General features: G+C 43.7%; 1 protein-coding gene and 1 pseudogene across 1 annotated transcript; both read left to right on the top strand.

Moving 5' to 3' along the window:
- Positions 1-722: 722 nt before the first annotated feature.
- Positions 723-6,142, top strand: LOC149281306 (cytochrome P450 27C1-like; annotated as a pseudogene).
- A 10,549-nt stretch (positions 6,143-16,691) lies between these two features.
- On the top strand, positions 16,692-52,710 carry LOC149281307 (myc box-dependent-interacting protein 1-like). The gene is made up of 19 exons (XM_089499491.1): positions 16,692-16,775; positions 32,705-32,785; positions 36,131-36,185; positions 36,610-36,704; positions 37,103-37,198; positions 37,342-37,449; positions 38,634-38,726; positions 40,315-40,400; positions 40,584-40,659; positions 41,539-41,633; positions 42,349-42,393; positions 44,093-44,264; positions 44,985-45,113; positions 47,583-47,686; positions 48,041-48,044; positions 50,078-50,176; positions 51,527-51,640; positions 51,841-51,942; positions 52,603-52,710. Exons 1-19 carry the CDS (start codon positions 16,692-16,694, stop codon positions 52,708-52,710), a joined length of 1,746 nt encoding a protein of 581 aa, XP_089355617.1.
- The last annotated feature ends 19,379 nt before the right edge of the window (positions 52,711-72,089 follow it).

The raw sequence follows: 72,089 nt of genomic DNA on the forward strand, positions 1-72,089 counted from the left end.
TGTTTTGGGGCAAGCGCTAAAAATTCTGGTCTGTAGCGGTTTTAAATCGCTCCTTATGTATAAAAGTGTGCAAAGTGATGCAATCGCCATGGCAACCAATAGTGACCAGTCACTTTTTTTTTTCTTCTAAGACCACAAATGTTTCCCTTCAATGCTGCGCTTTGGAATCTTAAGGGAAACAAAGTAACTAAAGAGTTAACGCATCCCTCTTCCCCCTTGTGCGGCTAAAAGCCTTTCTATGATGGAGGTGTAACCGCCCCAGCGTGGGGTATTTACAGATCTAATGCCCCGTTGGGGGGGGGTTTGCCCCCCGCGTGTGATTAAGGAAAGGCACAAGAGGCTATTGATTCCGGCCCCATTTCCATGTCTGCCCCCCCGCCCCCCCTCCTTGCCCCAGCCAGGGGGGAGGGGGCTTTAATAATGGAGTGTAAGCTGATGCCAGGCAGCTGCGGAGGGAAGCTCATTGTGCAGCGAGGAGAGAACGCACCGCGGCTGGACATGGCTCTCCTGGGGGCAGTGCGTGAGGCAGGGCTCTGGAGCTGGGCGGCTCGGGGGGCTGGCGGGAGGGGGGCTTCACCGGCTCCCCGGGATGTGGGCTGCTGGCCAGGCCCTCAGGGGAGGAGGGTGGAGGGTGGCAGGAGGAGGCTGGCCAAGGGGGCCACCGGAACGGGAGTGCGGGGAGACCCCCCTGCTGAAGGGGCTGAAGGACATGCCGGGGTCCCGGTACCCTCACCAACCTGCTGGAGTTCTTCTGGAGGGACGGGTTCAGCCGCATCCATGAGATCCAGGTACTGGGGGCCCCACGGGGGTGGGTCTGGGGGTCTTAAGGATGGGGAAAACCGCAGGTGGGGTGGGTCTTGGGGGGGGGGGCCCTGCGAGCTGACCGTGGGGGGCCCTTTATGACCTGGAGGTGTGGTCTGGTAGAGGGTCCCCAGTAGGCTGACGGGCAGTCTGTCCCGGGGGCTCTGTTGAGCTCCGTGTCTGTCCCTAAGTAAAGGGGGTAACTGGGGGCAGTTTGTCATATTTTGTAGACAACGGGTAACAGGGTATGAATTGAATCGCAGGGGGTTAATGTTTGCAGAGCTTGCCGCAGGGGGTTCAGCCACACCCATCCTGCAGGGGTTAATGTTTATTCGCTACACACAGCATGCAAATCGGGCTTCAGTGCATTGCGGAGGTTAATTTATACAGCGCTTTGCCGTCAGTGGGTGCAGCAGTGCAGGGGTTATTGGGTTGCTCTGTAACCCTTTGAGGGGCATCCTATCAGCTGCACGTGCCCCAGGAGGCAGTTATACAACCAGGGCGGGGGCTTTAGTCACTGGCCACTCCCACTAGGGCCGGCTTTACTTGCTGGCCGCTCCTCAACACGTTTAGCTCCGCTCTGGCCCCACCCACCAGGTGAGGGGTGTGGCTGGGAATCCAGCTGCTGGCCACCACATCTGCCACTAAGCACAGGCATGATGGGAGTTGTCCCCCAAAGTCACAGAGCAGTATTTGCGAATCAGCTGGGGCATTTTATTGGTTGCTATGGTGACTGCACTACTTTTTAACACTTCTACGTCCTGACTGTGTGAGCTTTCCGCCTTTGCATGATGTGAGTGGTGTCGGCTTAAAGCTGCTGGACTTTAATATACGTTCGCTGGAGAGGTGAACAATAAAAAGCACTCGCCTTGGGGGAGAAGCTGCAGCTCCCAGCCTCCTCTGCTCTATTCACCACTAATTGAAGCAGCCAATCAGTGGCAGGAACACACTTCCATAGAAACGAATGGGAGCACTTTCTGCATGTGTACGTGGGACTTCCGAGGTTTGCCGAGCTGGCTGGCGGTAAGTTTTAATTTACACCCCGGCGGGGGTGGCGGATGCCGGCTATCGCATCCCTCGTACGCAACTTTCAAAAACTCTGAAAACCCACCTTTTCCGAGAAGCATAAATATCCTAACGCTCTCAGCCATCATCCTAATCCATCTGCACGACCAACAAGATCATCCGGACCGACTCAAATCTTCTGCTCGTTTAAAATTCTTGAATTATGAGAACGGGGGCCGCTGGGGCATCCATCAGGACCAACTACTCATTGTACAGCGCTGCGGAATATGATGGCGCTATATATAACTACTGAGCTTTTCAAAGTCAAAAGGGCAACTTTGTGCCCAAAACCTCAGGTGCGCCGGGCCCTGCTCTAGAACCTGCTGACCCCTCGATGTCTTGATGACCCCAAAAAGGAATAAAATCCACCAAAAAACAAGACTATGCGGAGACTTTCATATCTACGTGGAATGGCCCGGCTTTTATTAATTGCCTCCTTGGTGTGTGTGGGGGTGGGGTGGTGGTGGTGGGGGGGGGTTAGACCATGAGATCCACTTAATGAGTCTATCGTTGCGTTACATGAGAAAAAGGGTGGGTTTTAGCTCCGTAGCAGCAGAAAAAGCCGATTAAAAGAAAACTTTATATATAATTGTTTTTAATTGGCTACTTTTTTTTGGACAAAAGCGTAAAACCCCAGATCTGAGTGGATTATTTGTCTGTTTGAACCACGCTGAAGCGTGCAGCTGATGCTGTTACCTGGAGTGTGAGCGCCCTCTGCTGGCTGTGCGTTGCTCTACAAGTAACTCACAATCAATGTGCCGGACTGATGGGGTATTTGGAGTGTAATAAAAAAAACTCTAAAATACCCCCTTAAAGGGTTTTATTTCCAAATTCTGACATTGTTTTGCCCCCCCCCCATTTAAAGGCTTTGCCGTGTAGTGTTTTTTATTTTTTTTATTTTAATTTATTTATTTAATAATATAGTATAATTTATTTTAAAGTCTCCGAGGGGTAAATGTTCTTTATACTCTTGGTTCTCATTGGCTGAATATTTTTTTGGGGGGGTTTTTCTTAACCAGAGGAAGCACGTCAGTGAGTACGGCCAGATCTTCAAGTCCCACTTCGGGCCCCAGTTTGTGGTCTCCATCGCTGACAGAGACATGATCGCGCAGGTGCTTCCGTGCGGAGGAGAGAGAAGCCCCCCCAGAGAGCCAACATGGAGTCCTGGCACGAGTACCGAGACCTGCGGGGGCAGATCTACCGGCCTTATATCCGCGTGAGTATCCAATGGGCTGCTGTTAGTTCTTCCGTCTGTGCGCACGCTGCCGGCTCCCGCCGCTTCCTGCTCAGCCACCCTAGGGGTTTCCTGGTTTCTTATGTAAGAATATACAGAATTTTATGCAGGGGGGGTTTTTTCCCCTCCTGGGGCTTTTACGCGTTCAAGTGATTCACTGAATGTATGATGGCAGGGGTAGAATGCAGTTAATTTGCCCCCTCTGGCGCCTCTCTCTGGCTGCCCACGGTAATGTCTGCTCTCTCCCCGTTACACCCAGGGAGGGGGGAGAAGTGGCTCTCGATGAGGAGTGTCCTGCGACAAAAAAATCCTCAAGCCGAGGGACGTGGCCATCTACTCCGGAGGGAATGAACGACGTGATCCGCGACCTCATTAAAAAGAATTCTCATCCTGAGAACCCAAGAGGGCGACGAGACCGTGGACCAACGTCAACGACCTTTTACTTCAAATACTCCATGGAAGGTCAGTGACTCGGAGATGATGTCATACAGAGCGACGCCGTGACAATCGCATCGGGATTTCCACTGTCAGCAGCAGTTTACATTACTTGTACTTTCCTGCAAATCGACCATTTTAGTGAATAAATCCCAGTGTGACCTTTTTTTTTTTTTAATTTATAATCTCATAGGTTTAAAAAAATGTACCCATGGTGGGTAATGGGATGGTGTGAATGGTCATTTTTATCTATTTATTAAAATATGAATATCCCCCCCCCCCCCCCCCTCCAATTCTGTTTTAACTCCTTCCTGTCCCTGATTTTTTTTTTTTATTTTTTTTTTTAAGCTGTCGCCACGATCCTGTACGAGTGCCGCTTGGGATGTCTGGACAATGAGGTCCCGAAGCGGACCCTGGAGTACATCGAAGCCCTGGAGCTAATGTTCAGCATGTTTAAAACCCACGATGTACGCCGGGAGCCATTCCCAAGTGGCTGAGACCCCTTCATCCCCAAACCGTGGAGAGAGTTCTGCCGATCGTGGGACGGACTCTTCAAGTTCAGTAAGGAGCCCCCCCGTTACCGATCTGCCGGCGTCTTCGAGGAACACGCGACTGCCGCGGAGTTTAAAACCCCACGGAGGGAAATCTCTTTACTAAGAGACTGTGTGTTTTTGGTCACTCAGGTCAGATACACGTCGACAACCGGCTGAAGGAGATCGAGTCCTCGCTCCGCTCGGGAGAAGACGTTCACGGCGGGCTTCTAACGTGTCTGCTGAGGAGTAAAGCGCTCTCCATGGAGGAGATCTACGCCAATATGACTGAGATGCTGCTGGCCGGGGTCGACACGGTAACTTTTAATTAAAAAAACACTTAAAAATATATTTAAATTGAATAAAGAGAAAAATCTGCTGTGGAGAAAACCCGTCAAATGCTATTCTGCGTTTTTGGGATTTATTGGAGATTTTTTTGTGTTCATCGTAACACAATGCAGACACCTAAATCTTACCTAATTCAGTAAATTTTCTCAACAATTTTCCTATTTTCAGGTTTTTGGTTTTTTTTTGTTGTGCCAAAAAACTCAGTATTTACTAACTTTACCTCTTAGAATTATTTAACTTTTTGTATTGAAATTAATGTATTAATAAATTTCATCACCCGTTGCCTTTTAAGCACCGACCTTTCTACCCCCTACCTCTGTATAGCGAACATCCTTCTGTCTCTCCAGACCTCCTTCACGTTATCTTGGGCGACCTACCTGCTGGCCAAAAGTCCCAAAGTCCAACGAGACGTCTACGCGGAGATCGTCGAGAACTTGGGGGAAAGACGTGGTTCCTGTTGCAGAAGACGTCCCAAAGATGCCGTTAGTGAGGGCTGTCTTAAAGGAAACCTTGAGGTGAGGGGGTAGCTTCGGGTTCTTGTGCCCCGGTAACGGGGGTAACGGGGTGTCATCAACGACGCTACAGCTGTGTGCAGGCAGCGGGACAGCAGTTGGAAAGAAGATTATTCCAGAAGCGGCAATTTAGATCTTGATTGCTAAACATCTGTTAATATTTCTGAGTTCCACCGAGCCGTCTTATCGAATGCCGTAATAAAGCGAAACGCGTCCAGGCTGCGGAAATAACGTGTTTTATTTTTTTTATTTGCAGGTTATTCCCGGTGCTGCCAGGAAATGGAAGAGTTACACAAGACGACCTGATCCTGGGAGGATACTTAATTCCCAAAGGGGTGAGACTTGGTTTTATGTTTTTATTTATTTTGTTTGTTACACAGATGATCAAAACTTTGTTGTATTGTGGGTTTTTTTTTGTTTTTTTTCTTTTTCCAATTGTTAGCATTACCGTTTGGCTTTTCGGCCTTATTTGCAGCCCATGGCCACTAAAAAAATTATATATATATATATATATATATATATATATATATATATATATATATATATATAATTACACCCCCACCCTAATTTTAATTATCAGTTTTTTATCATTTCTATCAAATGTTCCCACCAAAAAAAAAAAATTATATTAAAAAAAAAATATATAATTTTTTTAATTGAGGTTAGACTTTGTACATTTTTCTGATTCCTGGGTTCTGAACCCCTGGTTCTGGGCGTTTAATTAATAGACTATCTAGACATGGTCCCCTGTTGTATGTTCCAGACCCAGCTGGCTCTCTGCCATTATTCCACGTCCTACGAAGATGATTATTTTTCGGCTCCGGAGGACTTCAGGCCGGAGCGCTGGTTGAGGCACGGAAAGTTAGACCGGGTCGATAACTTCGGCTCCATCCCGTTTGGATACGGGATCCGCAGCTGCATTGGACGGAGGGTAGCGGAGCTGGAGATCCATCTGGCGCTTATCCAGGTGAAGTCTACGCCGTGTGAAACCCCACCGAGCCCCCCCCGTGTTCCATGCCGGGCGACGGTTACTTTGTTTCATTAACCAACGTTTAGTAAAAAGCTTTATGTATCGTTTTTCACTATTCTGATTTCCGCAGGTTCTTCAGAAGTTCGAGTTGAGGGTCTCGCCCAAGACCCAGACGGTCCACCCAAAAACTCACGGCTTGCTCTGCCCGGCCGATGCCATCAACGTGCGTTTTGTGGACCGTAAATAATCCTCGCCGCCGCGAACCGATTAACTTCATGGGATTAAAACAACAAAAAAATGGCGAACTGGAATTTTTGGACTAAACGACAAAATCCCTCTCCAACCTCTTTTTAGACTTCTGTAGACACGAAATGCAACGAGCTACCTGGCACTTTCCTAGTACTGTATCGCCCATCCTCCGCGCGGCAGGGGTTTGGACGACCGCCGTATCTGATGGTTTTTGGATCCATTTTTGTCTTCTAGAACCCTTTTTTACCGTAGGCGCGCAGGTCTAGAGGTTAAAATGTCCGCAAAAATCTATTTTAATTCCAGTTAGATTTTTCTTTTCTTTTTTCCTTTTCCCCATTTGACCGGCCCAAATCATACTTTATACCCAGGTGTAGATCTATTCGGCCCTTCTTTACTGCAGGTGGGGGAGCGTCTGTAGCACTGGGATTTTATCGACAAAGACCCATTGTGTTTTAAGAGTTAATTATATCTGCTTTTTGTATTCGGTGGAAAATATTTGAGTCTTTAACCTCCCGGCAAAGTCTGGGGCGATCCGGATGCCATTCATGCCGCGAACGTCAGCTGGACTAAAATGTGAGTGTTCTTCATCAGAGCGCGAGACGCTATTACGGCGGCGCGATGGAAAGCATCCCGTCCGTCTCCAGATGTATACAGTGGGTGCGTATATGGTAAGGCAAGCGGAGCAGCTGATGGGGGGGGGGGGGGGGGGGGGGGGGGGGGGCGCGTTGGCCCTGCAGTTTAAGGCTTACATTTTTTCATATATATACAATTACACTATTTTTTTTTTTCTATTTTTTTTATTAAAAAACAAAAAACCTTCTGATACTTTTTTATTTTATTTAGACCTCCTGCTTAAAACTTAAATTTGTTACTTTTTTGAACCAAAATCAGACGTTTAACCCTCCGAATTCTCTCCCCCCCGGTATATAAAGCTCTATACGATGACCATTAGTGGGTTGTAGGAATCTGTACAAACTTCATGCGTTTTGCTGGTTTTTAAAACATGACAAGTACGGCTCAGCCTTTTTTAGTAAATGATTGTATTTTAAGATAAAATAAAGACTTGTTTATTACTTTTTTTTTTTACTTAGATTTAATGTAATTTGTACTTATTACTTAATAAAATATTTATTGGAATACATTTTTGGGGTTTCTTTCTACTGGATGGGGGAGATATATAGATATATATATATATATATATATATATATATATATCTAATTATATGTCTGGGAACACTTAATTGTCATGCGAGACCAAAGTAGACACTGATTGGTTGCCACTCAACAACCTAAAAAGTTCTTCTTTTAAAATGGTTTGTTTCTTTGTGATTAAACATAAGGAAGGAAATGAGGACGGATCTGATGAGGTTTATTTGCTGAACGTTCGAGAGGACAAATTGTCTAAATGCTCCTGGACCTTGCGCCCAGGAGCTTACAATCTAATTAATGCAAAAAGCCGTGACGGCTCCACTTCTATAGTACATAGGGAAGTCTCTGAGAAGAAGCTGCAGCTTTTCTGCTGACGGAGGCTTCTATGAGCAAATCCCTCAGATTTAACTTTCCAAAATTAAGAATTATTCAGTTTTGCTGCAGCCAAGCAGATAGGCGGGTAAGATTATTATTTATTGTTACATATAGCGCCATCATATTCCGTAGCGCTGTACAATGGATCCCGGTGCGGTGTGTGTAATATATATATATATATATATATATATATAAATATATATATCTGTGTGAATGACCTCTGTGCAGCGGTTTCTTATGAAAAGTCTAAAACGCCAAGAGTTTCCACAATCTTTATTCTCCGACCTTTTAATTTGTGAGGAATTGTCTATTACCTTCTCTACCAGTAGGTGGCGACAGATCCCACCAACGTCTTTGCCCCCTCGCTGCAGGGCCTGTGAATGACGACTTTCTTTTTCTACATCGTAGTAGGACGGCGATGTTCGAATATCTGTGAAGAAGGTGGATAATAATAAAAATAGTAAGAAAAAAACCTAAAATCCCTTTAATATTAATTGGTGCAAATATCTCGCCCCCGGCCCCTCATTTAATCTCCATATTAATAAAAAAAAAAACCATCCAAAAAACAGAATTCGCCTTCGTGCCGCGCATCCCCCTCGCCCCAAACAATGTGCTCCTCGGCGGTGGAACGACCTCCCAGAAGACTTCAGACATCATCGGTTCAGAGAAATCTCAAAATATTCGTCACTTAAAAAACAAATAAAAATATGGAATTTTAAAGGCTAACGTTTGAAGAAATAACTGCATTTTCCATGAAAAAAAAATTTTTTCCCCGGGCTGGATTCTCCTCGTATTCACAAAACCTCCGCGTTTCCATCGTGACTCTGGGCGGCGGATTCCGTATCTTTACGGCTCTTGCTGTGCATTCCCTACGGAGACATCCATCTACCCTCCGTATAACCGCACGTGACGGACGAGATGGGACCCCAACCCAACCCAACATCCGGAAATGTACCCAGTAATTACCCCTCATTCCTGCCAACCAATCACGTGTACGGGGGAAGATCTACTAAACTATCGACCTTCAGTTCCACTAAATGCCCCGTATAGCCCCGGAGGGAGGAGCTGCTGGGCGGATGATGTTTGTAGAGTAGTCGTTACTCGGCCGGACTCCAAGTCCCGTTTCTTTGGAGTCTCCAGGAATGTTTGCAGAAGGCGGTCGGCTTAAATTCTTGCAGGGATTAAATTCAAAATCTGGAGGCCAGAATTAAAGAAACAAAAACGCAAATTCCATGAATTTTATATTAACACAAAATAAACTCAGAAACACAGAACCTGTCAGCAGATCGGCCCCATCCGAGTCGTTGGTCTCGTCTTAGATTCAGGAGCCGTATGTCTATCCCATGCATGTTTAATACCCTCGCTGTATTACCCTCTACCACCTCTGCTCGGAGGCCATTCCATTTATCTACCACCCTCTCAGTAAAGGAAAACTTCCTTACATTTACATAGAGGTTATGTTACCTTAATAGATTTTTTCCTCCAATGTCCCTTTGGGTCACATCATCTTTTGCCGTTATCTCTTATAACTTTTAATTTAAAAAAAACCAAACCTTTTTTTTTGGCTGATCGAGACGCCTGTTCCTATTATTTCAAATTTGGGCTCCGTCCAAAAAGAGGTAAAAACGTATCGGCCCCCGGGAGCTCCTGTAACTTTTTATACATTCCAGCCAAGTGTCTCTGTTTAGTTTGGCCAGATCCAAATTCCGGATGCCTCTCATTCCACCGCCGATGCCCCCCCCCTGATGCCCCTCTCTCCCCCCTGATACCCCTCTCTCCTCCCCCCCTGATGCCCCCCTCTCTCCTCCCTCTCTGATGCCTCTCTTTTCTAGGAGGTCAGAATGTTTGCTGGGTATGAGGGGATCGCAGGGTTCTACAGCCCTAAAAGCCCCGATAATGTGTATAGAAACAGCATTCCTAGCATAGAAACGATCAATAACTCTCCGAATGCGATTCCCCCCCCCCCCCCGTGGCCCCCCGATCAGGGCTGGGGTAAAATAAGCGCTCAGATAGTTTGGCAGAGGTTATAATTAGACGAGGGGCCGGGGGTCATTCTGAGCGGCTGGCAACCTGTGCTGAGAGATTCCAAGGACGCTTTACTTCCCTCAATCCTTTAGGAGCTTAAAGAAAAACTCGACTTAATCGTCCCTTTAACCCAAAAGGGGTAATATTACTGTATACAGCGCGGGGGGTTATATTACTGTATACAGCGCTGGGGGTTATATTACTGTATACAGCGCTGGGGGTTATATTACTGTATACAGCGCGGGGGGTTATATTACTGTATACAGCGCTGGGGGTTATATTACTGTATACAGTGCTGGGGGTTATATTACTGTATACAGCGCGGGGGGTTATATTACTGTATACAGCGCTGGGGGTTATATTACTGTATACAGCGCTGGGGGTTATATTACTGTATACAGTGCTGGGGGTTATATTACTGTATACAGCGCGGGGGGTTATATTACTGTATACAGCGCTGGGGGTTATATTACTGTATACAGTGCTGGGGGTTATATTACTGTATACAGCGCGGGGGGTTATATTACTGTATACAGCGCTGGGGGTTATATTACTGTATACAGTGCTGGGGGTTATATTACTGTATACAGCGCGGGGGGTTATATTACTGTATACAGCGCTGGGGGTTATATTACTGTATACAGCGCTGGGGGTTATATTACTGTATACAGTGCTGGGGGTTATATTACTGTATACAGCGCGGGGGGTTATATTACTGTATACAGCGCTGGGGGTTATATTACTGTATACAGTGCTGGGGGTTATATTACTGTATACAGCGCGGGGGGTTATATTACTGTATACAGCGCTGGGGGTTATATTACTGTATACAGCGCGGGGGGTTATATTACTGTATACAGCGCGGGGGGTTATATTACTGTATACAGCGCTGGGGGTTATATTACTGTATACAGCGCTGGGGGGGTATATTACTGTATACAGCGCTGGGGGTTATATTACTGTATACAGCGCGGGGGGTTATATTACTGTATACAGCGCGGGGGGTTATATTACTGTATACAGCGCTGGGGGTTATATTACTGTATACAGCGCTGGGGGGGTATATTACTGTATACAGCGCTGGGGGTTATATTACTGTATACAGCGCGGGGGGGTTATATTACTGTATACAGCGTTGGGGGTTATATTACTGTATACAGCGCTGGGGGGTTATATTACTGTATACAGCGCTGGGGGGTTATATTACTGTATACAGCGTTGGGGAGTTATATTACTGTATACAGCGCTGGGGGGTTATATTACTGTATACAGCGCTGGGGGGGTTATATTACTGTATACAGCGCTGGGGGGTTATATTACTGTATACAGCGCTGGGGGGTATATTACTGTATACAGTGCTGGGGGTTATATTACTGTATACAGCGCTGGGGGGTTATATTACTGTATACAGCGCTGGGGGGTTATATTACTGTATACAGCGCTGGGGGGGTTATATTACTGTATACAGCGCTGGGGGGTTATATTACTGTATACAGTGCTGGGGGGTTATATTACTGTATACAGCGCTGGGGGGTTATATTACTGTATACAGCGCTGGCTTTCTCTTTATTCTCACCCCGGCTTTATTTCTTGTTGTTTTTGGAGTCACAGAATGTTACGGAGAGAATCAGTCCTGCTGAGTCAGGACACTCGGTATCAGGGCTGTCAAATTCCAAGAATCCAAAATAAATGAGGTGCAGACGCGACGCAAATCATCGTGAAATTTCTGCCCCCTACAGTGCGGGGAAATTATAATTCATTCTCAACTTCCACGGCGCCCGCGGCATTAAGAATAATAATAATGGGGTTTATTTCCCCCGTTTAATTTATAAAGCCGTTTCCTGCTGTTTCTATACACATTATCGGGGCTTTTAGGGCTGTAGAACCCTGCGGTCCCCTCATACCCAGCAAACATTCTGACCTCCTAGAAAAGAGGGGCATCAGGGGAGGAGAGAGGGGCATCAGAGGAGGAAAGAGAGGGGCATCAGGGGAGGAGAGAGGGGTATCGGGGGTTATGGGGCAAAGAGAGACGTTTGGGGGTATCCTACTTACAGGTGTCAAAATATTGAAAAAAAAGAAAAAATAGGTATAAAAAGTGAAAAATCACTCAGTATTTGAACTTCTACGTTACACAGAGTTACATTTGCCCCCCGCCCAGTATTGGTGGTAATCGGAGAGTAACAATCAGCGGTGTAACCCAAGTCTCAGCTTTAGTTAATATTTGAGCTGCTTATCTCTGCCGTTTTTCCTCTTTTTAGCTTTTCGTTCTGATCTAACGGTAACGAAGTCCCCGCCATCGCGCAGGAGCTCGGCTTAAACGGACGACAGTGAGGACCATAAAGCTCCGGAATGCACCCCCCCTGCATGGGGGCCGATTCTGCGCAGGATCGTCTCAGTAGATTGGCTCATATTGTTGGTTGAATTCGCCCATTTTCAGGCGCGTCTCTCACATTATTTATTTCTGTTTTACGGGGATCATTTAATTTGTATTTATTTTGGGCTTTTTTGGGAAAAGTGGTGGATCCGCGTAATCTGATGTCACCGTGTGACCCCCGTGAGGTCCGTCTCCGAGCTTCCGCCCACCTGCCTCCGAACGTGACGGATGACGAGCCCAAGTCAGGTGGGGCTGTCAGTCCCCCGCGGGGGAGCCGGAAGCGTCGCAGGTCCCGTCCGGCTGGAGGCCTCAGGATTCCAAATTTGGAGGCGCCGTTTCTCTCCAAAAAGCCCTAAAATTAGCCCTAAATTTTTTTTAGCCCTAAAATTAGCCGTCGCTGGGCTGGAAATCCTCACTAAACGCACTGAAAAGCCTCAGCTGTCGCAGGGAAATCGAGCGTCTCCCGGATTAACGTCATGGGAGTCTGCTCGGGACGGCCTCACCATCTGTGCATCAGTATGAGGGGCTTCAACTGCCCCAGCTCACCCACAGCAAATACCCCCAACCCTATAAACAGCCCCAAACTGGGGCACCAGATCGCCCCTAAACAATAAAATCCATTTATTCAATGAATCCCATGAAGCCGAGCCGCCCCCCCCCCCCCCCCCCCGCGCTACATACGGGGTCTGGCTGCAGCATGGAGCATAATTATTAGATTTTTACAGACATTAAGCATTGCTGCTCATATACCATTGTACAGCGCTGCGGAATATGACGGTGCTATATCAAACAATTCATAATAATAATATATATATATACAGTATATATTCTATCGTTCAGAAGTTTGGGGTCACTGAAAACAAGGAAATTTCAGGCTGTAACATAATTACAAAAAGGGTTTCTGACGATCAATCAGCCTTTTAAACTTAAACTTGGATCAGCGAACACAACGTGCCATTGGAACTCAGGAGTGATGGGAGTGATAAAGGGCCATTGGAACACAGGAGTGATGGGAGTGATGGGAGTGATAAAGGGCCATTGGAACCCAGGAGTGATGGGAGTGATAAAGGGCCATTGGGACACAGGAGTGATGGGAGTGATAAAGGGCCATTGGAACACAGGAGTGATGGGAGTGATAAAGGGTCATTGGAACACAGGAGTGATGGGAGTGATAAAGGGCCATTGGAACACAGGAGTGATGGGAGTGATAAAGGGCCTCTGTACGCCTATGAAGAGAATAGTCATTGACAATATTAACCCCACCTGCGCTGGATTTCTGATCCATTTCATGTTCTTTTAACAGGAAAAATGTGCTTTTCGTTCAAAAAACAAGGGCATTTCTAGGTGACCCCAAACTTTTGAATGGTAGGGTATATATATATATGGTGGTATATACTGTATATATATATATTGTATATCCGGTGGTGTCTTTCTGTGGAAACGTCTTCTATTCCCGTTTTTTAAGCTCCTTTAAGAATGTGGTTTTTATAAATTACTGAATTTCGGTCCGGCTGCCCTCGGCTTCACCGGCTACGTTTCGTGGAATGTCAGGAATGCCATTATTTTCTCTGAAGGTCGGCTCCGCTCTGATAAAAAAAACCAAATCTTCCAATTCTCATCAACTCCATCTTTGCAGGGACAAAGAACAAGGTGACCGAGTTACATTGCAACCAATTCTCCTCTGGACAGAGCTTGTGACGGGGAGATTGGCGCGAGGGCCCGACATGACTTAGCATGCACTCGCCCTTAAAGCATGAAATGGACACCGGTCAGTTTGCAAGTGACTTAACTATAACGGTGCTGCTTGGGGGCATCGTTTAGAAGTCTGGGTCCTTTTATGGGGGGGGGGTTCGGTTTAGAGAAATAAATACTTTCTAAATGAGTGGCCTCTGACTAACAACTCATCACTATGATCCTAATGCAGTGACTCGATAATGATGGAAGTCAAACCGTGACTGGTCAGGAGGTAAAGATATTCTGAATGAAGTCACCTGCATTCAAGCAGGAATTCCAGCTGTGATATGGCAGGGAGGCTGAGATCAGTGGAGAATATGAAGGATTCGGCTACCAACTGTATGAGCCCAATCACCCCAAGACCCTGGCAGTTTTGAGATACGTTTACGACCTACATATTATAAGTAACTACATTTCATGATAATAATAATATTCATAATAATAATAATGATAATAATAATAATAATAATAATAATAATAATAATGATAATAATAATATTCATAATAATAATGATAATAATAATATTCATAATAATAATGATAATAATAATAATAATAATAATAATAATAATAATAATAATGATAATAATAATATTCATAATAATAATGATAATAATAATATTCATAATAATAATGATAATAATAATATTCATAATAATAATAATAAAGATAATAATAATAAAACATGGGGGAAATCTAGGAACCGGAGATTTATGACTCTTGTTTGATGATGTAACATAAATGGTGATGTTTATCTTTCTTTTTGCCACAAAATTGGAGAACACTTGGTGTTTTCCTGCCCTGGGCTGCACGTTCTCTTCTCCTCTTATGTGTCTCTACCCTCGCCGAGACCCCCACCTGTTCTCTCCTCTCCCGTCCCCCCTAATATTCTGCTCGACGGCGCTCTCGATAGAATCTTTTTTCCAAACCTTTAAAATGTTCCTACGCTTCTGACAGCTGCGTCGGGTTCCTGCCAAGTTCTCTCCTTCTGTGCAGCCGAATCCTTTGTCCTTAACATTAACAAACCCACCGCGCTCCTGGGCCCCTCATCATTTCCCGGCATTCATAGTATTTGCCCCCAACGCTGTACCGCACCCCGTCCTGTGTCTGTCTGGTCTTCGTGGTCTCGTGAGTCTATCACTTGGACCTCTTCTCCTCCTTCCATGCCTCGTTGGTTCATCTCAGAGCCTGGAGACCACCATGTTTTTTTCATTTTGCTGATACCCCCTCCGACCCCCTATCATTCTTCTACCCCAATTACCCTCAAGACCCACTAGGCAATTCCTTACAGTAAGTGTTGCCAGTGTTGGTTCTTCATAATAGCGAAGAGGGGGAAACCAGAACTCTCCTGACGACTCTCCCTTTAGTGAATAATGCCCATTGTAGGCAGACTAGATGGGCAGAATGCTTCTTATCTGCCACCAAATTCTATGCGGGGGCTCCAGCGCATGTGGACTCATCGTCCTCATCCTCAGTTCCCCCCCAGCGATGGGAGCTCCTCGGGGAATGCCCCTAAGAACAATAAAATTCCAGAAAGTGGCAAATTTTGGGTGAAATGTTATGTCCGCGTCTCTCAATAGGTGAGATTTCTGGTCGGCGACGTCTCAGCGGTCACCGAGCGGTCACCGAGCCACCTGCAGACATAATAACCATTAATCTCAATACATTCACCGGAGTAAAAGAAACTGTTTCAAATTTGACACAAATATTTTAGAATATATTTGCCTTTTTTTTTTTATAAATGATGTCACATCCCTCTTTTTCTCCGTTTCTTCTTAACGAAGCTCTTACGGGAAACGGGTCACCTGATGCGAGTGTCTGCGATTCATAGAAAGAATCCCAGTTTTCAGATTTTTTTGGTAAGTGGAGGATTTTAGTTTTTTTAATTACCCCATAAATATCGTCACATATCCTCCAACGTAAATTCCTTTAGCGGGGGTTGGGAGATGATTACTGTTGTACAGCGCTGCGGAATATGATGGCGATATATAAAAAAATAAATAATAATAATAAAATAATAAAAACACTTTATTTTAGCCGATACAAAGTTTTGGTCTCCATGTGAGTTCGCCATTATATTTTTGCTTCCCTCCTGTAGTTCGTTAAATCCCTTTATGTATTTAAATGTTTCCATCCAATCCCCATCTCCCTCCTCCAAGCTGTACGTATTGAGACGTTACTTAGTATTTCTTGACTTTTGTCTGAAAAAGAGACTTCTGAGGTCTGGAACCCCAACAAGAATTACAAATGCCATTCTATTTCACGGCTATGGAGCGGAGACCATTCACTTCCATTATTGTTAATTTAATTATTGTTAATTAATAAGTGTCTGGTGTAACCTTCATTTCGCTTTTTTGTCCAAAGAGCTGACAATCTTTAAGCTCGCATGGAAACGACTCACATGGAAACATGAGGCCATTTTTTATGTGTATAAATACATTCTCAGGTTAATTATAACAACATATAGAATATAGAATTAAATAGGATCCATATGTTTTATTTTTAAAGCACCCACATATTCCATGGCGCTGTACAACAAGCAGACGCATCACAAAAATATTGCAGTTATTACATCATCATAACCACCCTTGCTGTTACAACACCCTCTTCTTGTTTGGCATTAAAGGGGTTACTAAGCCCTGCCCAAGACAAACCGAAGCCCCAGCCAGTCCTGCCTAATCCTGTCACCGGGGCATCAGGCAGCCAATCCCCTCCCTGTCCCTTTAAAGGGTTTCTCTGCGCCAGCAGCACGCTGTCTCTTTAAAAGGTTGGTCCAGCCCTGCCCGGCCTCCCAGGAGGGGGTGGTATATCCATTGTTTCTGCCAAAGGGTTTTTTTTTTTCCTCTCTCTCTGATCTGATTATTTGAACTGCAGTTAAAGGGAAGGTAAGATGGCTGAGCTGGGCAGCAAAGGAGTCTCTGCGGGGAAGATAGCCAGCAACATGCAGAAGAAGCTGACAAGGGCTCAGGAAAAGGTGAGGCTGGGGTAGATTGGGGAGGCTGGGGTAGATTGGGGAGGTTGGGGTAGATTGGGGTGGATAGAAAGGCTGGGATCGCACTGATCAGGCCGGCGAGAGATGGCTGCAGCCCGGTGTCCCCCGTGTCCCCTGTCACCGGGGCTGCATGCTCTGTACATGCAGTCTGTGTCCCCCACATACATGTGACAGGCTGGGGTGGGGTTGGTGGCACTGGGTGGCCTGATCATACCCCTGCTGGGTGGGTCTTCCTGGGATTATCGATAATCTTGTTATTGGCCGTTTTTTCATCGTATGTTACATACATGTGTGTTGTGTATATCTGGCCATATGTCATGTATGTAAAACGTGTGTTTAGTGTATTGCGGTGACTCAGGGGCTGCAGCCCCCCCCCCCCCCATGAAAAGGTTTAAATGACGATTTGTTTTCAGTAACAGTTTATATGTTTTGATACATTGTATCCGCTGGGATCCGCTGTGCGCAACGCGAGAGATCCGGGCAGATCCAGCGACACGCGTGAGATCTCCCACCAAGGGGCTGTCTATGTCACCCATGCCTCTGATCGGGGATCTATATGTCACCCATACATCTGTTCAGAGATCTATATGTCACCCATGCCTCTGATCAGGGATCTATATGTCACCCATGCCTCTGATCGGGGATCTATATGTCACCCATACATCTGTTCAGGGATCTATATGTCACCCATGCCTCTGATCAGGGATCTATATGTCACCCATGCCTCTGATCGGGGATCTATATGTCACCCATACATCTGTTCAGGGATCTATATGTCACCCATGCCTCTGATCAGGGATCTATATGTCACCCATACATCTGTTCAGGGATCTATATGTCAACCATGCCTCTGATCAAATATTTGGGCTTTGGGTTTCTTCTCTCCAGCTGGGGATTTGCCCTTTGCAGTGACCTGCGTGGGTACTGGGCAGTGTTCCAGTGGAGGGGACTTTAACATGGGGGGCTGTGGTTTTGTGGGATCCAGTAATATTAGTGGTAGTGGGGAGGTGGGAAAGCATTCTGTGGGGTACACTAATCGATGAGGGTCTGCAGCACTGTGAAGACTGAGACATTTTCATGTTGATGGGTTTCAGGATTATTAGGGGGCATTGTGGGTGTGACAGAATGTTTGTGGGTCCTTTTTGGAGAATGCATTAACCCCTGTGGGAAACCATATGGGGTTATTTATTACCCATGTGTAATTACATATATAATATATATATATATATATATAAGGGCAGAATGCACTAGTATTTATATAGAGGAATGCACTGCAGCAGCCCCAGGAGCAGAGGTCGCAGATGGTTTCCCAGAAATGGATCACTGGAGGGGGTTGGAAAACACCAGGGAGGGATAATTCAATTTTTAACCCATGTAGCACTGAGGAAACCGTTTTACAGGAAGGGATATGGACTTAGTAGAAAAGGCCCCATCCTTCCTGCTTTTAATTCTAAATCTTTACTGAATGAAACTGATGGAGAGGAACCCAGTTTAAAGAAATGCCGTTTAACCCCTTCTGTTCAGGAGGGGGCAAAATGTATGGGAAATACCCCTGTTTCTTTTTTTTTTAACTGCTGGTCTGGACTGTCATAATCCATCTGGGGGCTTTTGTGCTAAATGCAGCACTCAGAGAGAGTGCGCGGAGGGATCCCAATTAGAAAATACTCCTAAATCCGTATTGTATTAAATCCGGGGTTCATTTAATTCACGTCTGGCTCCCCGTGGATTGAGATATTACAGATTTGGACGGACACTCGTTTGGGAAGAGAGTAATAAAAGCACCAGGCGTGTTCTCGTGTTCCTGCTTCATCTTATCTCTGGTGACTTTGGAGACGAAATCTGAGATCACAGCTGATTCATGTGTAAAACATGCCCTTGGGGGTTATTCACTAAAGTGGGAGTTTGCTGGAGAGCTGTAAAGGGGGGGGGGTGTTCATATAGTTTAGGACGGGGCTGGCCCTGGTGTTTTTTTTTTGGGTGCCCAAAGAGACCTATGGCTTTAGTGTCATTAAAATGTCTTAACAGGTGGGGACTCTTCACTCAACCCCCCACCCCCCCCGCTCTGCAGTTTGATTTGCTAGAGGCAGCTGGGGAATTTGACCAGATTTGACCACTTTTAACCCAGGTTATTCGTCTGGAATGAGAGTAAGATCCTAGGCCAGGAGAGACATCTCCCACCTACCTGCATCTAGGGGGGCCATGTGGCTCCTTCAACTGGGGATGCTTATAATACATGCATCATACAGGGCACCAATGGTTGAAAGGTAGCCCTGAAGTATCTGTTGTACAAAAAAAGAAAAGCTCATCGCCATGATAAGAAAGCCTCAAGTAATGGGTTGTTAGGGGGGGTTACCACCTTCCGTCACCTTCTCAATGGACCCTCAATAAATAAGAGAAGCCACTAGCTTTAGGAGTATCCCCAGCCAATCCACCATAGTAGAGGTATATCCCCCCAACAATACCTTAGCAGTAGGGGTATATCCCCCCCACCAATACACTAGCTGTAGGGGTATATCCCCCATCAATACACCAGCTGCAGGCATTTCCACTCCCTGTATACCACCTGCAGGGGTATTCCCTTCCATGCTTCCACCTCCATCATGTTCTTTGGGGCCCCCTTGATCGTTGCCTCCGCTGACTCCATGACTGTGAATTCCTATAGCATTTTTCAGTAACTCCCTGGGGGGGGGGGCGGTTGGGTTGGTGCAATATCTATTTAAATGTATAGGATCTCGTACCATCCCTGGCTTCCCGGACTGGATCCGCATTTATAGCGTTCAGGCGGAATATAACCGGCATGTGACTGGCGTTGGCAGCTGCACTTTGTGTCAGGGCGTACGTTGCCAGTTTTATTAAAAGCTATGATAACATCTGCTTCTGCTGCTCAAATCTGATGATTACCGGCGACGCGGACCCTCACGAGGTCCCAACCGTGACTCTGCCCTCCTAATACCCAACCAGACCAACATTTCAACGGGCTGGGCAATAGGCCTACCCTGGGCATTAAATAGTTAACCGAACTGGCAGAATATCCTACAACTTTTGCAATTTTATTATTATTATTATTATTATTATTATTATTATTATTTTCTTTGTGGTTTTATTTGTAAATATAACAAAAATATGTTCAGGTCTGATGATGACATGTTCATGCACCACGCAGAATTACAGCTGTGTTGATTATGACTTTCTGAAGACTAACATTCTTGCTATAAGAGAAAAACTAATTTCGATGAATACCGAATGCACCGATATCGGGGACATTTGTTTTTTGGGGGGCTTTGGGGGGGGCAGATTGGGTCGGTCATATTCCCTCTATGAGAAGACAAACCAAAAAACCTTTAAAAAAATAAGTAATTATTATATGTACAAAGTGATTTCATGGGCAACAATCGAAAAGCATGGTCTTGTCACCATAGCAACAATGGAATGTCCCTGTTGATTGATCCGTTGTAATGGTTGCTATAGCGATAAGACCACTTTTTAAAATTTTGAATTAAAATGCATTTTAATAAATAATGCCTGTAAATGTTAGCATAAAAATAATGCAAAAAAAATTAAATAATAATAATAATAAAAAAATATTGTGCCGCCGGCACCAATAATCATCTAGATGTTGAAGTATTTAATGTTTTTTTTAAAATAGTAATGTTCTATTAAAATGTGCTGATTATCCTATTGTACAGCATTACGGAATATGATGGCGCTATATAAAACAATAAATAATAATAATAATACACAAAAGCTGATGACTGCCTTATATAAATATAATGTTAGATTATTCCCTGGTTCTGCTTTTTATCAAAACCGTGTAGGATCTTGAGTGTTAGCATTATGGGTTTTACGCATCTGGCGCAAAAGTTTCAAAGTGGTCTAATCGCCATAGCAACCAGAAGAATGATCTGATGAGATGTTTGCACCGGAATAGGTTTATATATTATATATATATATATATATATATATGTATGTATGTATGTGTATATATATATATATATATCACTAGTGAATAAGATAATTAAAATTTTAGTGAATAAGATGATTTTCTGGCATTCCTTTGCACCTGTATCACTGCCGACGGTGAAATTATCTCACAGGGTGTGAACCTGCGCGGCTCGCTTAGTCACAGATGTTTAGTTGGTTCATAAGCCCTCAGGACCGAACAAGTCAAGGGTTCAGGGGGTTAGGATGAGGAGTGTGCACAAGGTGTGTCCAAGCTGCTTTATTCATGGAGTACCAGCGATTTACAGAGAGAGTGCGATTAAACAGCGTTGTGTAATCTCTATGGATTGTAGACGTTCCTGTAGGGAGCAGTCTCACCGGATCGGACTTCAAAGAGGAGCCGTCACACCTGAGACTAAACTAACCCGGCGCTATATATCGCTTATGTCACTGGTGTTTTTATTTATTTATTTTTCAATTTATATTTTGCGGCTCTGACATCACATCTGCATACCTGGAAGCTCTCCTGGTTATTTCTCTCCCGCTTTGACCTGGAGTCTCCGGGTGAAGCGCTGATTCCCCGGGGTCTCTGGGTCAGTTTTTATTTTCTCCGGTCAGCGGCACGATGAGGAATAACGGATTTTTTTTTTACGTAATAGATTTATGAATTAGGACTGGATACATTTGGAAATGTGGCGATATTTCTTTAAATCTCGGTCCAGCAATGACCCGATCGGGTTATGGGAAAGTGATTGTAACATTTAAAGTGTTTTTAAGAGAAGAAACAATAACCAGGGAGTCTCTTCTCTCTCTCTTTTTTTTTTTTTTTTTATATTATTCTCTCTTTACATGCTCTCAAAAAACAAAACCCCATCCTTTCCAGTTTTTGATGTAATCGCGTTGGCAGGTTCCTCCGCCAGATCTTCGACTTAATGCATTCTGCAGAGGTCATCCGCATCTTGGCTCGCTCTGCCAGAACTTTCCCTGCCTGAAACGTTAATGCCTTCGGCCAGTGTATCCGGAGAGAGCGCGAGTCGGCTGTTACCCTCGATACGTGGGCTATGACCGGGTTTTTAATAATTAGAGCTTTATAAGGCGAACAGCCATATGCGGCATGCGCGGAGGGCAGCCGGGGAACCTGTTGGGTCTTGATTTGCAGAAAAACGTGGAATGTAATATAAAGAATCAGGACACTGTTGCTTTAGGGGCTGTGGTTAGAAGTGAGCGGAACCTCGCCAAAACCTTAATTGATTTTGCAACCTATTGCTGGCGATAGAAGAAGAAGAATGGATTTTATTTACCCCGTTTAATAAAAAAAATCTGTTTCCTGCTGTTTCTATACACATTATCGGGGCTTTTAGGGCCCCTCATACCCCGCAAACATTCTGACCTCCTAGAAAAGAGGGGCATCAGGGGACAGAAGAGGGGTATTAAGGGAGGAAAGAGGGTCGGGGGGGCTTGGTAGTGATGGCGTCTCCACGACATAAACAAAGCGGCCGATCGATCAATCTTTCTGATTACTTAAAGACGCTGCTTTTATAAGGAACGGCTGACGTTTAAATAAATTATTTTGAGTTGCGTAGGCAGCGGATCTCACCCGGGGACGATCCGCGTTTCACTCGGAGACTCGGGGGGGGGGGGGCGGGGGGTTCGGGGAGCGAGCTGCTTCTCTGAGTCTCCGGGTCATCGGGGAGAATCTCCGGGTCGCCGGAGCCTGGATGTTCCCGGGTATTCGTATGGCTAAAAAAAAACCCCTCTAGTTCAATCGCGTCTGACTTCGTGGATTGTGTATTTTATCCATCGTGCACAGCGTGGGCTGCAGCTTAATAAATAACGCTGATAATAATAATAATGATGCTGACCGGTAGCCAAGGGCCGCAGAGAGCCAATTCCAAGCAGTGGCGTGTCGTTGGAGTCCATGTGGACAGATCTGCCAGTATTGTGGTATGGCTCAAAAACCTCTTCTTATAAGGCTTTTGGTCCTTGCGGGCTTCTGTACGGATAAATCAGGGTCATAGCAAGAGGGGCAGCCACAAGGTAAGGGGCGTCAATGCGGGGCCCTTTTACTCCATCCCAGGCCCCAAAAGGCCCTTACTAAAGATGTTGGCAACAACTTTCCTCTTGCTTCTTCCTGTTTCGGACACACCGAGCTCAGCTTTGGCTCGTCTCGTCTGCTAAAACAGGAAGCGGCTTACAACTTCCTGTCTGGCCTGCTTTCTATGCTGTCTGCACTGATGGATCATGGGAAGCAGAGGGAAATTTGCATGAAACTCCCCTTTTGGCGAATGGAAAAAATACGTGACCTTCAGGGCTGGATCCAGTCATGGTTTTATCCTGAATGACATTTTTGTTTTAAATAAATAATTTCCGGAGATATGTAAGATTTTGGGGCAATAGGAGGGATAACGCTGGGGATTTAATTATTTCTTGTCCTCGGCTCGGTCTTCACCGATGCTTTGATAATTTTCCCCAGACCTGGATATACCAGAAGCTTCTATACTGTGAAGGTGCCGTCGGTTTAAAGAAACCGAGTCGTCTTCCGGCAGCTTGAACTAATTCCGAATAATAAAATAAACATAGAAATTTACTGAATCCAAACAGGACGTGGCGCGTTCTCGCGTTTTGACCACCGCTGCTGTTAGCTCTTTTTTATGCAAACGCAGGAAAACATACGGAAGTTGAAGATCTTTGAAAAACTAACATTTTCTGCTTATTTTTTTTATGCCCACATCAAATTTAGCAAACGAAATAGTCTGTTACTGATTTTTGCGCAACTAAATTAATTTATTTAAACAAAACGTTTAAATACATTTATTAAAACCAGTTTTTATTTAATCAGTGTAATTGATTTTGTGTTTTTTTTTTTATAAAAAAAAAAAAAAGGAACTGGTGCTTTTCTCTTAAATGATTTATTAGTCAAAGGAAGTTATGATTATTTTTTTAATTTAGAATAATAATATTATTTCTTTTTTAAAATATTTTCTATATATATTTTTTTAATTTTCCATTTGGAATAAACCGAAATAAATCTATAAATTCTGGGCTTTTAGAGGGTAATACCCTGTCCTTGTCCTTTTTAAATGTGATGCTGGTGCACGTATGACATCATAGGCCTGATGTCTAAATAACGGATCGGAGGGACGGACACGAAATCCCATAGGAAGCTTCGATCCATACGTTGGAGAAACGTCCGGCGTTTTATCTCCCGAGACTCTTTCTAACCGGACTTGGACTTTGGATACAGCTTGGTCTCTGTCAAATTTTAACTCCCAGAAGTATCCTTTTATGTAAATTTGCAAAAAGTAAGAAATTTGACCTATGCATGGTGCTGGCCAAAGTTCTACCAAACAGACTTTGATACAGTTTCCTTTTTTTTGAAACAGTTTTTTAGATTTCCAATCGCTTTTAATTCTGAATGAAGTCCAGAAAAACTAATGATGGCTGGAATTTAACCCTATAATGTGTTTTAACATCTTAATTAAAAATCCTTCTTTTTTCCCCCTCCCCCGATTTCATCATACTCTCTGTGTCCCATTCACATCTTTTGGGTAAGATTCTATTTTAGACCCCTTGCCTTGGGAATTGTGTTCCGATCACATGGAAACGAGGAACAGGTGGCGCAGAAATGCTTGTCACGTCACCCCGTCTTACTGTCCCGCACAGCTGTCACTAACCGTCCCCCGACGCCAGCTCTCCAGAGTCCGGGATATTTCTGGAAGGCGTTCGTTATTCTCGGAGGGAGCGCGGCTGGATCTGCGGATTGTATTGGGAGGGTCCGCCTGGCCCTGTTCTGTTAGCGGTTTTTTTGTTCTCAAATTTTTCAATGCAAAAGTTTTTTTTTTATTTTTCATTTTTTTTTTTTTTTTAAATCTTTTTTACTTGTTTTTTATGTAACATTTTCAAATGATTACATTACCTTAAAGCAAGGATTCTGTCTTTAACCCCCCCCATTTTCAAAAGGGGATTTTCCACCATTTTGTATTCCTAGTATCAGATTTACAATATTTTGAAAAATATTTTTTTTTTTTTTGCCCCATAATATAAATGTTTTCAGGCAGCTGCATATCAGCCGTTTGTATGATTCTCGCTCTGTTATCCGATCGCAATCTACTAACCCCCCGACTCCTTATCATACTGCCTGTGGGGAACAATAGAATGTCTCAGTCCTAATCACCTAGATGTACTCTGACTAATGAAAGTCTATGGAGGAACGGACTTCATTAGCATCGCCATAAAGCATCAGCTCAGTGTGGTGTTTGAGCCGGGAAACCTCGCCCAAAATATCACATGACTGACAGCAACGGCGGCTCCACGTCTGCAGATAAAGGGAGTTTATTGGGGCAAAATGAGATGAAATCAGGTTTTCTAACCTGGTGTTTTTTTGCTCAAATAATTTTTTTTAATTTCCCCTTTTAAGAATTTCTACACATCTTTATCTTATTTCTGCTAATTGTAATCTGTGTTCAAAACAGACGCGAAGGCCCGACACCCGCCGCCGTCTCATTCCTTATGTAACTTAATGTAAAGACTGGGCACTAACCACTGGTGGCGTTGTGATGTCACACAGTGATCTTCTCCCCCTCTCGTGCATGCGCAGCGCCTGATTTGGGTTATCATGCATTAAAAGGCACATTTTCCTGGACAGATGGGACATAAGTTGTCAGGACTCCCCAGTTAAATTCAGGACTGTTGGCGGCTATGCAGTTGCAGAAAACCCCGTGTCAGCCGCCATTATGCTTTGGCGCTGGGTTTGCGCTCTCGGCTTGGGATGGACGGCTGTCTCGTGGGTTTTGATGACTTTTATTCTAAAGAGGTCTCAGAATAACTCGAACATTTGTTGGAGGAGACAGCTGGGAGCGCAGGGCGATGGGGTAATAAATCCCCGCTCTGACATTTGAGTGTCAGCGACATCCATCCATCCATCCACCCACCCACCCCTGACCCCCATTTTGGGATTCAGACCCGGTGACATTTTGAGAATGGTGGTTTAATTATAGACGGTGACCGTTCTCAATGGGAAGGCAGGAGGAAGCCATAACTCTGTTTATCCTAAGCCATCCAGAGGGGCCACTGGGGAGGAAAAAATTAAATACAGAATGGAAACAACGCTCTATTTTTATTTAAGTTTTTCATCCAGGAACACCAAGGAGGAGAGACAGATTATGGACGGGGCAAATGTTTAATTATTTATAAAGATGGCAAAAGTGACGCCAGAACATCCCTAAAAAGCAAATGTAAGAATAACCAATAAACTCATAGGGACTGTGCCTTAGAAAAACAGGGAAGATTGTTATCATTGCCACGAGGTTCTGCAGCAGCTGACGTACTCTTTACCTATATGCAGGTGAAGTTACGCGAGACCCCGTGCCTTATATATATAATATATATATATATATATATATATATATATATATATATATATATATATGTGTGTGTTTGTGTGGAAATCCGACAGGTTTGGGCCTAATACCGGTCGTCATGGAAACCTTAAGGATGCATTCAAGCAGGGATACCAACCATAACGTACTGGGAGCAACATCACCAACTAGGAGGCTTATAAATGATCACAGCGGGGAGAATAGGAAGGAGTCAAAGTGTGCGACCTGGAGAATCTGCCCCGTCTCTCTGCGAGTTCCCGGCTACGCAGACGAGAAATCCCTTTATCACAAAAAAAACCTGGGTTCTATGTTTTATTAACATAATTTTTAGGAGGATTAAGTTAATTTCGTTACCGGCCCAGTGTATTCCCGGTTACACCAGTTGTTTCCCCGAGCCGCTGGGCGATGGCGGCCTCCATTTTTCTGCCAGTTCAGAACTTCAGGCGAAGCAAAGAGAATTCCGATCCAAATCCTTGTAACCCAATCCAGATGTTAAAAATAAAACTGCTGACGCTGAAAGGGATCGCGTTATCCGAGGCCGGAGGCCGTCGCTCAGCGGAGGCTGAAGCGGAATTCTGCCCGGTGTGCCCGTCGATGCAACGCGACTCCGCTTTTCATTGGAAAAGAATTCATGCCATTTGTGTTGGGTGTCCGCGAGAACGTAACCTATGACATCTCGCGTGACATCATTATACCCGAGAATATGATGGAAAAGACTCCCAAGTGTCTTTGTTTAGGAGGGGGCAGTCCCTTTTTGGCGCCCAATCCCTGTGCATGGTACAGAGATGCTGTAGATACTAAGCGCAGGAAGTTAAAGGGGGAGAAGCTGCAGCTCCAGAGCGCCAGTAGAAGAAACCCTCTGTCAGTTATTTGAATCAATGGGATGACTTTCTGTGCATGCGCGTAGGGGTCTTGTTAGACTACCCTCCCCTGGAGCATTCCCTGGCACTATGACAATTTAAAGGGACCCCTGCATTAATGGTCATAGGGGGTCTTTACTGTCCCCAATGGGGTAGACATAAAATGGAAGTGAACGCCGTTACAAAAACCGTAACTCTCGATGCAGAGAAAACTTTACGATGTGGGAAAAATGGCCGCCTTTAATATTAATGATGTCATTTTTATTATTTTTCCAGTTTTTTGGGGGGATGGAATCTAAGAATATGGAACTCTAAGTGCGAATGAGCGTCTTTCATATTTCTGGATGTTCTGCTTGTGTTTGTAGAAGGCGGCCGTGGCCCTTTACGGGGCATTCCTGCCGACAGCTGCCCAGATAATTACCCCGCGTTAAAGCGACATCCCAGCAAGCGTGGCTCTAAAACGCTCCGAGCGGAAATCATCGGCAGCTGCTGGGAAACGCTTTCCGTTAAGTGGAAAAACCCCAATCTGCCATAAATTCTTATATTTTTGGGGGTAAAACCTCCTTACGAACCTGTAATCTGCAGCCTCGAGAGGCTCCCGGAACGTCTGCGAGGATCCGGAGAGCCAGAGGGGCCGCGCCGTGGCCCCCCTCTATGTGATCCTCGGCAGGAGCAGCTCGGCCCAGGCCAGATCTTCCGGGAAGTTTATTTTATGGCATCCCGTCGGCTGATAAATGTTTCGCTTTCGTTTGTTTTATTCGGGTCAGAAAACTTCTTTCAATCAGCAGAGCGTTATGTTTGTAGCGCCATCATATTCCGCAGCGCTGTACAATGAGTAAGCAGGACGTAACAAGTAGCGCGGTTATTCTGCCCCTCTTTCCTCCCCTGATGCCCCTCTTTTCTAGGAGGTCGGAATGTTTGCTGGGTATGAGGGGATCGCAGGGTTCTACAGCCCTAAAAGCCCCGATAATGTGTATAGAAACAGCAGGGAACGGGTTAATAAATTAAACGGGGTAAATAAACCCCATTATTCTTCCTCGCATATAATACTGAAACACGTGTAAGCGTTTAATGCGCGGGGCACCGGAGCCGGGCAGGAAGACGCGCTTATCCCTTATCCATTTTATCCATTCGCCATGGAAACGGGCTATTTATAGCACATCACATACAGGATGCGTGTAAACCCTGGGGTTGGACGCTGCAGCTTCTGCTGTTGTTTTTTTTTGTTGCTGGTGAGGCAACCAAATAAACTATCCAATCCCATTATATTACCCTCTACCGCTTCTGCTGGGAGGCAGATCCCCCTCTCTCAGTGTAAATGTAAATAGTCTTCAACCGGCTGGAGTGAAAGCCTCTTTAACCCATCGAGTGCCAGAGAAAGTGGAGATGAATCCCAGAACATAAAATCACCGGTTCTTCGGGGAGAGTGAAGCACGGAGCGAAAGCGATGGCAACAAATGACTCCTCGGCAATTGGCGAGGAAAGTTTGAGGTTAAATCCCCGAACGCCCTCTGTGGCTGAAACGGCTTTTTCCCCCCCAAGGAGTCTGATATCCGGCAGCGCTTGTTGTTTTTTTTTAGTGTAAAAAGGTGCATTTTTCGAGCTTTTCTGGCAGCAAACGTTTATTTTTTGTTGCTTGAAATAAAGTTGCGATCTCTGCTGAATTTACTTCCTTGTCGCCAATTCGGGACTCTGGAACTCGGCTGTTTTTTTTTATATTGTTTTTAATAATATTAAAATCCGTCTCACAAAATCCCCCCACCCGCAAGCTGTGTTCAGGGGCCCCTCCCTGCGCATGTATCCTGTTTTACATCTAAATCCCTAAAAGCCCCGATAATGGGCATAGAAACAGCCGGAAACGGCTTTATAAATTAAACGGGGTAAATAAAATACATTATTTTGTTTGGATAGAAATCTCTGGAAAGGCCAGCAAGTCTGCATAAAAACTTCATGATGCAGCGAGTATAATTTTAGACGTTATGTGTCATGCTCAAGGATTATTCCTCCCCATTACGTCATCTCTTCGCTTTGGTTAAAGTGCATTGGTTCAGGCAGGGGGAAGAGAAGGAAGAGAACTTTAGGATAGGAAATGGATCAGATCATACTGGCCCTGCCACGGGCTGCCACCGGCCGCAGCTTCCACTAGCTGAATATAAAAAAAAAAACCTCCAAAAAAAATATCACGATTGACAAAATGAGTGAATTTTGTTATTCTAAGCACTAATATTATTTATTATTATTATTACACATTTTATATAAATTAATTTTTTTTTTTATTATTTAAAGCCTGGAGAATTCCAGACGTAGGACGGCTAAACCTTCCGTTTCCTAGCAACAGATTTAATATTTTTTATTAAAACCGACTCCAGAAAATGAATATTGTATCTCCCATCTTTCTTTGGGAGATGATGTCGCAGTTTGTGTAATATTAACCCCGTCCAGACCCGATGAATTAAGCTGTGGTTCTATAATGAGTGTAAGGGTGTGCGTGCGCACGTGTGTGGCTTGATATTTTTAATGGGGAGGGATATCGAAAAAGGGATTTTTTTATTTTTTTTTTTGTTTTTTGTTTTTAGGTATGACTCTCAGCTGAGATAACGGCAGATAGAGAATAGAGAAGGGCTCTTGGCTCCGGAGCGTGACGGAGAGATGGCACCAGCTGCAGCTGCCGTGTAACCGTACCCTCCGCTGAGTGATACGCTGTATCTGCGGGGTATTTGGGGGTAGATAATGAAGAGCGTAGATTATTAGAATTTCTATTCTGGCTTCCATGCGGGCTCTCGATGCTCAAATCATTTGACTCTGATCTTCGGGGACCTTCATCCCTCGAATGCCGGGGCAAAAAAAAAAAAAATCAAAAAAAAGTTTGGTTATGGGGCTAATGTTTATTGTTAACTTCCCCCTTTATTGAGCGGCGTTCCCCGGCTGTGCCCGGATCTGTATATTAAGGGCGACGCGATGCGTCCTTCGACTCGGTCTGTAATATTTGCGAAACGCGTTGGTTTATCGCCGGACAGAGCGCGTCCGGGAAATGCTGCCTTTCGTGAGTTTTGGTTCCCGCTGCTATCTTGGGCTGGAGGAATTTTTGAAGAAGTGAGAATGAAAATACCTGATTCATGTTCTTTGTAGTGATGATGATGATGATGATGATGATGATGATGATGATGATGATGATTAACCCCGTGAGTCGTGGTGAGGAGGTCTGCTGTTGGGTTCAGACTCGAGATCGCTCATCAGGAGAGCCGGGCAAAAAGTTTAGCCCTACTTTGAGTCTCCGCAGTCATTTGCGTCACTTCCGTTGTGACGTTTTGGTCACGTGACCCTTGTGTTATGTCACAACGCATGCCGTGTTTCAGGAAAAGTCGCTTTCGCGTTTCTCTTTACTTTTGCTGGTTTTACCGCAAAAAAAAGGGGAAGAAATTGTAACTTCTGCAGGAGCCAAATTTCGGTTGACCCGTCTCGACCGGCCAGCGCACCCCGGAACCTTCTAGTGGATTTAACTTACTGCACACACATCCCCTCCCCCTGCTTGGTAATGAGGTGGCGTTCTCCGGCTCGCACGCCGCGTGAATAATTAAAGATCACTAGAATAGGATGGCAGAACGCGGCGGGGAGAGCCGAGGTCGCCGGTTACCTCATCCTCACTCTGTCCTGCAATCGGCTGAACTCGGGAAATCCCAGATCTCCCGTTCCGTGGTCAGCGGCACCAAAAAATTTATAAAACCCATTTTAGTGGAAATTCTCACTTTTTGTTGGAAGCCAAAACTACAAGAAAAAGTTGTGACTTTCTGGAATTCTACCCCAATCTCAGGGTCTTGGGGCGAAGGGGCAGATTCTTGGGGTCACATGGTCTGGATCCGACTCCTTCATATTCTCTTCTGATTTAATGATATCCGAGTGTCCTGATTGGTTCTTTTCTCCATGCTATCTCACAGCTGGAATCCCTGCTTGAATACAGGTGACTCCATTCAGAATATCTTTACCTCCTGACCAGTCGTGGTTTCCCTAAAGATCATTATTAGAATAATCTGGTTGGTTCCCTTAACGATCCGCTGGAGTAGAACCTTTGTGATGGGTTATTTAAGGGTTAATACTTAGAAAATGTAGAAATTGTTGAAGAAACATAAAACTCAGAAATAATATTCAGCAAAGCCTTGAATGGCAGCCGGCAGGCGGGGGTTTTATTTTTTAGCCGCTGACTCTTAGAAAGCGTGAGATTTCGTCTCTCGCAGCCGTTTTATTGGAGGCGAGAACTCGACAAGCAAAGTAATTTCAAGTAGGAGGCGAGATAAACCGAGAGCGACGCTTACTTATCGGGAGTTTGTCATCAACCAGCCTGGATTCAGGACGTCGCCATTGAGGCTGGTGTCGGGGGGCGGGGGGGGTGTGACAGGGCCAGGCTAGCTGGCTCATGCGTCATATGAAGTTTAGCCGGGTCACGGAGCACTTTTGTGTCCGGTTCCGTATACCGTGACCCGGTAATATATTATATTGTGTTTATTGTGTAACCGGCCCAGAGACTGATGTGGATTCAGCCCCAGCCTTCAAAGAGACAATCCTATAATCTGGCTGGGGCTCTTAATCAGCCAACACAGCCCTGTCTGCCCAGACGGCACCCGCACTACAGGGGGGATAACACAGGTGGGGGAACCCATTGTATTCTGTAATCCCCTCACCTGATACATCCCCTGTATACTGATGGGATTTGTGATGGGATGTGGCTGATGGGATTGGGGGTTGGGTTCGGTACACATTGCATTGAGATTGTATAAAGTTCTGTGTGTTTGTAATAAAGAGAGTTCTTCTTGGTTTACTACGAATGGTGGTCTGGATGATCCGTGGATAGCTGAGTGCGATCCGTATGAGGGACTGACTGGTGATTCCTCAGCCCTCAAACAGGGGTACCCAGCCTTGGGTACGGTGACCCTGTAACAGAGGGGTCTACTTTTAAAAGATTAAAAGGGGATCATTCACCAATTTTCCACTTTTTATTCCTAATATAAAAAAAAAAAAATCTCATGAAAGTCTATGGAGGAACGGACTTCATCCCAAAATATCACATGGGGGTTATCACTGTATACAGCGCTGGGGGTTATTACTGTATACAGTGCTGGGGGTTATATTACTGTATACAGCGCTGGGGGTTATATTACTGTATACAGCGGGGGGGTTATATTACTGTATACAGCGCTGGGGGGGTTATATTACTGTATACAGCGCTGGGGGGTTATATTACTGTATACAGTGCTGGGGGTTATATTACTGTATACAGCGCTGGGGGTTATATTACTGTATACAGCGCTGGGGGTTATTACTGTATACAGTGCTGGGGGTTATATTACTGTATACAGCGTTGGGGGTTATATTACTGTATACAGCGCCGGGGGGTTATATTACAGTATACAGCGTTGGGGGGTATATTACTGTATACAGCGCTGGGGGTTATATTACTGTATACAGCGCTGGGGGTTATATTACTGTATACAGCGCTGGGGGTTATATTACTGTATACAGCGCTGGGGGGTTATATTACTGTATACAGCGCCGGGGGGTTATATTACTGTATACAGCGCCGGGGGGTTATATTACTATATACTGTATTTGGGGGTAGCGCCAGGTTTTAATGAATATTCTGAGCAGAATAATACGTCTGGATCAGCCACCAATATTCTCATGCGTTTATTCTGTAAACGGGCAATAAGTAACTTCGTTTTTGATGCTTTTTCTTTGGCAGGTTCTCCAGAAACTTGGAAAAGCCGACGAAACAAAAGACGAGCAGTTCGAACAATGTGTGCAAAACTTCAGCAAGCAGCTGGTAAGTCCGGCATCCGGCCCTCCGCTTCGCTCCCGCTACTGAAGTTGCTTTATATCGGCTGTAGGTGGAAAAATCCTCAAAAATGTTTTTTTACTTAATTTTTATAATTTTTTTTAAATTTATTAGGACTGTCTGCCCCAAAGAGCTTCCAATTTGTTGTTATTATTATTATTATTTATTAATCATTTCTGCAGTGCTGTGATTTTGCCGAAAGCTGACCAGAATTGTAAAATGAAATTCTAATTTATTTAGAATTTTTATTTAAAGTTACAAAGACAAGTGCAGAGGAAAACAAAATGGAACGCTTCCAAAATAAACAGTGTTCAATATCACTAATATTAATAAATTATTAATTAAAATTGCTGTTTTTTTATAATTCCATTGACTATAAAATAAAAAAGTTATGCTTGAAATGTTACATAGTTACAAATAACTAATATAACTATTATGTAACTATAATGCAACTAATTACCGCTATTTAAGGTTTCGGGCTCCTTCCTATAGGCTAATATCATCCAATAGGAAGCTTGCCAGCTGATGCCTGAACAGTGATGGGAGTTGCAGTTACCTGCTGCCTGCCCCCGGTTCTAGCGGCGCCGTGCAGATTTTAGTGTTTTTTTATTCTGGTTGCACAATCGCCCCCGAAAAACCCTGCCGGGTTGTCATGCTCTTTTAATTATAAGTATCTGCGGATGTTTGTGCAGCAATCGGAAGGACATCTCTTGAGTAATTTTAACGTTTTAACTCGTGGTGTGCTGGTGGTAAATGTAAGAATTGTATTAAATGATAGTAATTTAATAATAATAAAAAAACAAAAAAAAAATATTTAAAAAAAATCACATGCCCTCTGCTCCTGCATTCCAAAAAAAAGAATAAAACCACAGAATGCTTCAGCTTTTTTACATTAAAAATTTCTGGGTCAATGAGTAGAAATAGACTAAATTTTACGGGGGGGGGGGACCCTAAACAGATAAAAAAAAACAACAAAAAAAACAAACCATATTTATACGGGATGTTTACAATATTTCACTTCTGTACAGGGCAGACCTCGCTGCATTTATTACAAATGAAAAAAAAGGCAAATCTTAATCCTACCCTAATTAAGTCAAGAAACGCAGAACCCGCCGGCAGATCGGCCCCATCCGGCCCCCGTCTAGTCGCCCGTTTCTCCTGCTGTAAAGACTCAAACCTTAATCAGTGGTTGGTCTCGTCTTAGATTCAGGAGCCGTATGTCTATCCCATGCATGTTTAATACCCTCACTGTATTACCCTCTACCACTTCTGCTGGGAGGCTGTTCCATTTATCTGTCCCCCATTCGGTAAGGGGAAAAGTATAAACCTCAGGTAGAAAGTTGAGGCCTAAGCTGTACTTGAGTTATTTTCTTGTTTTGATTGCGAATTACACATTGAGACGGGTAATCGGGCTGTGCGTCCGACCAGAACATAACATTCTCCGGACAGCAGGAACGAAAACACGCAACTCATCAAAAACACCCAAATCCCTGACTTCACCATTTCAGGGAGAAAATGAGGATAACATCTGGAAGGATAATCATCAAAAAATCCAAACTGAAAAAAATAGCCATGTGAAATGAGGACTTAAAAAGCCGCGGCTGCAACAATATAGATAGAAACAAAATACAACGAAAGCAACGATGACTCAAATCGAAACTTTAACTCCCACGTTACCAGCGGAAAAACTTTCTAGCGATAAACGCGTGACTATTGTAGCTGGAAACGGCTGATTTTTAATGGAATCTCTTCATAGGCGTACAGAGGCCTTTATCACTCCCATCACTCCTGTGTTCCAATGGCCCTTTATCACTCCCATCACTCCTGTGCTCCAATGGCCCTTTATCACTCCCATCACTCCTGTGCTCCAATGGCCCTTTATCACTCCCATCACTCCTGTGCTCCAATGGCCCTTTATCACTCCCATCACTCCTGTGCTCCAATGGCCCTTTATCACTCCCATCACTCCTGTGCTCCAATGGCCCTTTATCACTCCCATCACTCCTGTGTGCCAATGGCCCTTTATCACTCCGATCACTCCTGTGTGCCAATGGCCCTTTATCACTCCGATCACTCCTGTGTGCCAATGGCCCTTTATCACTCCCATCACTCCTGTGTGCCAATGGCACGTTGTGTTCCAAGTTTAAGTTTAAAAGGATAATTGATGGTTAGAAACCCTTTTGTAATTATGTTACAGCCAGAAATTACCTTGTTTTTCATGAAAACAGCAGTGACCCCAAACTTTTGAACTGCTGTGTATCTGATACACAGACTAGAACGCATACAAATGGTTAATATGTCTGAAAACATCGCATTCTGCAAAGAGCTGTTTAAAAAAAACAAAAACCTCATTTTTAATCTATCAGTGATGAAAAAATAATAATAAAAAAAAAAAAATTAGGTTAAGCATTTTCTCCCCTAAATTCTTTTTCTCGTGGGGTTAGAAGCAGTGCTGGACTCGTAGCCCTGGGTGTAACGGCAGGACTGGGAGCCAAACATCCCACAGACTGCGAACAGGGCTGGGAGAATTTGGCCGTAGATGGAAAACACATCGCCTTCTTATAGAAACAGTTTAACCGCTTTCATGCCAAGGACTTTGTCACATATAGTATTCCTACCCCGGTACCCTGAAGGGTCAAACGTAATTATATATATAAACTGTCAGGGTTTGCCATCTAGTCGCCCGTTTCTCCTGCTGTAAAGGCTCAAACCTTAATCAGTCGTTGGTCTCGTCTTAGATTCAGGAGCCGTATGTCTATCCCATGCATGTTTAGATTCACTCACTCTATTACCCTCTGCCACCTCTGCTGGGCGGCTGTTCCACGTATCTACCACCCTCTCATTAAAGTAAAAGGACCATTGGAGGACCAAGTGATGAGGACTACGGGATTTTGCAGAGATTAACCGGAAGGCAGGCAGATATTTTAGGAGCGCTAATCCCAACCAAGGAGATTATTCTGGTGGATTTGAAAGGTGATCGTTGGGCTGTGCATCCTGATAAGAGGTGGTTGTACTTCCCCACAGGTCACTTCTAAACGGTTCTGTACTGCCTGGGACTATTGGGAGTGGTAGTCCAACAAGAGAGAAGGAGCTATTGGCAATAATAAATCTTTTTTGCATGTCCTGTCTATCAAAGGGTTAAATGCACGCAGCCGGGGGGGGGGGGGGGGGGGTTGTGGGCTTCGTTCCATGCGCGCCATGCGTATGGAGGCTGTCAGCCCTGAAAAGCTATAATAAGAGCATTTTAAACAAAGAAGGGGGCATGGTGGAGGATCTGCGATCCATCAGCTTTCATCTAACAGATAATCTGCTTTCTCCTTGAAATGATTACAGACAGAAGGATCCAAGCTGCAGAAGGATCTGAGGACCTATCTGGCTTCTGTAAAGGGTAAGACACCTTCCCAAAAAAGGCTCCCTAACTAACAAAGTCTCCCGGATCCACGATACGCTCACTGGGGTGGATTAAAATTCCATCTAAAAAATATATTTGATCTATACATCTATTAGTGGTGGGTCCAGCAGAATGCATTGATCAAAGTTCTACTCCTTAAACCTTATCCTCTACTCCTTATCCCAGGGGGAGAAAAAGACCAAATGGAAGAGTGTCCATTCAGGCATTTTTTGTATGGGTTTGGGGAGGAGAAGGGAGAGAACTTCAAGACAAGAAGTAGTTTAGATAATGCTGGCATTATCTAAATTGACAAATAAAAAGCTGCGAGCCGCTTTATTAAACCCATTTAGTAACCGCTGTGATTGTTCCCCTTTTTTTTTATAAATAACAACGTTCCACTTTTCTCTCTTTCTCCGTCCAGCTATGCATGAAGCCTCCAAGAAGCTCACGGAGTGCTTGCAGGAAATCTACGAGCCGGACTGGCCGGGCAGAGAGGAAACAAACAGAATCGCAGAGGTGAGACAACCCCAGAATGGAAAGGAGAGGGGGGGGGGGGGGAGGAAAGGAGAGAAGGAAAAAAGAGGAAAGGAGAGGAGAGAAAAATAGAAAAGGAGAGGAGATTAATATTAGGATAAAGAAAGGACAGAAGAGAGAGAATTGATAGTAACTTAGTAGTATCTTAGAGGTAAACATTCAGGAGCAGATAACATGTCGTGTGTTTGCCAGAACTTCTCTATATGGAGGATTCTCTGCAGGAAACCAGAACGACCAGGAGATGATTCTATAGAATCTTGTGGTTCATAAACTTAAGCAAATTCTGAAACTGGGACTTATAATGAGACAAACGAGAATGAAGCCGATTGTTGCTGATCTAGAAGAAGCCACGTCATTAAAAACCAAACCCTTCTCTCCAGAACAATGACCTCCTGTGGACGGATTACCACCAGAAGCTGGTTGACCAGGCTCTCCTTACCATGGACACCTACCTCGGACAGTTCCCCGACATTAAGGTATTTTAGGGGTTTAAATAATCTACATGCTTGAAATATAATATAGAATGTTGGCTTTAACGATGATTCGAATGTATCCTATGCCGCTCATAAATGTTTATTAAACATCAGTTTTACTTAAATTCTCTTCCTGTATCTCGCAGTCTCGCATCGCTAAACGGGGAAGAAAGCTAGTGGATTATGACAGCGCCCGACACCACTTTGAATCCCTACAGAATGCAAAAAAGAAGGACGAAACCAAGATCGCCAAGGTATGGTGGGCCGTGTAACGTGCCTGGTGTGTTTCGGCCGGCCCTGACCGCCTATAAATGACCCCAACTGCTTTATAAGCTACGTAAAGACGTCATGTCCACATATGTGTTCGATGTATCGGTCGAATAGTTGGAGGATTCTGACAATTTCAACTCGCTGCTCCGAGTACCATTTCTCATTTAGTTATTAAGCCCCTTTATTACCAATTTTATAATGGCGTATAGGGGGTTGGGTAAGAAGTGCCTTTGAGTTGTTGCATGATATTTTTTTTTTCCCCATCTACTGTACATCCAAGGAAGCAAGTTTGTTTTGTTTAATACAGAGATCAGGGGTGAGTCTAGGGTTTGTCACACCTAATTGTAGTATTTCCTCCCTCCCCCCAGTAACTAGGACACAGACTCACCCTAACACCATATGATTATACACCCTATCACCATACTCTCCCTTGCACCACTACTTCTTCTAGGCTCACCCCTGGCGCTTTAACACCGTACACTGACACACCCACGCTAACACCGTACACTGACACACCCACGCTAACACCGTACACTGACACACCCACGCTAACACCGTACACTGACACACCCACGCTAACACCGTACACTGACACACACTCTAACACCATACAGTTGCAATAAAAGTTTACATTTTGGTAGAGGAACAAGTTAGACTTCGATGACAAAAAAAAAGATATTTTATTGCTTCCAGAAAAAAAAATAGAAAAGAAATAGGCTACACTTCAGCGCTTCCAAGAGTAAAGATCTAAAGATCCATGCGCAGCATTTTCTGTATATAATAAATGCCAACCCCTCCGGCTCTCTAATGGTTGACGGGTGAATGATTTGTTCTCTGTCTACGGGTAGCATGCCAGTCTGTAATACTTGGCGCGAGTGCCAATTACTCCGATCCTCGTCTTTTCCAATTACGCAATATGCCGATGTTTTTTGAGCTGTGACTAATTCTTGTCGTTGATCTCTGCAGCTGATTACTGATTATGATCTTGTCATCGCCAATGGTCCGTTCTATGTGGAAAGCTAATTGCTGTTCTCCCGGCATGCTTCGAAGGACGGCATAACCCCGAGCGCCCCCTTCACCGCCTGTTCTGTAACGGCCGATATTAAAACCAAATCTCTTTCTTTCCTTTCTTCTCTCTGTTCTTTTTTTTACCTGGAAATGCTCGCAGCCCGTGTCGTTGCTTGAGAAGGCTGCCCCCCAGTGGTGCCAGGGGAAAATACAAGCCCACCTGGTTGCCCAAACTAACCTGCTCCGAAACCAGGTGACCCTGGCTGAGCCCTAACCGTGCATGCGCTTCCGGCTTGAATCTTTGTGTCGGCGCAGCCTTCGGTCTCTGCGGTCAGGGTGAATCTAAAATTTTAGTACTTTCATAAATAGATTGGAGGGAAATGTATCATTCAAAGTAACAAATTGTCCGGATTCCAAGCCATTACAAATGCACCTCACCCTGGGGGGGGGTTGGGTGCTATTGCTTTTATTTGAACATTGGATCCCATTACCAGAAGCCATTTTTTTGTGTATTTAACTTGTAGTTCATAACTAAAGTGCCTATAGTAGCGAGGGTTTAATGCAGCGTTTGCATCATGTCTGGATCCTTTCCATGTTCCGACTATGGGATCCCTGTTCTTTGTAGCCCCCTTTCAATGGCTTTATGTTTTGGCCCAGGGCTAGATGATGCCAGCCCGCCCTTGACATCAACAAGTTCTGTTTCGGCCCTCGTTAGGTTTCCTTGTTGTCCGATATAATAAATAGCCGCAGGGAGGACGGTCCGTTCCCCGCCTTGGGAATTCTTCCCCGTTTCCCACGAGTAGTCGGCGTCCTCCTCGGCTCCCAGGCGTCGCTGCCAGCGGAATTTCAAGAAGGAGGCTGCGGCGCTTTGGAATTTCCATCCAATGAAGAGTTACTGAGATATTTAACGCCCCGAACCAGACAGATAACCGCACATCCGCAAATTAAAGCCGATCTGTTAGTTTTCCCAAATCCTACATTTTACAGCCCGTTTCTCCTTCCAGAGGCTACGTGGCCGCCGACCACCTGCGAGACTGAAGGCTGCGAATGTGTCTGACTAACCTAACTGTATATCTAACATAAATGTATACTAAATGTGTGATTGACAGACCCAAACTTTGCGCAAAAGTTGCTGTTTTTTTTTGAATTTTTCGATAATGTCGAAGCTATTCCGTAAAACCGTTTCCATGGCGATTGCATCACTTTTATGCATTATTATATACTAACCAATCATATATTCCAAAAGTGCCAGACTAATACAAAGGTAGTTGAAAAATACTCTTTAGAATATCATGAAATATGAATTTTGAAACCAACAACGAATTTCGTTTCCTGCCCTTTAGGTTCGGACGAAATTCTGAGAGCTTTTTGCATCAGGAAACAAAATTCTTTGTCACTCCCCCCCCATTCATTCTCTCGCACTCTCATTCACTCATCTGTCTTCGTCCGCTTCTCCCTGTGTCGTCTTCTTTCATCGGCTTCTCCATGAGAACGTGAGAGAGGCCGGCCCGTGACTCCGTTCTTGTGATTAGGCCAGAATAATGGAGACAGATTCATGGAGAAAGGGAAACGTTTTCTGCACCTCCCTTTCTTCTCAAATCTGTTTGCATTAGAGAGTGAGTGTGAGTGAAAGAAAGGAAAATTTCGGGCTCTCTGCTTCGTTTTTCGTTTGTCTCATCGAGGTCCCTCCTTGTTTTCGGATGAATCCAAATGCACAAGTCTACTTTCCAGAAGAATGTTTTTGTTGCGTTCCTAGCCGTGTAATAAGCGTGTTCTTAGACGCTGGAACATACTCCTTATACGCTGTGCCAAAATGTCACGTGTTCCCTATCTCTGCTCAGGCCGAGGAAGAGCTCGTCAAAGCCCAGAAAGTGTTTGAGGAGATGAACGTGGATCTGCAGGAAGAGCTGCCCTCCTTATGGAACAGGTAGATCATCCCTCCCAAGTGCCCTTGTTCATTTTGTCCAGTCCCTCTGTTCCGCAGACACCCTTGTCATGTTTTTCGTTTACGAGGATTACGAGTGTTGGTTAGTGGCTCTTGAGTTCGTTGATCGATATCGAGGCCGGGTTTGATGGGAATTAACGAATAATATTTCTTGTGTTTTGGTAGCCGTGTTGGTTTCTATGTCAACACATTCCAGAGCATTGCGGGGCTTGAAGAAAACTTCCACAAAGAAATGGGGAAGGTAAGACGCGGACATCAAAACAAGGATTTTTGTGTCTTTTTTTCATTTTTGGTTTGTTACTTTTTAGACAAATCTGACACAATTCTCCTTCTTCCCTTCTCCCCTTCTTCACTTTTCCTTCTCTCCTTCTCCCCTTCTTCACTTTTCCTTCTCTCCTTCTCCCCTTCTTCACTTTTCCTTCTCTCCTTCTTCACTTTTCCTTCTCCCCTTCTTCACTTTTCAACGTTAGTTTGAAGAATTGGACACTAAGCTAACTTTCCCTTCTTTCGATCTGTATAATTTTTTTTAAGACAAAAAGGAAATCGGAATTTCAAAAAATTCTAAAACATTTTCAGAAGCTTTTGAGCTTTTTTTAAAAATTTTTTTTTTTGCATAAACAGTTTTTTTGCGCACTTCCTAGCATTTTTCACACCAGTTCCTAAAAAGAGCCTCATAAATCATAACTTCTCCTTTTTGTTAATAAAGTATAACTTTACCCCAAATCTATTCATGAACATCTTTAACATGCAAATTGAATGTGTTGAACTTCCGGTGTTTATTGTTAGAATTTGATTGTCTGAGGAGCCTTTACCTCCCACATGAAATTAGAGATATTATTTTTTTTTTTTTCTTGCAGTCATAGAAACTACAAAAAAAAACACAAAACAAATTTTGGGCCAAGTAGAAAACTCCCAAAATAATTTCACAATGATTGTGTGTCGTCGGGGTGTGGGCTCTTCCTGATTATTGCAGAATTTGTTCTGTAGGACGGCTTTATGTAACAAATATCTTATTTCTGAGATAATTCTATCTCACAGCCTCTATTTAAATGTAGCAGAGATGCTGAAAGTTCTGTTTTTTTGACCTTTTTAAAAAAAAAAAAAAATAATAATTTTGCAGCTGCATCAAAACCTTAATGATGTGATGGTGACTCTGGAACAGCAACAAGGAAAACAGTCATCAAACGCCTTCACGCCAGTGAAAGCTCAGCCAAGGTGAGAGTTGGGGGCATCTCCACGGGGTTCGGCCAACTGCCCTGTAATCCACGCCATCGCGGACCCCCCATTACTGCCACGTCCTGTCTGTTTACAACCTGTATGTTTTACTAGCCAACTTTTGTAGTAAGTGTAGCCAAAGCCCCATATCTGTTGCCCCCCCCCCCCGGCCGGCCTTGGCCATGACGTTTTTGGGCAACCCACAAAGGTCCTTCTGCGTTAAATGGTCCAACTAAAGGATCTTGGTCCTTCAGAAACTTCTGGATCATTTAGGAGTTCTGGTGGCGCTCGAATGTATAAAACTTACTGAAACTCAACCAGCTGGTCGCCGACCAAACTCTTCGATTGCTATTGTATTTAAGAGGTTAAACCTGATTTTCTCTTTTTAAATAACTTTAATGTCACCACCAAGAAGAGCTGTCCTCGGGGGCCACTGTGGCCTTTAAAATGCAGATTTTTTTCCTACGCATCACCCTGCTGACAAATAAGAACTTTATTTTGTATTTTTAGTATACAGCGTTTCATTTCTCATTATCTCTGGGAACATCTCAAACTCACGAGGGTTAAATTATTTATCATGCTTTAGTTGTGTCGTCGGCGTTTGTTGCTTAAAAGCCAAGGCCGTCCCTTAGCAGGACTGGGGGTTTCTTTCTCGTTTTCCTAAAGCCTTCCTTTTCTTCACCGATAACCATTTCTACCCTAACGACCCCAACAGAAAGAAAGCAAACTTGTTCTCCAGACTGAGGATAAAAAGGAGCAGGTAGTGAATTAAATGCATCATGGTTTAACCAAGGGTGTGATTGTACCAGCGATTCCCGAGTGTGTGCTCCAGGTTTTGTCTGCGCATGTCCAATTAACCTTTTGTTTTTTTCTTGTTCTATTGTATTATATATTCTATTGCATATACGTCGGCAACATTTCAAGTTTATCTTTGTTATATTTACAAATAATTACTTTTCATTGTAGATAAAAATTTTATCTGCAAGGGGGAAGAATAATCCATTGCACAGCTGCCTTCCAGAGCAGAATACTGCTGTAAGACAGTACAGGAAGTGGAGAGTGCAGAGGAAATGCGCTTCCCCCAGTCTGTTAAAAACACAATAATAACATTAGGTTCCTGTTAATGAATGAACCATTCTTTATATACCTCCGTAAAGATTGATTATAGAAAAAAATTATAGTAGTAGGAAAAAGATTTGTCGATAAAGTTTATTTGGTTTTTTTATATTACAAAACCACTAAAAACCTTTTTAGTCTTTAAGGTCCCTTTTTCTTTTATTTTTTAAGGTTGTATTTAAGTTGGGAAGTAAAACGCATATTTGCAAGATATTTTTTGTTTGTTTTGTCAGGATACCCATTTTGTGATCTAGCTGCTCGTTATTACATCACTAACATTAATACACTTTTTTTTTACATTAAAATTCTTTGCTGGTAAAAAAAATTAATTGGGTTTTCAGTTTTACTAAACTTAACCTGTGGAGATAACATAGGTTATCAATTAAGTTTATGCATGAAGAGGTTTCTTTCTAACACAGTTTAACCTTTGGATACATTTAACTTGCATGCCGGATGTTGTTGTTTTTTTTTTTTTTTTTTTTTTTTTAAATGCCATATCCTTTGTGACTTTCATACAGAATTATTTCAAAACTTAAATGTTTTGTTTTCAACCATTTTATTATTTTTTAAATCAACACTAGTTGGATATTAAATATTGTACAAAAAATGTAAAAAATAGAGTAACTATTATTTAATAAATTATATTACACATTTATTTATTTTTTGATGGATGGATGGATGGATGTGTTTGTCTCAGTTAGTCAAGAATTTAGTGCTTTACTCTTAGAAAGAGATCTGTGCTCTCATAAAAAGACCACCAGGGAATGGGACCACCTCTTCTAGATGGAGAAGGTTCTTCAAATGTTATTTTCCCAGAAGTATGGAGGAAAAAAAGCTGAGAGGGAGGGCGATGGAAGTGTGGCTGCTGTGGGGATAGAGGAAAGGCTGTAGGATGGAGAGGACAAAGAAGCCTAGACTGGTGGAATGTTCCCTGTGGGCGATGTGAGACATTTATGGAGGACTCTCTTCCAGCTTGTCCTTGGTCCGTAGCATCTCCTGTAGCTGCTGAGTCGCCTGCGTGGCTCTTCTATTACACACGTATGTGTCGTCAGCAAAGCAAACACGTAAGGTCAGGGTGGCAATAAGCCCCGTGGGAAGTCAGTAGGCGCCCAAAGATATATAAGATGTTCGTCTGAATTGTATAATTAGAACACCTTACATATTATGTTTTTATAAACTTCCTAAAATATAGTCCAGATTTGTGTTTAAAGTAAAATTAGTTCCAAAATTGTATTTTTCAAAACTCTAACCAGCTAAAAAGGGGTATAATAACAATAAAAATTAATTTCTGATGGACTTCATTTAAACAGGATGGAATTAAACATCCTCTCTTCTATCCCCAGCGACACCAGTTCCGTGAAGGTGAATAAGAGTCCGTCCCCTCCGCCTGACGGACCTCCGCCTTCAGCCACCGAAACCAAGACCGTCAACCACGAACCCGAGGAAGAAGCACCTGCAACGGCGTCATTCTTTGTAGATGCACCGTCTGCGGAGGTGTCCAAATCGCCTTCTCAGGTATTCTAGCTTCACACCTGCAGGAGAAAGGCTTATCGTATATATATTTTATAGAGCACATTAAGTATTATTTGAATGTGATAAGAAAAAGTCATGCATAAAGGGGGTCTATGAATATTTTAGATATTTAAACTTTAATAAAATCTACGAATATTATATTAAAATTGATTGTGTTAGAAAACCAAACCAACACCGCCCCCTGCTGGCAGCTACGTAGTATCACACATTGAGAAAGAACTCGAAACAATGTAATGTTGCTAAATTATAAGCCCAGATCGTGTGTATCTAAACTGATTTAATGTCGGTTAACCCTTTCATGCCAGAGGGAGGAGTGACGCATCTCGCTTATCCTCTGGCGCTCCAGTGGGGGGAAAAAAAATGATCTCCCTTTTGCATTGAGCGAAGAACAGCTTTATTACCGATGTATAGCGTTCAGCTGCTTTTTACCCCCCCTGCTTATTTTGCCCCCCCCCCCCGTGTCCCAGGCTGCCCACCCTGTCTTTGTTCCGTGTTCTGTACGATAACGGTACTCTTTATTTGCACATGGATTCTCCGTTGTTGCAGTGAAATATAACCGGTGACGTCATGTGATTGATCCTCGGGGTCCCTGTGTCTACGTTATGCTAACATGTTCCCGTATTTTTTTTTGTTTTGTTTTTTCTTGGGGGGGGCCGGTAATTGTTTGGATGGCCTTCTTGGTGTTATTTTACTTGCATGTAGCTGAGGAAAGGCCCACCCGTCCCACCGCCACCAAAACACACGCCGTCAAAGGACCTCAAGCAGGAAAATATCATCGGCCTGTTTGATGACAATTTTGTGCCCGAAATAAGTGTGACCACCCCCTCGCAGGTTAGAAGCCGCTGTCTGTTTTTCCTCCTCGCTCCAGCTCACTAACACTCGCACGACCAAAATACGTGAAGGTGTCACTTGCAAATCAGACCAGAGATCAGGGCAGGCTGTCTCGAGGTGACCGGCCAAACGGTCTCGGTCCCTCTCGGAATGCGTCACACCTCGCGGTGGATTAACGTCCGCATGTCAACATCTGATCAATGGTTCCTTCTATTCGTTATGGATTGAGCGGTAAACATGAACGATGGGCGAATTAAAGAGATGAAGCAATGGATTTTCCATCAGGCCTTTTCTCTTGATACATTGTTATTGATCTTAAAAATGAGGACTGAATAGCAAAAGCAGTCCGGGAGAAGCAAGACTTCAGAGATTAGAAATCTGAGTTGAATAAAAGGAATCAATTGAACAGAGTTTGGTAAAATACTTCATTATCCTAGAAGCCGTAATTGATACAGTATCCCCCCCCCTTGATAATAAGATTTCTTCTAGACGGGGCGAATGCCTTAAAGGGGAACTCCCAATATACGTTTATTTTCCTATGGTTGTGATATTTGCCACAAGAAGTCCCATAAATAGTAACGTTGTAATTGATTTCTATGGTTTATAGGAGTAGTCATCATGATCTTCTACTATTTGGGAGACTCGATCTCATGACCTGGAAGCCCCTTGGAGATTAAAACGTGGCCAACGCCAACAAATGTCCTTACGCAAGACATTGTGGCAATAATAGCTTGACGTATGGCTCGGCTGACTTCTCCTCGCGTTAGCACTGGCCCTTAGTGTCCGAAATCCGGCTCGGAAAGGTGACCCTCAGCTGTCTTATACTTCAAGTTACTAAAACCTACCGAGGGACGTATTGCCAGGTACCTACTGACCATAAAAATATGGTTCCTACAGAAAAATGTTGGGAGTTTCTCTTTAACCAGCTTTGTGACCTCCTAGATCACAAACCCTGCGCATGCACCAGATAAGACTCCACTAAATGAGAGTTATTGATTAGTCTATCACTGCCCAGTATCTGGTCTTATTTATCCTAGAAAGTGACACCTCCAAAAGACGTTTTTACCCCCTCTGTCTCTTTTTTTATCTTCAGACTTTGGCTCCTTGGAAACCCAGTAAAGCAGGGTTCATGTAGCGTTTTGTGTTAAATTAGACGGTGTTTATAAATGTTTATTAGAAGAGATAAACCTGCGGCTCATTCGCTTCTGACTTGCGTTATTTAGGAGTTTCGGAGAAGCCATTGTCTGTGGGACCATCCTGGGTTTCCTTCCCGCGCATGCTGTGTCCGTAGCTTGGTGCATGCTCCCTGGCTGGCTGATATATTGTTTATACGCTTTTTCCTATGTAACGGGTTATTGGGGTCTTTTGTAAAGACAGAAACGGGGTACCTAATGGCTCATCAGATATGTAATGGCATTAAATCGGAGACTGCACTCAGAGGTCCAGGAAATTGTCCGGATGATCCACATCTTTGCCTTCGGAATAATTGTGTATTTGTGACGTGACTCGATGTGCTTTACACGATTTGTGTTTTTACAAATAATTCAAGTTCTCATAGGTTTTGTGATGGAATCTCAACTTCTACCGTTGGTTCCGCTGCAGTCTCGGCTGATGCATGATGAGAAGCGTGACGCATACGTCACGTGGCAGCTCCGGTCTTCATGGCACGGGCTACATGTCAGAAAGGGAAACTTTTCTGGTCTTCGTGTCTTTCTTGGTAGTTACTGTAGAAGCAGCTGAAATAAACAGCTTTTCACAGTAACTCCAGGGGTCTTCCATATTGTCTTCAAAGTCTGGCATCCAGAAACCACCATGTTTGGAAAAACTTTAGGGACACCAAGCTGACCCTTACGCTCTAAATTGTTTCAGCTCCGTTAAACATTGTATCACGTGGGTTTACATGACCATAGTTTATAGAGTGTATGGGGGGGGGGGGGGATGGTCCGGTATTGGCTGGCAACCCATAGTCTGGAATGCATGCCCAACAAAATGGTCGAGTAACACGTCCGCACAAATACCTGGTCGCTGTTCTAGAAAATGTACCTCGTCTATTGTTCTCTGTCTGCATTTCCTAAAAGTCTAAGAAAGTAAATTATAGAACAAAGAACAGAAGTACGGAGGCTGCTTTAGGATCCAGAAATATTATGTTTTAGGTGCCCCTCGCGACCACAAAGGAAATGTAAAAAGTGTTCTTCAAAGCAAGGAGCAGTCCGCCTTCCCACCCTCTCCACTTTGCCGCTGACCGTGGTGTTCCCGGACTCCTGTATGATCGCTCTGTTTGTTCATTGCGTAACCATTGTCCGCAGTGGAAACCAGCGAGCAGAAGACAATTAGGAGAGACCTGACGTGGGGCACGAGCCATGCTTGTTTCCCCTCAATCACCCAGAAACATTGTCATGGACGCTCATCCATTTGACCGGTGTGTTGTATCTAACCTTCCCTCAATCTCTTTCCTTTACTGCTGCCAAGTTTGAGGCTGTGTGGCCTCAGACCGCGGAGCCCAGCTTACTGGATCTGGATTTTGATCCCCTGAAACCTGAACCCTCTTCGGGGTACGCAGGGTACCAGCACAGGTTGGTTGATTCTCAGTTTTCCTGGACCCTTTACTGCCATGCTGTCCCTGCCCAGGAAAACACGTTCCCAATTCTCGTGTCCCATATAGATAGCCAACAGATTTCGGAGGTTAGGAAGGATACCCTGGCTTTGCTTTAGAAGTAATCTTCCCAATGTGAGATTGCAGAGCTTGCAACAATTTCAATATTTAATATTTTTGGAACCATGAGACTTGTACTAAATAAATTGCAACCTTATCCTGGGTTTCAACGTATAAATAATATGAACTAAAGGTTCGGGTTCCTATGTTTTGTAAAGTAGGCATGTGCATAGGGGCCCCACCACAGCTTGTTTTATGCCATGCCTATGTCCAGACAGGTACGGGAGGTCAAGATACGCCATCTATATTAAAGATCCGGGGCACTTATGTCTGATCCAAGGTCTAGATTCAGGCAGTGGGGGCTCTGTACAGTAGGAGGCATACGAGTAAGGGTAATGTCTACTTGAACATAATCAGGCATAGTAACATAGTACCAGCTTTTGATACTAGGAAGGCACACGTCAGGCCCAGAATCATCGATACCAACTGCTCCAGAGTGACGGCCGGCAGCCAGTAACGTAGAGTCCTACGAGTCTTCACAGACCTGGGCATCGTTCTGTATGACCACACTCCCTGGCACCAAAAGGGTTAAGCTTTCAATAGATAGTCAAAAATGAGCGCTGCGGAATATGGTGGCGCCATATAAAACAATAATATCAGTTCTCAATAGTTAACCTCTTCTGGGCCAAGACATCGACGACATCTCCCTGTAATCAAAACGCATCGTTTCTGTATTCTGTGGATGTAACCATTTTTTGATACATTGAAACACGATGTAAATATCTGCTTGTTCTCCTCTATTCCTGCCGCACGTTAACCTGATTAGTCTCTGCCTTGGGATATGTGGGAGGTAAGATTTCCATCGTTTCTGCTGTTTATATCACTCACTGTTTTCTTAAAAACACATTTATTTATATATATAACATAAAAAACACATACTAATATATATATATATATATAGTCCTTATGCTGTGGGTCACTCTGTAGATAACAGAAAGGCATGAGGTTAGGTCAGACGATGTTGATTGACACCTTTGCGTTCAGAGTAGCAATGCTGGACTATTTTTCTATCTATCTATCTATCTATCTATCTATCTATCTATCTATCTATCTATCTATCTATCCGTCCGATATTTATCTATCATACATGTCTATGTCTTACAGATTAGAATAGTTTAATGCTGTTTAGGTGGCAGACCCCAATTTCCATTCCTTATTTTTTTATTTTTCGAGAAGGGGCGAATTACCACTAGGACAGGGGCCACAAGCTATTATGTGGCCCCTGAGCCCTTCTCAGCCCTGCAGGACATGTGGCTCCTTCTATTGCCACGCAAAAGGGTTGAACGCACCCGATTAACTCTTAATAGGTTTTTCGGGCAGCTCGGCTCAGACCCCTGTCTGCTGAAACAACGTAATTGGATATTATCTGTTTATTAATCACAATTTGCAGGAATTAGGGAAGTTTCCGCGGTAATTCAGCGAGTGCCGTCTACAATTCTCCGCTCACCCGGGTAAATTAAAGAGCGCACCTCGCCAAATGCGTATTAGCCTCGGTTCCTCGGTTTGGCCGGCGTCCCGGTAAATGCAAGTCCCTGAATGTCCGAGGGAGCCCAGGGTTGTCGGTCTCAATCAGTGAAACTGTTGGCTTGTGTGCGGATTCACGGCATCTAGATCCACCTGAAACACACAAAATAACCTGCTTTATATGGGGTTAATTTACTAAAAACTTTTGCCGACCCCGGGGAGCTTCTTCTGCAGGAAAAGGCTGAGCTGGCCCCGTATAATGTATACATTTATACAGGGGGCTGGCTCGCTGATTTAACTATACATTATACAGGGTCTGGCTCGCTGATTTAACTATACATTATACAGGGCATCAGTTATTGGTCTCGGTAGAGTTTATGGTTGCTGCGAAACTTTGTATGCGTTCTGCATCGTTCCAGAACGTTTTACCAAGTACCCTAAATTCTGCTGTCCCCAGCCTGGTACCCCCCCTCCATTAAACCATATTTAGTAAACGTCTGACATCTCCAAAGGGATTCATGAAATGCGGGTTGAGAGACGTTGTATAACAGAACGGTCACCGTAAAGCCGCCGGTTGTGGCTGAATTCCAGCTGGAGGTCCCCTTCGTTTCTCCTGCCAGAGACTCATCGATACGGATAGATCGCGTTCTAGAACCATTAATGTTCGTTCTTGAAGAGTCTTTCCTTTTGGGAGATTTGTTCTTATTGGATCTTTTTGTCTCTTATCTGCTGGTGTTCCCTTCTCTTTTTTCCCCCATTCCTTTTAACCCCTCGCGCCGGCGTCCAGCCTGACAAGAGCACGTCTGGCAATGTGGACCAGTTTGGCGGTGATAACGCGTTTGTGGTGGACTGGTCCTCTCAGCCCACCCAGGCAGAGTCTGCCCAAGTAAGTGGATTCCGGTCATTTCATCCTTGGCTCAAAACCCATCCTCATTACGGCCTTCATGCCAGGACATTGTGGCTGTCGACCTGTTGTTGAACCAGGTGCCATTTTCTCCATACTGAGCAACCTCTCTCATTCCACGGTCAGTCATGATGCTGCGATGAGAAAGCTTTGTCTCCACGTCTCGTCCCACCTTCGCAGTGTCCCATTTGGGCGCCATCCAAGCCAAGCTGCCAGCAGTCCCTAATAATATCAAAAGCCCTCTTCTGGGAACTGTCCAGACAAATTTGTGACTGTTGGCAGCTATGCTTTGTGTCATAATAATCATCTTTTGACAAGTCGTCTCTGTACAGCCAATCACAAATCACTCTCAAGTTATTAGCAAATAATCACTAATTTACCAAACAATGGTTTTTTTTAGTGACCCCAGCACTTATTAGCCTCTGTCTCTGTAGTTTGTGTCTGTATCTCGTGCGCTCGTTGCCTGCTCTGTCTCTATAGGTCTAGATACATTGTTACATCAATCATTGATCCAGAAAAGGAATAAACCATTTGGGAGGACAAAAAAAGATCATTAATATGGTAGATCGAGGCAGCCGTTTATCGGAACAATCATCGGACAGAATCATCCGAACGCAGCCGTTTATTCAACGACTTTTTGTTACTTTGTTATAATTTATGTACGAGGATTCTGCTCCTGAATAAAAACTTCAGACGCTGGAATCGGGAAGCCGGCTCTGTGCCGTCTGCCTGTCCTGTGCCAGTAAAAAAAAAATCTAATACTCCGGTGATGGAAACCTTGTGAATTCCAGGCTTTGGTGGAGGTTGTGTTTTCTTCTGTTGGCTGAGATGCCGTCTCCTGGTGCCTTCTGTTGGCCGCTTTCCTGGAGCGAGACGCAGTCGCTAATTGGCATTTTGCTCCATATTACAGCCGGAACCGCCAGCTCCTGCTGCCAAAACTGAACAAGAAAAGAAGGAGCCCGTAGCTCAACCCGAATCAACCGCGACCGAGAACGATACGACTGCTGTAAGACGAGGGTTTCTTGGGTTTGTGGGGCTTATAACGTTCCCAGGGGGCACCCAACTCACTCCTGTCCCCAATAAAACTCCGGTAATTGACCTGGATCCCTGCAGTATGAGTCCCCCAGGGCCATGTTTACCACGGAATCGCTACATTGTGATGTTTATAAACCACTTCCGGAGTTGGCGTACTTGCCAAACTCTGTCCCCCATAATGGTAACTTTCTGTTACGGAACATTTGATTCCTCTTCATCAATTCAGTGATTTGGGTCTTGAAGGTGACGCGGTTATCGGACTTTATTATTATTTTACTTTTTTTTTCCCCCCCCCAGCAGCCTCAAAGCTCACTTCCTGCTGTTGTGGTGGAAACATTTTCCGCCACCGTAAACGGTACCCTGGAGAGCAGCCCACCCAAAAAAGATATGCCCCCTGGATTCCTGTATAAGGTACAGAAAGAGGGAGTGATGATTATAATTATCCAACAACCCAGACGGGGCAGGGAGACGATACCTACCACGCGTGTTACTGAAGACACAAACCACGTGTTGACGTGGGACACGCATATCGATTTAGGCTCGATCGGCCGCATAGCGCGTGGAATTTATTCTACTGTTTTTGACTTTTTGTTTCTTTGCGTTTCTTACAGGTGAAGGCTCTGCACGATTATGCCGCAACCGATAATGATGAATTGAACTTGAAATCGGGCGAAGTGGTGCTAGTGACCACATTTGATAACCCAGAGGAGCAGGTAAGCCCTACGATGGCGTGGACTGTCCCCCGCTTAATACTGTAACGCTTTATACTGTAACGGTTAATCTGATAGTAATGGTCACTCTTTAGAGAGAGCTGCACTAAATGAAAATGTCTTAATTACTGAGATTGCTTTTGAAAACCAGAATTGTTGCTGATTTGCTCAGGCAGCATTTGTACGGGGGGGGGGGGTTCAAGATTGGAAATTGATCATATAATGCTGGCTCTGCCACAGGCTGCCACTCATCTCAGCTCCCATGAAGTGAAACCAAATATCTCCAATCTATCTCTCTCTCTCTCTCCTTCTCTCTCTCCTCCTCTCTCCTCTCTCTCTCTCTCCTTCTCTCTCTCTCTCCTCCTTCTCTCTCTCTCTCTCTCTCCTTCTCTCTCTCTCTCTTCAATTGACTGAACTTTTGGGTCTATTCACAAAGAAGTTGAGTGGTTAGTTAAGGGTAACTTGACTGACCAGGCTTGACTTAAGTTCATCCATCTCAGAGGGGATGGGGAGCACAAAGAGGAGGCACAGCCAACTCATAAGCACTTGCACTTTAGTGAATAGCCTGCCAGAGTTGTAGTCAATGTGTACTTGTACATTAACCCTTAAATTCAGCTACATGGGAGCATGGATTTCAGTTTCTCACCATCTCTTTTCTCCCAGGACGACGGTTGGTTAATGGGGATTAAAGAAGATGATTGGCTCCAGAATAAGGATTTTGAACAACATAAAGGCGTCTTCCCAGAAAACTTTACAGACAAGTACCAGTGAAGAGAGAGTAGCCCTCGCTCCTTCCGCTCTGGGATATTAAGCAAATTTTCTGTGAAAATGATAATGTCTACCCTACAAAAACCAAAAGAAAAAAAAAAACAAGAAAAAACAAAACAAAGGACGTTGGTCATGAAAGTGTCGGGTTCAGGTTCAGGTCTCGTATAGAAACAAGGTTAATGTTGATTCCAGGGGATGCTTTATCGTAACTTTGTATCACTGTTCAGCAAAGCGACGGCTGAGCCAACCTTCGGTCTGTTACATGAACGGGTGTCAAATTCTGTACATGTTACACGCGTGTCCTTGTCAGCAAATAAGGGGCTATGCAGTAGAACAGACAGCTTTGGGATTAAGCAAGTTGCGTCAGTGATAGCGGCTGTCTATTCCTAAATGGAACAGCTTGTAGGCATTGTTTAACTCTTTGAGTGCCAGGGGAGGCCGCAAGCCAATCTCTCTGGGCACTCAGAGGGTGAAGAAATGTTTGTTGCGTGTGCCACGGCTCTTTAACAGCACTGTAAAAATCTGGCTGGGTCACAGAGAAAGAGATTTAAAAGGGTATCTGAGTAGGTGAGAAGGGGCGTGGCTTCTCTACGACTTTGCTGACATCACATAGTTACGCTGTGAGGTCACGTGGCTGTAGGCAGAGTATTTTCTCTGCTTTTTACACACTTTCTTTGCTAAATAAAGTTAAAAAAGCAGACAAAGTTTCCATTTAACTATTTTACTAGCAGACTTTTCCAAGGGCTGTTACAGGGCCGGGACAGGTGAAATTTTCCACCTTCACCTCTTTTTTTTCCCATTTAAGTGATAAAAGGAGAGGCTGCTTTGCATGTTCGTCAAATTAGCACGTGATTCCCCGTGGAGTCTATATTTATTCTCCTGGACTTCTTAACTCTTACTCTGTGAAACCAACGCCGTGGGCCCCCAAATTCTCAGTGTTTTTAAAAATAATTTCCTAATACTTTCTTTTTAATACTTTCTTTTCTAAGCTCCGTCCAGATGTTTTTCAGCCTTTTTTTTTCTTTTTTTTTTGTGGTAGCCGTCAGTCCGAGCCTCCGACTCTTGGTTATATCCCGCGTAACCCTTTACAGCTCAAACCTTTCTGACACCATCATTTCTCGTGATACTTTGTGTCGTTTACTGTTGTGGGTTCTCCTTGGAGCCGCTAGCTATACCCGGTAGGATGGGGTTCAACTCCTATAGACAGCCTGGCGTGTTGGGAAGATAATAAAAGGGGCTGTGATGACATCATTTGTCTGGCATTTATATATATTTATGTTTATCTGCATCATTTTCATACGTTTTGGTGTTCTACATTTCAAGATAAATGCTGCAAATGCCGTGTAATTTGTGTTGTTGGTGTGTATGCACCTTTTAAATGTTTACATCTGGAAGCTAGACAAGTAACTGCGCTGATGACCTCATCAAAAGGGGAGGGGTTACTTAATAAACTTAAAAAAAGAAAAAAAACTTTTTAGAACCAAGGGGCTTTGGAAACAGTTATGCAGTGAAGTATAAGGCCAGCAATACAATAAATAGGGATGTTCTCCTTTAAGAAAATCCCGATGAAGGTGCGGCATGTCTCGCTTTTCCTCTTATTGTGTCCTAGAGGTTTAATTAGGGCTGGAAAACTTTGGTTTATCCCTAAAAGAGCATTTGTGGCAACCCGTGGCTGGTCTGGCTCACTTGGCCATGGGCTACGAAGGTGTGACGTGGTTAGCAGAGTATTATACACCCATCAGGCACTCAGAGGGTTAATCTGAGTTTGGGGATGATATCCAGGATTTTGGGATCACCGGCAGGGCTGGATTTACCCAAAATCCTACCGCGACTTTTATGGGAGGGGCAGAACGTGGGCTAGATCATAGAAGGGTTAATCTATATTCTATATAATACCCTGCAAAGCAACCTCTGGTGATACTTTATATTGAGCTAACACAACAAAAGACGTAGTCACATAAGAGTTTGGGACCTCGGCGGTCTCTTCTTCATCTGGAGAAAAAAATTTATGTGACTTACTTCTTTTTCTGCGTTGGCCCTAAAGACTTTGGCTTTGAAGTCGATCCGTCGGACCCGGGAAGAGGGCAGAAGGATATCTATTTACTTTTTATGTTTCATGAAGCGGTGTTTGCGTGTGTGCGTGTGTTTTCAATGATATATCTAACGGGACTGTGATTTTATAATGTAATATGTGACATGAGGGTGGTTTGGAGAAGGGGCCGGGGACACCCAAACGTTGCAGCAAACGTGAGCCGGTATCTTAAAGACAAAATAAAACCACATTTTGTATTAAAAGCTCTTCATTTTGGCCGGGGTCGTTTAAGGTAGTTTGGGGGGGGGGATAATATTTATGCATTTATATGATGTATGGACATAGATTTTCAGCGTGATGTAAAAGTAAATGTGTAAAGTTTACAGAGGATGCTAGGAGCAGTTATTACAGGAACCGATCTATTTATTGCCGGGCAGCAAGATGGCCCCTTTAACGCGGACTCTTAAAATAATAAAAAAAAACAAAAAAAAAAATCTTGCACGGCACGAAGAATGCGTCCCAGCTATATACGTTTTCCAGAAGTGTCTCGGGTTAAAGGGATCATCGGTGTCACCCTAATTTATTGGTAATTGTGTTTAGGGTGCTCTGTCACTTTAAGGCCGTTGGCCACCTCATGATGTAAGAGTGGCCGAAGGCTGGATATGACAGGCTGGGTGTTCTGCCCTCGCTGGAGTGGCAGATCAGTGAGTATGGGGTGCTGTCGGCTAGAGGCCCCTCGGGCATTTGCATGGTGAGCCCCCCGACTGCCTGGACAGGGCATGTGTCGGCCATCTTTTTGTGCCCACAAGCTGCTCGCCGGTCAGACATGGCAGCCCCCCCTAAATCATATGCTTATAATTACATGAGTTGTTAAATTACAGGAATAGGGGGGCTTTACATGGAGGAGAAACGCGTTGGTGCATTGTAAGGCGTCCTCCGATTTTGGTTACAATAAAGTTTTTTTTTTTCATGTTATATTAACCATTTAGCAACGATGGAATTTTGGACTGCGGACAGAGCTTGTGGTGGATACATTGTAAACATTGTAATAAATGCCCCCAGAGTATTTAATAAAGAGATACCACTAGCCGCTGGACTCCTCTTTATTTGCTCTGCAGCCTCGGAACAGAAAGCCTAATTTCTCATTTCTAGGGGGTTATTTACTAAAAAATGGAACTCTTTCAACTCACCAACGTATCGTGAAGGGCCGACCCCGACGGAACAGGCTGAGCCAGCCCTGAAATTCAATTTCTCATGAAGAAAGCAGCATATGAACTGCCTCTTACACAGTGACGCAGTCCGTCAGACCCAGCGGGCAGTCTGAAGCAAGCAGCAAGCGCTTACTCAGCACGCACCACTCGCACCACTCGCAGCCAAAAGAATAACACTTTACATTCAAACACACTGCTCTCAGCAACACACATCACATTCAAACACACATACCATTCTTAGCCACGTACTTCACACTCCAGTATATGGATATTATTCTTGACGCTTAAAATTATAAAAGCGTTTTATAAAAAAAACTAAATTTTTGATGACGCATTCTGCCTTAAATCTGCCAAAAAATGAGATATCATTCCGGCCACAATTACCCAAATGCAGATTTTTCGGTCCTGAAGGACACTGACATTGTTTCCTGGCCCAGAATCTGGGCTTTGTGAATGTGTTTACAAACTCAAGAGCATAAAATAACCCTGAATATAAATTGGCTGCGGGGCTGAATATAACCATGAAACAAATAAAACCTGCGCGGCGGAGCCACGTGCTAATAAAACGTATTTTCTGCAAGGACGTTAAAAATAACAAATCTACGCTCAGGGATTAGAACAGAGAAATTATAAACATTCTATGTTTAGATTGTAAGCCTTGTGGGACAGGGACTCACATTGATAGCTACAATCCATCCTATCATATAAACATAGAATCTGCCGGCAGATTGGCCCCATCCAGCCCCCGTCTAGTCGCCCGTTTCTCCTGCTGTAAAGACTCAAACCTTAATCAGTTGTTGGTCTCGTCTTAGATTCAGGAGCCGTATGTCTATCCCATGCATGTTTAATACCCTCACTGTATTACCCTCTACCACTTCTGCTGGGAGGCTGTTCCACTTATCTACCCCAGTTCCAGAAGAAAAGCCCCTCACATAACTCGCTATATCTGGCCATCATGATGCACAGAAGCAAAATTATTTATTGATTGATATAGCGCCATCGTATTCTGCAGCGCTGTACAATGGGTAGACACCAAGTAGCGCATCTCAGAACAATTTGGACTTAGGGTCCTGCTCCAGAAACACTTTTTTTTTAGCTTCATTATCCATGCAGCAGTTGAAGAGTTAAACCCGATCTCTAGATTAACTTTGAAAGTAAATCTAATTCATTCCTTTTAGGTGCTACAAATCTCTTAATACTTTGGAGTGACCTAAACCCCGGGGCTTGGTTAATCCACCCTCACTTCCTAAATCACAAGGTGCTTAGATGGGATTTTAAGTCATGATACGCAATTTTGGACCAGATGCTGAAATGGGAACATTCCACTTGTTGTCATGGTGATTGCTCCACAATTAACACCTTTTCCATAAAATAAAAGCATTTACGGGGGAAAATATCTGCTGTATTTGAAGAGACGCCAAGGTAATTAGAAATACATTTTATTGTTTTAAAAAAAAAAAAAAAAAGAGGCTGTCCATAAACTCTCAATAGTTTCTACCTGCAGGAAAATTCTTACTTTAACTAGATTTTACTTATTTGTTCCGTTTTAAGGCAGTAATATAACCTGTGTTTTCTTGTAACCCAGAAGTCTACTTAGAAATGAACTTGGCTTTGAATTGATTTGAATTGAATTGATTAATTGATTAACCTTAGATCAAAAAATGTGATGACATTACAGTGAACGACCACTAGGTGGCAGTAAAACAACACAGCTCAGGTTCAGTTTAACCTCTTCTCTCCTGTGCCAGCAGGATGTAAATGCCAAACATTTCCCTAGGTTTTTAGAGACATATTTTAATTTGGCTTCTTTTTACACATATTTTTTTGGTAAATGTGAGTTTTATTTAATCAGTCATGTGTTTGGTGGATTGTGAAATGGGACCGGTCACCTTTACAGCTTTTAACATAACTAAGTTAATTTACTAAAACTTGTACTTTTTGTTTTTCAGTTTGATTTTTGGAGGTATTTTGTTTAAATGTAGAGGACTATAGGAAAACACAGACCTCCAAGCAGGCCTGATTTTTGCAGGGCAGTCCCAGTTTTTTAAGCACTGTGCCACTGTCCTGGGTAGCAGCCCCACTCTCGCTTTTGCTGGCAGTCTGGAACATGGGTCAGTTAGGGGGGATCCTCTGATGTCTCCAGACGGATCCAAGGAGCTGAGAGCCACGAGTTGGCGCATTGGGAAAGGTGGGTGGGTGGTCACACCCTGACCCTGCCCACTTCAGGTATAAGCCCCTCCCCTCACCACCTCTTGGCATATCCTCAATACAGATGTCCTGATTTGGGTATGGGAGAACGGTAAGGTAGGGTGGGGTAGCTTTTGAGGCCATAGGGCTCTCTAGTGCTGGTATGGCCTGTGTTACACTCTGGTTTGGCTCAGCTTTCATGCCGGCTTCATAAACTGGTCAAACCTCAGCCCTTCCCTGTTCTTGGAGTGGTCGGTAAATAAAAAAATGACGAAATTGAGCCTTTATTGCCCCCCATGGTGCCCCTAGGCAGCTGTGATGTCTTCCTGCTTTATAGATGTGCTAGAATCTGAGCTGTGTGTAAAAGACCCATTCTCCTGAATATAAAAACATCCATTCGGAGGCAGAATACATGAAAGCAGGAAAGATGAAAGCCCTGGCAGTATTACCGAGCTTTGCCTTCTGCTGGGTATCTCAAAATAGGAAAATAATATTGAAAGTTCCAGCACCGTACATTGAGACACTTTTACAATTTGCGACTTTCAAGTGGGAACTAATCTACTCTGTTTCTGGACAAAAGAAAATAGAACCTGGCAAAATCCAGAAACAGCAACATTAAAACATCAACGAATGCAATTAATGATTAAACAGGAAAAAGAGGAGAGCTAAGGAAGACAAGACGTTTGTTGAAAATAATATGGGTCAAAACGTTATTATGTGTGTTTTGTTTGCTACTCGCATTAAACTTCAATTATCTGTTTTTCCTGGAGCTCTCCATTGTAGGTGATCATGTGACATCAGGCCGCCGCCTACAACTTGTAAACCTCACTGTGTGGATTGCTTTGTGGCAGAACTTCTTTGTAGAACTCGTTAAAGGGGAATTTTCACATCTCAGATGAGATTGAATTAATTCATCAGTTAATTAACTGATTATAATTATAACTGACTTATTCTTTTTTCTTTCTGTGAAACCCGAGATTTTTGTACGTTCTAATCTTCCGAAAAACGGTGCTCCGGTAGTAAGGCAACTGAGTCCATGATCTGCAATGCTCACAGGGGGTGAAATACAGTCCTCCTCCAAGGTCTAAGCCAAAAGAGGATTGGATCTTCTTGGGTTCTTCCCAAGAGGAGAACCCACTGAAGTCTTCAAGGTGGGGATAGAAGCCAAAAGGCATAACACTCCACCCCACCGAAAGGGTTGAATCTTCAGGGACCCTTCAATGGGTTCCTGTACTCACTTGGCCTCAAGAACCAAGCTTCCCCTCTCTCGCAGATACTCACTTGATCAAAAGGTCAAGAAGCGATTATTCTTCTCCAGTTTATAAAGTATCAAGGTTTATATCCCCAACTGCGTAACATTACATTTATTTATATAGCACCTAAATTCTATACTGCTATTAAAACAGGGGAGAGTGAAAATTATAAAAAATATTAACAATGCACAATTTGACCAGGGCCGGCCCAAGGCAAAATGCCGCCTGGGGCGAATTTTAAAATGCCGCCCCCCCCTTATGTACCTTCCTCTCCCTCCGTCCCTGCCGCCCCCCCCCTTATCTACCCTTCCTCTCCCCCCTTCTTGCACTTACCTTTCAGCAGTCCTGCGGCGAGTCTCCCTGTTCGGTCTCGAACAGGGAGACCGAACCGAACAGGAAGACTCGCCGCAGAGGAGAGAGTGAGGGGCGCCAAGCGGGTACTGACAGCGGCGCCCCTTTCTCTCTCTTTCGCTTTAAAGAGCCGCCCCTTCAAGAGTGCTGCCTGGAGCGGTTGCCCCACTCGGCTCCATTGTCGGGCCGGCCCTGAATTTGACTATAACCTTATCACACGTTACGAAATACCGGCACAAGGTACGTCATGCAAATTTTCCTTAATCCCCGGTTAAGAGGAATTGGAACATTTCCATAACCCCAGATAAATGTTTTACTGCTGCTTTTGTGATGATAATAATAATAATGATAATAAAAACAGGATATATGTTTTAAATAATGGTAAGAATTGGGATTAGTGAGAGTAACAAACATTACATTTTTAGATTAAAACCTTAAAAGAACATGCTGACAGTTATAAATTAATGGTAATAAAAATACGATCCATCTACAGTATATAATCAGAATCTATAAATATGATTCATCGGATTCCGGAATCTTTAAACAAAAACAGAAAGAAACACTTTATCAAGTAACTCATTCATTATACTCCTGATCCCACGGCAGAAAACATCTGGCATAGTAACAATAATCCAACATTAACATGTTTTTTTTCACTCAAATTCAGCCAGAATATTTATGTTTTTTTTAAAAAAAATATGACAACAAGTGGGGTCACTAGTGATGGGCTAAGGGGGGGGTGTGGAGCATTTTGGCGGGTCGCCCTAAATGGGGACTCCGGGGCTGGAAATTTTAATAAACATCTTTTTTTCTGATTTATTGGGTCTCATAAAAACCAAAATTAAAACAAAAAAACCTCATCATGAATATGGTCCTTGGTTTTTGTGGTCGAGCTTGGCTTTCCCCGAAGTCTCATTATTCCCGAACGGCCCGATGACCGGGCGTCTCTCTTTAAAGATCATTTTTCCGCAGCTGGTGGCTTTCGATAAACCGACTGCTTTAGGAAGGAGGAAGAGATAATTCTATTTATTTGCCTCAATTAATCGCACTTAAACTTAAGCGTTACATTGTTTCACCCGGTCTGGATCCTCTGTTATCTTTGCATTTGAAAACTCTGTAGGATTCTAGTTCCAAGTGGGCTGAAATAAGCGATAAAGGGCAAACAGAGGATTTCTAAGCAGATATAGGGGCAGCAAAGGTTTTTGCCCCCCTTTTTTTATGTTTCAGCGGATACAAGGACAGGGTGGTTATCCCTTAAAAAAATCATATGTCTGTGTTCTAGAAAGAAACCTCGAAGACGTGGAAAACATTGGGAAACTTTCAACCCTTGTCAGGTAAGAGGTCCGCGAAACCCACAATGCACTGCTGCTTTGATGTCCACAGGAGCAGAGGAGCATTTGAAGAGCTTTAAGGGACCTTTAATCTACATCTGGTCCAGAGTCGCTGTCTCGCTCTCGGCAGACCTGAAGGCAAATTCGTCGCGCTTTGTTATTTTGTTTTGTTCCTGCACCAGCCGTGGTATAAAACAACACATCCGGCATTTAATTCACTGGAATTAATGCATGGAATTAGGTTAAAGCCGGCATGAAAAAATTACCAAAAGGGGATTATTAAAAGAATGTTAAAAATAAGAAAGTGACGTGTCGAGAAACGACGGTGAGACGCGTATATTCCGAAAATAATATCTACATGTAAAAGGAAAGACAGCTGCTGCAACACGAACAGTGAGTTAACTAACATCTGGGCTTTTGAATTTTCAATGGCATTTTAAATGGCCATAAGGGGTGTGGTTAGGGGTGTGGTTAGGGGGTGTGGTTAGGGGTGTGTGGTTAGGGGTGTGGTTAGGGGTGTGGTTAAGGTGGGACGCTATATACATCTTTGCAACATGCGGCTAGCATATAATAGCATTATAGGGATAAGCATGTGTATGTGTATGTACGTGATGTTGTTTCTTGCACATGTGCAAAAGACCCAACTGACAGAAGTCCGCTGGCAGCCGCAGAGGGGAAGCCATGTTTCTCACGGATCAAATCTCCATTCTCTTACCCAATAAGAAAGACGTTTAGGGATGAGGGTTATGACGCAAGTGAGATAAGACGTGAGATACTTCCGAGTTGGGCCACATCGTAGGTCAGGCAATTAAGTCGCTCGCCATTTCTCTGATGTGTTGGTCTTCTACCTCTTTGTATCCAAGACAGAAAAAAGCTATGGGGAAAAAAATGTAAAGAAAAAAATCCAGCCCAGTCGCCGATGCCTGAAGGAAACCAGCGACCAGCAAGTGCAGACATTACCAATAAGTCCTTAACTTCCTGAGAAACAGAATCCAATGTTTCATAATCAACTAATGAAAGTCAGCCGGAGCTGCAGAACTTGGTGTTTTTCTATGAAATTTCTTGAAGCAGGAGAAATAAATGAAATTCTCGGCACACGGTGAAATTACACAGAACTTTTAACACATTTACGAACCGAGGGAAACAATCATTTAGTGTCTGTGCTGGGAGCGGTCCCCTGAAAACCAAAATTCATAGAGCCGGATCAGATCTCCGGCGGCTCACATTTATTGTAGACGCTCTACACCCGTTCTTTTGACCCAGATTTGCACCCACAAAAGAGCGGGGTCCGGGAAGAACTGCCTTTTTGGTCTTTGTCTCCTCTTGAAGACTTTAGTGGTTCCCCTCATTGGGGGCTCAGAAGACCAAGCCTTCTCGCTATCTTTTTAGAGGGTCCCTTATTTCCCCGGGGGGGGGGGAGTGCGGCTCCACAAGAGGAAAAATTATGGAGCTGGTGGTCCGCAGCTGGTGGCTTCAGATAAACTGGTTGCTTTAGGGGGGGGGTAATTCTATTTATTTGCCTCAATTAATTGCACTTAAACACAGAATCGCTGAATAGGGCAGAATTCTATGTTTCTTGCATGTTTTTGTGTTGGAGAGAAAATAATAATAATTTATTGGCTCCCCATTACATTGTATTTTGTATTCTGTGACTTTTTTTATTTTAAGTGATGAAATATCGGGAGATGCACCAAGTGAAATATCTCTGCGGGTTAATGTATCCCGGGCTGCCGGTAACCACGCCGCGCATGTTAATTTAAGCTCCGATTTGCCTTTAATGAGTGAAATCGCCGTATTGGTGCTTTTGCATTTTGTTTCTCATCTTCATGGTAGGCGAGAGAGAGAAAAGCTTCAATTCCTGATTTTTTTCCCCTCTTCTCTTCAGTTCCTTTAATTACTTTTAGTTCAGGTTGAATTGCTGTCTTATTCCATGTAATGAAACTCAGATGAGAAGCATTGAAACTCAAACCTAAGTCAATCAATCCCAGGACTGAGGACGGTGAATACAAAGCAGACTCTTGGCCAAAACAGCTCCATAAAAAAAGGTTATTCAGAAAAAAATATTTGTTGTTATTTTGTTTTTTTGCAATTTGCATTTTAAAGACGCTGTTCCACTTACTCTGCTGAATTTACCACTATTTTTAAATCACATTAATTAACATTTATTTACAGAGCGCCAGCAGATTCCGCAGCCCTATTACAATAAAATGAACAATAACCTTGAAACCAAACATACATAATTTAACAATAAGGCTAACACACTTCGAGTCATACACTAGTCACTACAGAAGGAGACGAGGGCTTTGCTCCTGTGAGCTTACACTCTATTAGACACACCATTCATAGTACTGGCGAATGTCCAAACCTTTCCCAGATATAATTCTTTAATCATGTAATATTTTGTGTTATTCATCATTTTGGCCAGAAGCTTTAATTATCATGTGATGCAAAAGCCAACAATTATAGGTTATTGCCACAAATTATACAATAAATCCATTCCACGACTTCCCAAAATAACACAAAAATGAATTATATATTACTACTGGTCCTCCAAATCCTTCCCATGTAATGCCCCTCTTTCCTCCCCATACCATTCTCCCCTCCCCTGATGCCCCTCCTTCCCATGTAAGGCCCCTTTTTACTCCTGTAATGCCCCTCTTTCCTCCCCATACCCTTCTCCCCTCCCCTGATGCCCCCGTCTTCCTGTAACACCCCAGACATCAGCAGTTTCAGAGAGTTAACCCCTCTATTACCAGACATGAGCAGTTTCAGAGAATTAACCCCTCTTTTACCAGACATGAGTCGTTTTAGAGAATTAACCCCTCTATTACCAGACATATGCAGTTTCAGAGAATTAACCCCTCTATTACTAGATATGAGCAGTTTCAGAGAATTAACCCCTCTATTACTAGATATGAGCAGTTTCAGAGAATTAACCCCTCTATTACTAGATATGAGCAGTTTCAGAGAATTAACGCATCTATTACTACACATGAGCTGTTTTAGAGAATGAATCCCTCTATTACCAGACATCACACACACACCATTTTCCTCCCCTGATGCCCCTCTCTCCTCCCCTGATGCTCCTCTTTTCTATGAGCTCAGAATGTTTGCCGTGTATGAGGGGATCGCAGGGCTCTACAGCCATAAAGCCCCCAATGATGTGTAAAGAAACAGCAGGAAATGTCTATAAAAATTAAACTGTGTAAACTAAAATCCATTATTCTTGTAAAGTGAAAATAAAGCCCTAGCCAGACCCCCTAAATCTAAGGTTCCCCTTTGAACTACTGGGGGTCTGTATTTGCTGCTTTACACCCATTAATTTTTATTATTATTCATTACGATGCTAAATAATTTTCCAAAATAAAGAATAGCGAGTGATGTCATTTGCGGATAAATTAATATGGCTGCTTTAGAAATCTCCAACGACATTGTGAACACGTTAAGTAAAGCATTGCTTCCCATCAAAGGCTGCGGCAACGCAAAGATAATCAGGATGGAGCGAGTATCCGTTACCAGGACTATTAACCCCTTAATGACAAAGCCCGTAGATGTACGGGCTCAAAATGCATTGTTTTCGATGGGTTTAGGGACCGCCCATTGTCCTTAAGGGGTTAATCCGTTCTCTGCTCGCGGGATGACAGCTAAATTCTTTTTCCCAACGTCCCATGGATCCTGTTCACTGAGCTTCAAAGTCGCAAAATGATCAGAAACTCAAACTCAAAGACATATTTATTTAACCGCTTCTTAGCCAGCGAGGATACATCAAGGGGTTTTGTGTCCGGGCCCAGATGCCGAGTGCGGGAGACGAATGTTTTTAAGAAGCCGTTTGTTGCACAGAGATAAACCGGGAATTCTTGTATCATCCTAAAGATGAGTTAAGCTGATCCTCTGAAGCTGCTCAGAATGGCGGATGCCTAAAAGGTGGGCGAATAAATGAAATAATTTATTGGAGGGCGGCATGAAATGCCCACTTTAATGTTTGAAAAAATCTGGAATTCAGATACTGTTTGAAAATAATCTGTAATGAAGAGTAATTTAGTCTTTCCTCTCAAACGTGGATGATAGAAGAGGCCAGGGTCATTCAAGCGGCGTGGCCCCTCCATTGACTTCCAATATTACTTATATTTTTTATATTATTTTTGGATTAAAAAAAATATTTTTTTTAGAAAAAACAAACAAACATTGATTCATTGACTCCATAGTAACTTTGTTGCTGCTTCTTTGCCCTCCCTAGACCACAGCTGGACAGTTCTATGTCCTCTTCAGTGGCGTCTCTTTGGAAAATGCACCACATAAGTGTTACCTGGACATTATTATTATTAATATTACTATTATTATTATTATTATTATTATTATTATTATATCTGCCCAAACCGACCCCGTTAGCTCACGGTCTCACCCAGAGCAAAGGCTCTCGAATGAAACTGGTTTCTCAACCTTGGGTAGTTAAATCCAGAGAAAGGTGGACTTTTATATATAGTACACTTTATTTCATCTCGTGCCAGACACTTTTTTGTAAGGAAGTTTTACTGTACTTTAAGGGTGGTAGGTAAGTGGAGCAGCCTCCCAGCAGAAGTGGTAGAGGGTAATACAGTGAGGGGATTAAACATGCATGGGATCGGCAAACGGCTCCTGAATCTAAGACGAGACCAACGAGGTTTGAGTCTTTGCAGCAGGAGAAACGGGCGACTAGACGGGGGCCGGATGGGGCCGATCTGCCGGCAGGTTCTATGTTAGAATGTTTGTACGTCTCCTGGATGTAAAATCAGTTGCCATGACGCATTTTACATTTGACTTTGCGTTTCGTGTGATGTAATAGTTTATGCTGCCTTTCACCGAGAACAAGACTTTTAATATTTGCAAAAAATCCTTTTTTCCCCCCATAAAGTTGGGTGATCGTGAGATGGGAGAGACGAATCACGTTTCCTTAAGAAGAAACAAATGAGACGCGATCTTGCCCGACCCTTTTCTCCTTCCGGGGCTGCCAGATAATAACGTTCCTCCTCCGTTCTAATCCATCTCGCAAAACCTCAAGCACAAACCCCCCCCCACGGGGTTAATAGGTGACTCCGTCTCCATTCTTCACACCGGCAAAGAGCGTCACGGGCTCCGGAATCATACATAATAACTTAAGGAAAGGAGTCGGCGGCTGCTTCAAAAGTACAGATTTTGCACATTTTTCAGTAAGTAACTTTTTTGAGTGATATTTTAGAGGTTGAAACTTTTCCCAGCGGGGGTGGGTTTGCGAGGAACGGGCCGGGCGGTGAAGCCGCGGGGGATGCGCGTCCTTCGGGAGTAACCTCTTTGCCGGCGGCGCGGAGAAGCCTAATTAAGGAGACTTTTGCTGACATCTTTAGTTGAACATAATTAACAAGATTCACTGAAAGTTTTTATTTAGCACCAAAATTTATAAAATCGGTCACTCTTTGAATTAAAGAAAAAAAGTAGCTTTAAGGTTCCATGAATCTTGAAAAAACTTTTTGATGACATCACTTGGATGGAATTCTTATGCGTAGATTTCTTTTAATGCCTTCTGTGTGCTTTTAGCAGCCACTGTACATCCTCTCACCTGATTGGAGGAACAGGGGAGAGACTGTCCACTTGGTGCATGCCGTGGCTCCGCCCTTTTGCAGAAGTGCTCCGGGAGCTGAGAGTGGGGAGAAGAGGAAGAAGAAAGAAGACAGAAGAAAGAAGAGGCAAGAAAGAGAAGCAGAGCTGTGGGAAAGGAGATGGGGACGCGGAAGCTTTTGGCAGAGAAGGTATTGAGACATTAAGAGAGAAAACATTTCTGGGAGACTTGGGACCTCTGAGTGCCAGTGTGCCACCCTCTTGATGAGTGGCACCCATGGACCGACCCTCCGCCCCAAAGTACGCCACTGACTCCAATCCAAATTCCCATCGCACGTGATGTCATAGGCAGGAAAATGGCTGCCACATGAAGTCATAGCTGTAAATCTTTAACATCTGAGCATGAACTGTTTCAAACGAAGCCCAAACGTAAATCCGCAAATCCTTCCCATCATGCCCTGTTTCTTTTATGCTGTGGGTAAATAATGGAATTTTCAATCCATTGAAAGCCGGCACAATGTAATTAAACCCTGAACCCTTTAAATACATGTTGGATAATCTGACAGTGGAGATGCAGTAATTGCTTTTGCTTCTTTTTAGATTTTTCTTGCCGTGACTCCCACATCTCCAGCCTTTACTGGAGAGGGAGAGAGGTTTTGTTAATGGGCTGGGGGGGGGGGGCACGGTGTGTTAATTGAATATTGATGTCCGCACCTTATTATCTCTTTGCAGACCCAAAACGCCATGACAGCTTAACTTAGAAATAAGTAATGAAGCTCCCCGCGGAGACCTCGGTATCTGGTGGCAAATCGCTCCTTTCCAACCACCGGCTTCCCACAAAAGGATTGTCTGGGTTGATCATTATCTTGAAAACAACGTCGGTTCGGCCGACTCGATGGGGTCGGATAAAGTCTCCCTTGATAAAGATTTCTCCCTCAACCTGAGTTTTAAATGATTACAAAGTTAATAATGGCTAATACAGCGAGGGAATGTATCTAAGACGAGACCAACGACTGATTAAGGTTTGAGTCTTTACAGCAGGAGAAACGGGCGACCAGGCGGGGGGCCGGTTGGGGCCGATCTGCCGTCAGGTTCTGCGTTTCAATGCTTCTTTCTCTCCTTGGCCAAGAGACCGATTCGGAAGGCTGATCCTTCACCCTCCCCGTGTCTCCGGTTATGGATTTTAACCCCATCCAGTAGCCGAGTGTTTCCCCTTCGAGTTAGTTTAACGTATACGCGCATGACCGACTAGTCTTTCCAGCGGTTGCCGGACTCCGAGGTGTGTCTGAGCTTTGGCAGCCGCTGAGTAATAAGCGCGTGCCTCGCGATGCCAAACAGCGAAAGACCCTGACGAATGACTCTGTGAAGGGCATCCATTCTCCGTCAAGCTGCTGAGGGCTCCCGTTATACTTTGCCACATGTTTGGTATTCAGAATTCATTGATCACCCGAAGAGATTGATGACTTCATCCCAGCCTGACTGTCGTAGTCCGCCTGGCCGACTGCTTGCAAATTATAACAAATTGCAAATACTCAATGCCAAGGCTATTGATTGTTTTGCGAGGGCAGGGCAGGCTGCAGGCTTGGCTGTCACCAAATTTACATCCGTGTAATTAAAAAAGCAGACTTTTTTGGAATAACAAAACTTTTTTTGCCCCCCCCCCCGTGCAACCCTTTGTGTTCTAGAAGGGTGGAAAGAGTCCTCTATAAGCCAACTCATGGCGCTCAGAGGGTTAATTCATCTTCTCAAGAAAATCACAAGAGACAGAAAGAGAAAGCCTTCCCTTTTTACGGCTTATTTATAAAGACTGATTGTATTCTCGGAGACATTAAAGTACTTCATGGCGTCTCGGTCCTTTTAATCAGTTCATTTAAAGTGACGGCCTCATGGGGAAGGAACAGCTTTTCGTTCCTACAAAAAGTAATAGAAAATGATCTAAACATTCCATTTACGAATACTTACGGGGTTAATCTACCTTAGTTTGTGAATTTGGAAATAAAGGGGTTATTATACATATATATATTTGAGTTTATCCCCTCCATTCCACTGGGCAGGACAGTCTATGCCTCTCATATAGTAATTTTAAATACTTTAACCCCTCTTGTCCCTGTGAGCAAGGGATGGAGGATGAGGAGAATGATGGGAGCTCGTTGAACGTGCATGCCCTCGCCCAATATTTGCAAAAGTTAGGAATATTACACTTTTTTTCATCTTGTGCCAGGAAGTTTTACTGTACTTTAAGGGTGGTAGGTAAGTGGAACAGCCTCCCAGCAGAAGTGGTAGAGGGTAATACAGTGAGAGAATTTAAACATGCATGGCATAGGCATATGGCTCCTGAATCTAAGACGAGGGCCGAATAGGGCCGATCTGCCGACAAACATTAATTGCTCCTCTGGCAGTGAAAAGGTTAAAATCGGCTTCTTACAGAACCCCTCACGTGTCTTTCTTGTGAAATAGAAGAAAACCCCAGACCCTAATTCAAAGCGATAACTACATTGCGTATGAGAAATCCGTCTTGTCTTACTTGTAAAAATATGCTAGTTTTATGACTATTTTACACAAGACGGAATGTTCTGCTTCTCACATTTTCATAAATCTCATATATTTTAAGGCACTTAGCTAGACGTGGAACTATGTGCCATAAGAGCGATGTGTCGGGGAGAATTTGTCGGTTGCCGAGCTCACTTTCTTGGATCAGTTTTTTTGAATGGTGTCATGATAACTAGGGAGGCTGCGACGTGTAGTTTAAAAGGTTGGTTTCTTCCGTCCTCCTATTATAGAGCAATAAATAAATAATACGTAAGGAATTATACGGACGAGGCGGGCGGCGTTTGTCTGCTCTTCTTTCCAAATCGGCCCAAAAGATCTTTTCATTTGTATTCAGAGGATCTCCGCAAATCTCTCCTATCCCTGACACCAAAATTTTAATATCTATCTCCTCGAATTCACACAAAACTTGTATTTCTTCTCTTATTTATGGATACATTGTATGAAAAAAGTATTTCCCATGCAAATAGTAATAAAGTAAGGTTTCACCCTTGTGTTACAATGTTGCATGGCATTCACAGATATCTGTCATGTTAGAAGGATCCTTATGCATGGAACGTTTTGGGATTCCATTGTTTTTTGGCCGTCACTTTGATAAAAAGAGATTGAACCGTCCTCTGTGGTCTTGTAGGTGGGATGTAGGACAGTTGCTGTTACTGATAACTAATTTATTTCAAACCAACTCAACAGCAGTCGATTAACTCAAGAGAAATTCTTCTGTTCTCAATAAAGGTCAGGTTGCTTTGGGGTTGGGTTCTGCCAAGTTGGACATTTTGAGTCACCTGTTGGCATGCGTTGCTGTTAAGTTGGAATTAATGGTTATTAAGATTAACTTCTTTGTTGTTGAATCGATCGTCGATCATCATTAGTCAATCAAGCAACTCTGGCAGTTGAGTTGGTGACCGAGTTGGCCATCGGATCTTTTAGTCTTATGTAATTTAATGAAGTTCTGGGTCAACTCGCCACTACATGGGAAGTCAAATTGATCTTTTCCAGTTTTCCCATCTTGATTGCCAGTTTAACTTTATGTGAATAGAGGACTTGATATGCTTTTTTGTAACAACTGAGTCGAGTTGAGCCGAGTTTTGATTTAAGTCAACTTGAACTGGGATCAGGTGCCAACAGTCAAGTTCAAGACGAGTTTCACCTTCAGCCAACTCAACCTTTTGGAAAGTCACAAGAGCCACTCAACTTTGGTTAAAATATCTCCCTTAGCGATTATGAAAGTGGTGGTCAATCTACCGTCCTCCAGCTGTTGTTGGACTAAGTGTCTCATAGTGGTCAGCGAGCGGTGGGATACGCAGGAATGGGCAGAGCATCTTCTGGTTCTTTACCATGATTTGCTCTCTTCCAACTTGAACGTCTACTACGTTTTCACATAATATGTGCTTTAGCCTTCCTATCGCTGTAAGAGTTAAAAGTACTTGCTGCCTAGAACGTATGTCCCGACAACGCCGACAAAGAACATCCGCGTGCAATCTATAGTCTTCCAGAATCAATACCATTTTGAAAACCATGCAATGCAGAGTTCTTGAACTGAACTCAATTAGAGTAAATGACTCTTTTCTCGAATAAGACGCCAGTTTTATCCATATTGATTTATCTTCAAAATTGCAAGTCGCAGCGCCCGTGTCAGAACCGCACAGCTGTTAAGTTGGTAATAAAATCACGATGCTCGATAATGTTCAGGAAAGTTCAGGGGTACTGAATTTCGCCTGGTCTCATGAACTTCATCAGAATGCTGCAGAGAGAATGATAATTATTAAAGCAACCACTTAATTCCTTAATAGAATTTAGCCTTCCATCAGCAGAAATTAGGACCTCCATTTAGGGTGGACAGTACCTGGACCCTAAATCCTATTTCCTACCTAGGTGGTTCTCTTTTCTAGAAGCTCAGAACATTTGCTGGGTACGGTTGATCCCATAACCCTTCAAGCACTGAGACTGGAACTTTCAATCCTCCGCGTCAGGATCAGGCACACCTCCAGAGGATCCACCACCGGACCTCTCCCTCCATTGTATCTGTAATATAGCTGTGACGTTCGTAATTCTCTGCTTGTAGAAACCTGTCACTTATCTCAGCATTTCCATTCTCTCCATAACCTCATATCTTATTTGTGCACCAAATCAGGACTCTCAATCCCTTTGTGTCTCCTCCAGGCTGAGTGCCGGAGACTTCTTCACATCTATCACACGGCTGACCTTTGCCAGATCTGATTACTCAGCCCGTCAGACAGGTGTCACAATGTATAGGGAAGCCGACAGATTAACTGTCTTATTCCACCACCATGTAAATGAAACCCGGAAAGCCCATGTGGATACAAATCTACACAAAGTTACTTATGGAAGATGACGGAAAACAGGATTCTGCTCAGATTATGTTTTTTTTTAAACACTGGCATGACAATTATATAAAATCCAGGCAAAAAAGTAATCTGCACATTTAGGGTCATATATGTCAACTCTTTAAAGATGGATTGAAAGGGTTTAGACATTTACACAAGAACATAGATTACAAACTCATGGGCGTGCAAGGCATATTTCTTGAAAGTACTAAAATCTATTTTTTTAGGTTATATTTCAAAGAAAATGCCTAATAAAATAACCCACAATAATAAGAGTCTAAGGGAATTATTCACTAAGTGGTGGAGAGCTTTTTCTCCCTGGAAAGATATCACTCGACTCATCAGCATTCAGTTTGTTGCACAAGAGATTGTGTTTGGAATCCTGTACTGGAAACATTGTTGCCTTTGGATTTAACAACATCCCAGAATCCACTGTCCCCATACGCTGAATTGCAAGCTAAAAATCAACGATTTTCCGAGAAGGAACCGTAGGAACCAATTACTATCCTTATTCTCAAGCCTTCTATTTGCATATTTTTGTTTGTTAATCATTG

This window comes from Sceloporus occidentalis, unplaced genomic scaffold (assembly GCF_023333645.1).
Source record: "Sceloporus occidentalis isolate IW3139 unplaced genomic scaffold, rSceOcc1.0.p SCAF_136, whole genome shotgun sequence".
Lineage (NCBI taxonomy): Eukaryota > Metazoa > Chordata > Lepidosauria > Squamata > Phrynosomatidae > Sceloporus > Sceloporus occidentalis.

Excerpts from the sequence above, each read along its gene's own strand:
- LOC149281307 (XM_089499491.1), top strand. The coding sequence starts at position 16,692 with ATGGCTGAGCTGGGCAGCAAAGGAGTCTCTGCGGGGAAGATAGCCAGC. Across the intron at positions 36,705-37,102 it reads AAACAAACAGAATCGCAGAG|AACAATGACCTCCTGTGGAC; the intron begins GTGAGACAACCC and ends CCTTCTCTCCAG. Across the intron at positions 41,634-42,348 it reads CCAGTGAAAGCTCAGCCAAG|AAAGAAAGCAAACTTGTTCT; the intron begins GTGAGAGTTGGG and ends CGACCCCAACAG.